We start from the raw sequence: 72,089 nt of genomic DNA on the forward strand, positions 1-72,089 counted from the left end.
GTTACAGAATATAGGAATATTATAATTTTGATAAAACCTCTTTTGATTGTGTTGTATTTATGATGTATTATATTGTTTCTTCTGTAATTACTTTTAGATGAATTAAACGTTTCTTTGGAACAAATGCTTCTAACCTCCGACTAAACGGTAAACTCCAACTCCAGTTGGGCATGGTTGTTTGGTTGGAGTATAGGTCTGTGAGCAATATTCCTTCTTTTTTAACATCATTCCAAATTATAATTTCTTAATTCGGACAGCCTTTTTCATGTAACATGATATTTATTTAACTGTTTAATTTCAAACGTTTTCTCTCTACACATTTTAATATGAAATCAAAAGTATGAATTTGTTTATTTAAAGATGTTTCAGAAAACATATACTCTTTTCGTCGGTATCATATGTGAAGTTTATTTCACTTTCCCATTTCCACTGTGTATCGCACAAAAACTTTATAATGCTTTGCTTTGTGACTTTATCTTTCCTAACTTCAATGATCTTCCAAGTAACTTGTAAACGCATTAACTAAAGTTGATCTTTGTTTGAAAAAAAAATTAACATTGATGCCTTAATAACTAAATTGATATACGATCTAACTTGAGAACGGATTCGTTCACCCATAAATATTTTACATTAGTTTTTTTAACATTCTTCAGTACTGATCTAAAACACTGAAATATCTTTAGACAGACCATACAAAACAAGAAAAAAGTTAACGATCAGATGCAGAAAATAAATTAAAAAGCAAATTAAGCATAGAAACAAACAGGTAAAAACATGCAGATTTCAACAGCCACCTTGGACTATCTCTACGCCGTCAATTGCTATGTCACCGTAGGAACCACTTCCACGAGTTGCTTCAAATGTAATCTAACAAAAAGAATTATTGAAGAAAATTTATTTACCAAAAATCACATTTTGAAATATTTAAATCATGTTTTAATCGCACTAAGATTTAAGGAATACTCTAAGTTTGTTATGATTATAGGTGTTTGCAATCAGTAAATATTTGATGATGTATTGGATGAACTAACAATTATTTTATTTTATTTTATTTTATTTTATTTTATTTTTTATTTATTTATTTATTTATTTTTTGTTTTGTTTTACTGAAATACAAACATGTGTTATGCTCTAAAACTGAAGTAAAAGATGTATTTTTTAAAGTATGGATCCAACGTCGAAAAACATATCTTGAATGTTTAATATTTTACTTATTATATATATTGTGTTTTGAAAGAGTAGTCAAAGAAACCAAGATTCAATCAAATGAATGTAATTCAGGGACAAATATCAGACATGGAAAATAGACAAACACAACAAAGAACATAAGTAAGTAAATTAATACATACAACTCGGACTCCACTAAAAAATGGGCGCATGAACCAGGTGCACCGGTAGGGTAAGCGTCCTCTGCTTTTCTAGAAACACCCGCCGAGTTGCTCATAAAAAGTCAAGTTCGGGGTAGATGAAAGAGGAAAAGAAAACTATAATACGCTGAACAAATCAGTTTTCATTGTGCAGATGAATACACCGTAACGATCCATGAGTTCATGATGATGACCATAAAACTTGTGCAGTAGCAAAAGAACATTGCTCAAGAAGTCTAGAGCGATACAAAAAGTCATGACTTATTCTATCAATCCTCCTTATTGCCTTGGTCATTGTGAGTTTAATTAACTCTAAATAAAATTGACACCCTTTCTTCTCTTGTTACATTTCTATGTACGCAATATACAGTGTGTAACAAAGCAAAAGTGTGCATAAATAACTCGGATGTGTGATTATTATTGCTCGGATTACATGTTACTTATCATTCGTCTTTAGATTACTTAGTAGTTGAAAATATCAAAGAATATTACTACCTGTACTGGACTTTCCGATCTTGTAAGCACAATTTGAGCTTGACGCCACTGATCACCTTGGGCCCCAGACTTAAACCAAACGGACACATTATTTTGATAAATAGTTAACATTCCTGTATCTGAACCATACATATGGTACCAGAACTGTAAACAGGTCACATTGTCTAGGAAATAAGTAAAACCACATCAATATATTTATTATTAATATCAACGATGTATTTAGTCATTTGGTATGTTTTAGTTATTGAATATAAGGCAAGTTTTAAGGTTCAGCTAAAGTCAAAATCTAGGAGAGTAATTGTCAAGATAATTTAAGTCAAGTTATTAAGAATACAATTATTATGTTTCTGAAAACTTTGCTTACAACTTCTTTATACAGTATTCTACGTATATCCATGTTTCTTTACTTCACAAAACATGTTACTGCAGCCATATTTTGCTTACAACAGAAGTGTAAACATCAATTTTCAAAAATTAATGCACAGGTTTACAAGAACAGATTTCTCAAAATTATGTAGATTTTGCAAATGTGTTGTAGCCTAAATATCTAGTGCAGCGCAAGCTAGTAAGCTAGTAATAATTTGTGATAAATTGTAAGATTTAATTGTAAATTTTGATATTTTTATGTTTATTGGTGCTTGTATTAGCTAGATCATGGCATAAAACATTTAAAAGTTTTAAAAAGGGTCTTTTTTTTTAAGAAAATTATTGATAGCTTGCACTGCATATTTTTATTTATGAATGGGACTATATGAATTTCAGATTTAAAATCTTGTTTCTGACAGCTGTAAATTTATCATAAAATATGTTGTTTACACTTTTGATGTAAAAGTTATATAGAAGTTTAAAATCTTTTTTTTTATAAGTTTGACCTGTGATTATGTCTAAAATACATATAAAATTGTATTTAGCAATGTTACAGCACTAAATTTAATGTATTATTAAAACTATGAATGAAAACATTTCATTAAGGAATGTCCTAGATATTGACTTCAGCTGAAACTTAATTTAAAGAGTTCGTACCAAATGCACTGGATGACACTCCCATATTTTTTTTTGGAAGTTCATATTAATAGCGCTATAGGTTTTTGTGAGAGGTATAATTTCCGTTATCTAATGTGTTGATGTGTAATCTTTTTTTAATTTTTTTACATTGTGTATGTAGATCGTCTCTGTTTCATGTGTTAATGCCATGTTTCTTTTTTTATTTTGGCATAGTTGAATCGTCACACTGCTGACGCTTCGGTATTTTCTGCCGATTAAATAGATTATAGAATTTGCTGTAGCTTGAATGAAGTTTACATTATATTGCATCACATCTTAAAGCTTTGAACTTAAGTACTAACATCAACTAAACTAAAATGTTGCATTTAAAAGACAGTACAGTGGTGCCATACAAAGTTTGATTTACTGGTTCGTTCACTACAAGTTACAACAAACATGATATTTTAACCATAGCTGTTAAGCACATACAATTTTAATTTGAAGTTTATGTCCACAATTATCAGATTGTTGGTGCAAAAAACTTCAAAATCTGATCTTTGAAGTACTGTATACAACGCACAGACAGACGAACATGAGAATCTTATGAAGGGCAACATTCGATTGCCGTATGAATCGGTACATGATTGTTTAGCTTTAAACATGATTATCGCGTGATTATCATATCTTGATATTTTATTTTGTGTGATCAATCAAATATTGTCATATTAGAGTCATATGATATTCATTAAACAGTACATACACATACGGTTATAATGTTTGACACTTTAAGCGGTGTATATCTAATAAAATAAAGGTAAGACTAATAACATGCTTGTCCACGGTAAAGTATCACTCTTATTCTAGTATACTTGTAATACCTTTTTTGATTTCCTCTGATATCAAACGGACTTTTTCAAAACGTGTCATGCCACTTGCTTCAAGATAATGATAGAAATTCCCAACCTTTGCAGATGGTGGGCCTGTTCGCGAAGAAGGGGTAGATCCCTAAAACAAATATACAAATATTTTGTATCCCTATTCCTTATTTATTTATTGTCTTTTTCTTAGACAACATGTATCACATACTATATTTTAATAAAGATAAATGGTTCACGTTGTCTGACATGAAAAAGTTTAATTCTCACGAAAGTTTAAATTATCTTTTCGATGCATTAATACAGTATTCTAAGCATAATAAATGAAGCACATTGAAATTTCATGAAATTCATCATTAGTGTTTGACACGTGTTGCTGAGCTATCTTATTGTTGCTCGATTATTACCGGATGATACTCACTTACTTTACGGCGGGTGTCCCTGATTGCACAGGACATGCTTGCCCTTCCAGAGCGCCTGACGTAAATAGTTTTTATGTATGATTTATTCCAATCGGTTCGTTACATTATGTATGTAGATCGTCTATGTTTAATGTGTTTACATTCAGGCAATGTTTTTTATTATTATTATTTTGACATGTCTGAACCATCCAACTGCTGAAGCTTTGGTATTTTTTGCCGATAATCTAACTTATATTACATGGAGGGAATCATGCAATATAGAAATAACTAGATATTCAAAGTAATGCATAAAAGAATAAAAGACATTTACGACCCTGAGAGTTCAAAACAGAGATAATTCTGAAACCTAAAGTTAAGATTTCAAGTTTTCTTACGCGCTCGAGGCTCTGTCGAAACAATGAATCTTATCCAGAGTTGCCTGAAATCATTAAGTCTTGCACACTTGCGGAGTATTTATTCGTTTTCTCACTAATATATTTATTTTGTGATTAGTGCGGCAATTCAGAACACCCTTCTTGCTGAAATTCATTTGCACTTACAAGACGCCATAAAATAGGTCATTATGACGACGCGCGTTTTATCTCACCCGTGAGTGAGATAAGAATTTTTCCTGAATTGGCCTTTTGCGAACTGAGACGACACGTGAAAGACTCGTCTTAGAAATGAACCGTCGTAAAAGTGGCTGCGTCATTTACATAATTCAAAACACAGGCAAATGAGAATTGACGTCACTATTAACTATGATTCCAGGAATAGGGGCGCTTTCTAGAAGAAGCGACCTCAATAAAATAGACATGTACCTATATTCGTTGCAGCTTAATATCGGGTTATCTTTCACTCGTTTGAGAGAAATTGGTCTTTTCACTCGTGCCGCAACGCTTAATTCCTAAGAAAGTCTAGAATTTCTAAAACATGTGTAAGGTAATCCGATTTTTGATCTTAATTAAATTCACTTGATTTAATTAAGGATATCATTTCCTTTCTGAACATCTGCCAACAGTTTTTAAGAAGGGTAATTCCCTTGGATTCTGATAACGCAAGGCATCATGTTTATTTGTTTCAGTTTGTAGCTTATTATTGTTGCTGCAGGCGCAACATTTCAGATCGTCTACGTCTAATGGATTTCTTTATAATATTTCCAACGAAATCATGTTCGTCTTGTTTATTTAGTATTTACTGAGCGTTGTATCGGCCTAATAAATGGAGACGGAAATCATAAATAACGTTTTTCAGTTCCAAACAAAAAATGATTAAACCAGTGAACCAATTATATAAAATAGAATAATATACTTACTGAATGTTTTATCCACTCATAATCATCAGTTTCGTCTTGATACAAACAGATAGAATCAGTTGATATTGCTAAATCGCATCCGTCTGAAATTTTAAAACTACATATTACTTAATCTAATAAAGCAAAACAATACTTTAATATCTTATCCCCTCTGTCTCTCTCTGTCTCTCTCTCTCTCTCTCTTTGTGTGTGTGTGTGTGTGTGTGTTAAAATTTGTGTTTTTCTAAATGTACTTATTTCTGTTTAAATAAATAGCGATTAGTGAATTTACTTTGCATACGCACTCTATTGCGTAAACCTAAAAATGAAAATCAGCAACTTTTCGCTATTTTCCTTTCAGCTTATACGTGGCTTTTTGTTGCCATTTTAATGACATTTAACATGTTGAAGGCTTGGCTTTGTAAGGTGATTTTGTTATCAGCGTGATTATGAGACATATAATTCAAACTAACCACTGCTGCAATGACTGTCATACAATCTACAATCACAACTTGTTCTTGAGCTGTTTGAATCAGTTGTAGAGTTGTTCAATTCTGTTCTTATATTCTGTTCTTTGAAAGACAGTTATAGAAAAAATAGAAAATATACTTCTTTAAGAAATAGGTTGTATAAAAAACACTTTATTAAACAACTTTATTCTGTCGAATACTAATTTGTTTCAATTTGTTTTATTCTATTTCAAAGAACATTAAAAAAACTATTTTGAGAACATACAATGAGTGGATAAGTATTGACACACCTAAATCATGGGGAAAATGTCAATAAATTATCACAAAATAGTTTAATTTTGGGGCATTTGATTAAGAATAATATATAAATCACCGTGTCTAACCCGTAACACAGGTTTTATAGTTTATTCATTTACGGTCATTTCTTGACAAAAAAAACAACTTTGGTAGCGTAAGTAAATTGCTCTGATATAAATGACAGTTTAGTTAATCTATGAAGCAACATGTACATTAAGTGCTAAATTGATCAGTCTGAAAGTTGTTGCTTGTCTTAAGAGGTGAAAATGTACCGTAATTCCAATCATTCGTGAGATATACTTTATAATTATATAAGGCAATCGTAAATATATGGGTATGTAATTTATTCCTACAAAGAATGTCAATATACGCTTTCATTATTTTTAGCACTGTTAAGAGATCGTATAAAGATCAGCTTTGATAGAGAAAATTGAATTCATATATTATCCGTCAGAGTGTAATGTGAATTTTCTTCACGTTCTTTTTAATTTCTGTTTTTATAGTAATGGTAATGACAAATACATTTACATATATACCACGTGACTTTTAAAAGAGAGAGACCCGTTATAATTAAGCTTATATGGCTTTATTGGTTACCCCAGGCAACCAAAGTACTTTTGAAGAGATACTTAAGAATCTATACATGTATATATATTTTTATATATTATAATGTGCATTGCATATAGACAGTTCATACTGCTGAAATAAAATTGAATTGTACTAAGAAATGAATCACGGAAATTCCATTCTATCATTATTTTACCACGGGTTTGCCATTGCTTTACTCCGAGCGATAGCAAGGTGTTAAATAACGACATAAATGGCCAGCCAATGTTAAAGCAATGATAAAATGGAGTTTCCGTGATTTATTTCTATTCTAACAGGTTTAGTTTTATTCATATAGACGCAGCCTATGAGTTTCACAAAATGTTGGTCATATTTCTATCACATTTTTACCATGGCTGTGGTCTAAAAGGTTTTGAAGCACGTCATATTAGAATTAAAAATCCTAATATATATACATATGACTTGCTAAAAATGGCATATAGAAAAATACAGAATATACGTTTTCTTCATTGTTTTAAAATTCCACTCATTATTGAGGTATACATTATAGTTTCATACATTATAGTTTTTTTTCTTAAAGTGAAACGCAAAAATATGTATTTTGCAAAGCTACAATTGTCGGTCCCTTACTGAACTTAGCACAGGGTCTGATTTCAATTACAACCACAATAAGGCCGTGGGCTTGAATGTCAATTAATGTCTTTAGTTTTGGAACAGTATTATATCAATTACAGAAAGCATATCAAAGGATGTAAAACGTCAAACCAGGCGTTAAATTAAAATTCTATGTAATTTATCAAATACGAGAGCGTTCATATGGGAAATTTGAGAGATCCGCAGACTAAACAATGACTAAAGAATTGCCCAATATAATTTTGAGGTTCGTGACAGACCGTAATGGGGGAGGTGGGAGTGGGGGTGAGACACCATTCACCTTATTTACATTTGCCTTCCCCGAATGACTGAGACAACGATACAATTTTACCTATGTACTACAAGCATCTACAAAATGGTTGATCATTTTTAGCACCACGAATGTACATACACGTAATGTTTTATAGATTAACTAAAATATCATTCATATCAGAAGAATTTCTTTACGCTACCCGCTGTTTTTCTGGGCGTCGTCCTTTTGCGCCAATTGGATATAAAATCGTAGTTAAATTGCACCCAAAAATGCTTTTCCGTGTATTCCTTTTCCGCCAGAAAAAGACCACCTTATGCGCCAAACACAAATTAAATATTAAAGAAGTAAAAATCTAAAGTAAAACGATCATAAAATAAAGAAAATGAATTAGAAATGAATTAAAGAAAAGGAGCATTAAAAGTACATGTATTTTTTAAAAATGAATTCAAAATAAAAACCAAATATAAATAATTTATTATAATTCTTTATTTTTTTTTTATTTTCATTTTAATTTGATTGTAATCATCTGTTTTTTAAATTTCAACTTTGAAATTCAAAATTAACAAATAATAAAGGAGAAATAACTGGATAACTTATATGCAAATGATTTAATAGTTCTTCTATTTTATAATGGATAAAGTATTGCTCGTCCGTCCGTCTATCGCTAAAATGTCCCATAGCTGATTAAAAAAGAATGCCATATTCACTGGTTTACGAAAATAAACTGGCCCAAAAGGAGTACTGGCGCAAAAGGCCGTAAATCAACAAATACTAGAGTTAGAAAAACCTGGAGTTGAAACCGTTAAATCTGCGTTAGGTGTTGGTGTAAATAAGTAAAATGGTTGTTAATAGTTTTCGTGTGCCCTAACGCAGATTGTTATAAGAATCAGTTACAATATAACCCTAAAGAAACGATGTATAAACGAATCAACAATAAAATATGTAACTTACTTGTTGAATATAGGCATAATACAATTACAGTTCCTATAACTGATCCTATATAAAACACGATAAAAGCAAGAGTGAAACTTTTCCAGATGTTAAAACGGTGTGCCGACATGATGTTTAATTTTGACTGCATTTTTTATTAGTGATAACAGATTTATCTAACTAATCATTCTTTATTATTGGGCGATTTGATTGGACAATTTTTTTTTGAATTTTTATCAATTTACCTGTATATCTTCACCTGTCCAATGAAAATGCATCACATATTTGTAAACCATTTTTTTCCTCAAATTCTTGAACAGATACAGTTTGAAGAGAATAACATACACATAATCAATGAATTATCGCACGGATTATGAATAGGTACAGGTCTCGAAAAGTTTAAGAAGGCTGTCCATGTAAAACTAATGCAGTTCCCATGATATGGATGGCAATGGGTAAATTTTATCCCACTAATTTTATATTCCAATGTAATATATGTACATATCATTTGTGTGTCAAAATATCAAATTTGTTTTAAATTGACAATGGCTGGCTCAGAAAATGGTTTTGAAGTTCCCTAAAAAGGCAACCAAATTTTGCTCAAATTAGAGAGCTATCTCCCTTTTTCAATAAATTTCAATGCAATTTATGGCTCTTTAACCGTTGCATTTAATTAAAAACTAACATTCGACTTTGAGAAAGGATTCATTTGTGATATGAAATGGGTGACAAATTTTAGAAAACTAAATTTGTTATGTGCGTATGGAGTGTTCATATCACAACTCATACGTTATGCCAGAGCTTGCCGAGACCGAAGACTGTTTGTATCGCGCTAGAATTCTAACAAATAGACTTCTGGAAAAGGGTTATTTTGCTACAAGAATGAAGTCATCACTACAAAGTTTTATGGTCGTCATCATGAACTCGTGGATCGTTACGGTGTATCCATCTGCGCCATGAAAACTGATTTGTTCAACGTGTCATAGTTTTCCTTTCCTCTTTCGTCTACCCCAAACTTGACCTTTATGAGCAACTCGGTGGGTGTTTCTAGAATAGCAGAGGATGCTTACCCTACCAGTGGACCTGGTAAATGCTCCTAGTTTTTAGTGGAGTCCGAGTTGCTCATTTGCTTTTGTTACTTTGTATGTATGGATTTAGTTACTTTATGTTCTTTGTTGTGTATGTCTTTCTTCCATGTCTGGTCTTTATCCCTGGATTACATTCTTTTGATTACCGCTATAACCTTGGTTCCCTTGATTACTCTTTACCAACGACTGCCTCAAACCGACATTGCTTTACCGTGTATATCTTATCAAAATTATATCAATAAAATGTTCAACAAATATAGTTTTGTTTTTGTTTTGTTTTTGTTTGTTTTTGGTTTATTATTATTATTATTATTATTTGTTTTTGGGGTTTTTTTTATTTACACCACACACCATCCTAAACCTTTCATTGTTTAATTTCTCATGTAACAAATTCCACATACCATCTATCCATTCCTCCCAGAATCATATATGCTTTCAAACTAAAGTCCGTAAAACTGTTTGTACTTTTGCTAATCACACTTATGCAGTTATATATGTTTTAATAGAATAGTTCTTTCATGATATATATCTCTGTACCAAATTTTGACATGTATAAAAAAAATAAAAACATTAATTATTAAGAGATGGTTGACATGTGTGTACTTGTATGTTTCGGAATAAAACTCATTAAAACAGGCTGATGGCTTGGTATTATATCATATAAGACAGCACTACTTTACACGTAATTCTTCTAAGGCTGAAAACAAACGATCTTCAAAGTTCAATGATACACAGGTATGAAGGACTTTTATAACACTGATTTTCTAATGTTTTCATAAAAATTATATAACAGAAGTTTATGATAACTTCTTTTCTTGAATGGCTAAAAGTCTTTCAGTAAAGAAGAAATTAACATTGTGTTTGGATATTTGAATGCTATGTGTACAATATCCGAAACAGAGGATGGTAGCTCTTTCGTCCCTGGACCTTTGTTTCAGAGATTGATACTTGTATACATTGCATATAAGGCAATGGAATAACAAGTCACAAAAATTATACATCAATTTCATATCTGTATTTGCCTAAATCAAATCAATTGAATGGTAAAGAACATTAGATTACATTTTGATAAACTTTTGTATAAAATAACATCATAAAATAAATTTATTTAAAAATGCAAGTATATAAGACCAAGGATGTCAAAACCCTGATTGTATGAACACACCATTCAAGCTTGATACAGATTTGAATTTTAGTTGCAAAATCTTTAAGAGACAGTAAGAGTTGATCAGAGTCAAAGTGTTTGGTGTACCTTATTCATCAGTTGTTCTAGTCCCAGACCCCAAAATCAATCCTAGCATTCATTTTCAGATATGGCACCTTGTGGTACAATTCAAAGAGGTCCATTTATTCTTAGTCAAGTTTTTGTCCAGAATATCAATAAAATGTTTGTTTCTGGTATCTTGTCTTTCATGATTTAAGTGTCTCACTCCCTAAAATCAAACCCAGTCTTCCCTTTTATGATATGACATCATGTAGTACAAAATTTCAAAGATACTGTGAAAGTACTTTTATTCATGGGTATCAATTTTCCTGGTTTAGGGAAAAAATATCAGTTCGTAGATTCTTGAAATTCATGAATTTGAAACTTAATCACACAAACAAATGTGGAATTACCTCTTCGTTGGGATCCAAATTTCGAGGTTTACCAGACCCACAAAAAATCACGAAAATTGGTTCCACACGAACAATAATATATTCACAGTATCCATTCACTCATAGTCATGTTATAGTCCAGACATAATGGTAATACTTCTTAATGCTTGTTTTCCAGACCCTTATTTCTAATTGATCCAATTTATAACCCCAAAATCAATCTCAGCCTTCCCTTTCATGTTATGGTAATGAAAATTCTTATTTATAACTGTTTCCGGGCACTTATTTTTTATAACCCCCCAAAATCAAACTCATCCTTCTGTTTAAGATAAGACATTTTTTTGATCATTTACTTTAAGTTACAGACTATACATTGTAGGTACTCCCTAAGCATGATGAACAGAGACAGATGAAGTCAAGTGGCTACCAGACCATTTTAACCTGAGTGGCACAGTTAATTAGGAGTTACTTATATTACCTAAAGTCAAAGGTTAAATATAATTCCAGCCAGTCAGATTTGAGAAAAATAAATTGTATGACAAAAGCATTTATTCACTTAAATGGAGATACCAGTGTAATGATGACTACAACTGTGAATAATAAATTTATTTTCAATATTGATACAACAATGTAATGATTATATTTAATACATGGGTAGGACAATGGAATAACAATGTATATTAGTCCAACATTAATTCTTCAAAATTGACTCAATTATCACCTTGGATAAAAAGAACATAATCTTATAATTTGTCCATAGATCATTTTATAACATTAACTCTAAATTCAACAGCATTATCAAGAAAAGAAAAAAATAAAGAATTTAAGCCAAGGTTCCAGTGGAAATCATAAGAATATACGAGTAACCCAGGGACAATGACCAAACATGGAAATCTGACACACACAATAAAGAATATTGAAGAACAAATGTAAGACTTACTTAACAAATGTAAAATCCAACTCTAATTTAAAAACAACCAATTTGTGGGTCAATGTCCACTAAGGATACCACTACATCATAACTTTAAGAGTATGGTCAAAATATAAACAGTCAGCAAACAAGAATTAGTCAAAAATCAAATCCTAAGATATGGAAGATATATGATGCTTGTGTCTAAATATCAAAAGATTGTCACAAGTAGTTGCAGATACATAAATTTTATACTAAAAAAATTAGGTCAAACTTTAAACCAAGTCATCAAGAAATAAGAAATTGTTACTACATGTGTAAGGTATTTACTACATGTGTGTAGTATTTTCTACATGTGTAAGGTATTTACTACATGTGTAAGGTATTTTATACATGTGTAAGGTATTTACTACATGAGTAAGGTATTTACTACATGTGTATGGTACCCTACATGAAGTTTGTGTTAAAATATCAAGTGATTGTGAATAGAAGTTTCAAAGAAAACTGTTATATAAAAGTTGTGTTGAACAGACAGATGGACAGACATGGGTAAAATGATAAACCCTCTCCTGCAAAGTAGGAGTCTAAAAATAAAATAATAAACAAATAACACTGAATAACAACTTATGTCAATATATCTGTTCATCCCTTTATTCCAGGCTTGAGGGTAGAAAACAGTTTTACTCCTCTCAGATTAGAACTAACTTCTACCATGGAGTTATTTACATAGGAGTCTTTCTCAGATTTCTTTGTTTCAAATATAACAACAAGTGTCACTCTTTCATCAACTTGTGAAAGAAAGTAAGTGCTGTTGGCTTTCTGAAAGAGGAAAAAAAACATTCTAAACTAGAATTACTGTGAGCAAGTTCACATTATAACAAGCTCCATGCAGTCATTCGTTTTCTCTCAAACAGCTACATACATACTTCCATGCTTTTTGAAATTTTTGGACAAAATACAAATCTATTGTCGTTTTACCATCTGATAACATAAAAAAACTCACTTTTTTCATGTTTGTAAGATTCTCACATTTTTTGAGAAGGCTGTCTGCAGCGTCTAGAGTGACATCAAAATGTCATATGCTGTTAAGAGCCTGACATTATAGAGGAGGAAGTCCTCATAATGGTATTTAAAGCAAAATAAAGTCATTAAGCTTGCAATCACTGAGAGACTGATTTCAGTTTTTAGTGGAGTCCGAGTTGCTCATTTGCTTTTGTTACTTTGTATGTATGATTTTGGTTACTTTCTGTTGTTTGTTGTGTATGTCTGTTTTCCATGTCTGGTCTTTGTCCCTGGATTACATTTTTTTGATTACCGCTACAATCTTGGTTCCCTTGTTACTCTTTCAGTCTGACAGGAAGTGTCATCTTTCAGAGCTTCCCATATAAAGTTCCATATTTTTGTAACTTCTTAATTAAAAGGCCTTTATTACATTGTGTTCAATAATTACTGAATTTCAGATAATATTTTTTTTTGTTTCCAACATGCTATGAGAGTAGGCCTTTCTGGCTTTAGCCTGAATATCCAAAGTATGAACACTTAGTAATACCGATCTCACTAATTACCCATCAAAAAGTGACAAACATTGTCAAAGGGAAAATAGCTACAAGACGATTTTCAATTATATCAACATAGTCCTCTTATAGGTTACACCTGTTTCACATTAGAAAATATGCCTCACTCCTGCTTCAAATGAAGTTGAATATTAAATGTGAAATCCAACATTTTCCAACATACATACAGTATCTACATATGATACCCAACCTTCCTTTGAAATTTCATCAAAATCTCCTCGGGTGTTTCAGAGGAGTTGTGCTTACAAGAAATGTGAACAGACAAACAGAAAGACCAACAGACAGACAGACAGACAAGGTAATTCCTATATACACAAAAACTTAATTACAGTAGCAGGGGGTATAAATATTACACACTGTACAATCTACCTAACTGAAGCTGCATACCAAAGGAGTATGGTAAAAGAATATCAAAATTACCCCCATAACATGAAGTGTTCAAATATATTTGAAAGTTGAATTTTTTAAGTAGCACACCAGGTAAGAATCATACAAAATAAGATTCATGGTTGAAAAGCCTACATATTTTTTATTCTTGATATTTTAAATGTTATAGTTATCATGTGACTTTCTATATAACCCGTGCTCTTAGGAGATAAAAATTATATATAATGTACTGTACAATTCAAAATTAAGGGAGATAACTTACAATTCAAAATTAAGGGAGATAACTCTGTAAATGTTACTAAATTACAATAAAAACTGCTGGATTTTCAATGTGAATTATCTTCTATGAGCAGACTGATTGGAATGAATGATAATACATTTCATCATATAGACCCACAAAACAACTTATTCACAAAAATAAAAACATGTAGGCTTTTATTTTAGGTGTATCACATATTACAGAATTTGCATGATTCTTACAAATACTGCTACTTAAAAAGAACTTGTTAGTTCTGCATGTTATGATTCTGTTATCATTTAACTACCTTAGAACATGCAAATAGGAAATTTCAAATCGTAACTAAATTTCCATAAAAATTATAGGCATTAAATTAGTGTTAGTGAATCTGCATCTTTCAAATCTTCTCAAGCAAGGTTGCTGAAAGTATGAAGATTTCCTTATCGATTGAAGACCAATAGGTGGCCTGATGTTTTCATTCAGGTGTCTCTTTGACATAAACACCATACCTGTTCTCATTATATTACTAACAAATAGGGCATAATGGAACATTAAATCTGGAAACCGCTGACAGACAGACAGACAGGCACCATTTTGGAGGTTATTATTCCTCACCACTTCCTGTGACATTGTATAAAAGCAACAAAACATTTCCAAAAAATATGAAGTTGATGTTGACCAAATTGAAAAGATTGCTGGAAATTTTGCAAAGAAAATGCATGGAACATACACACATACTGGTATACACATACATACTTACATACACACATACATACATACATACTTATTTACATACATGCAATACACACACACACACATACACATACATACATACTGACAGCAGTAAAACTTAATAACCCCATGCCTACTGCAAGAGGTGTAAAAAGTATTCCTTGTTAAAAAAGAAAAAAAAAACATTCTGTATATATTAAAAGTATTCTAGTTTTCAATGGCAATATCCTTGTTCAGATTATACTTATGCAACTTTTAAGTATTGTACATGTTGTCATGTTCATATCATCACATCGTATGTGCAAGTGATTTTTTTTTTGCTCTTTTTTATCAAGTTAATGTGCGTGAACTATGGTTCACCTTTTCAGTTCAAACTTAATAAACGTCTAGTTACAAATGGTACCTTATCTTGTACACAGACAACTTTATTTTCATGTGATCTGTTGGTGATTAGTGAAACCACACTAGGCCAGTGGTTAGCAGGTCTCTCCTGAAATAAATGATATAAAATTCAAACGTACATGTATTCACTTTTCATTTGTTCATTGCATGATCCTTAAAACTGACACAGACAAATGTTGTAAAATCTTTAAAACTGCAGTTCAAAAACACACATTGGCTGCATACATTTACACTGTGTGGTTTCTTGTTCTATATATAAACTCTGCAGAAATTGGGGCAATTTTCAGTATATTTTAGTTAATAGAGAATTTCAACAGCCACCCATCACAGAATTGTAAATCAGTCACCCATCACAGAATTGTAATCTAGCAAAGAATTTCTGGGACAGCTTTTGATAAAATAAAAGGGAGTTGCTCATTTATGACCTATTCTTGAACAAAGTAACAAAATTTTCCAACAAAAGGGTGGGTTTTGAGCCCATGAACCCCAACTCCCCTACTGACCCCAACTACATAAAATTCAAAATATCACTCATATCTGGCTTTATCAGCAGAAAGTCCATTTTTTCGTGTTTCAAATTTTAAAATTACACTTTCAAATAGGAGAGTCTCTTACAATCCTTTTAACATTAAATATTTATGATGAATTTATTTTTTATTAAACAAAATTAACTAGAAGTAAGTATACAATAAAACCTGAAAAAAAATAAGAATTTCATGTCTGAAGTCTTTAAACATTACTTACAGTATGTGGATATGAGAAAATGGTGGGAAAACTGTCCAATCCCTGAGGTTGCTGTGGTGTTTTATTTGGTAGGGAGTACCCTGGACCTTTGTAAGTGTCTCCTAAACCATGAACATCTAGCACCAAGGCAACATAAAATGCATCACTCTTACGATGGAAGTTTGTCAACCTAAGATGATGGGAACAAAATATCTGTGATCTTATGTTTATTGAGCATATGATACCTAACTCTTTCCAAATATACATTAAGTTGTTGAACGGGAAACTTAACTGATGATGTTTTTTTTTTTTACTTTCTGAGAAAAATGTCAATAAATACATTTGCATTTGTTTTTATTTCAAGATAACCAATAAACCATCCTATTTAAAATATGGACATTAAAAAAAAATCTTTTGTACTTTTAAATAAACATTTAATCTGTGTAATCAACAGATTGATCTAAAGCATCAGTGATGTCAAATAAAGTTGACATCACAAGAGAAAGTTGTTACTTACTTAGCAACGAAATCTTCAGGGGCCTTAGCAACCAAACTTTTCATTTCACCCTGTGTAGTTTGTTTCTGGAGAACATCATAGAAATACACACTGAACTGTAAATAAAAACAAATCATTTAAACAATAAAGATTATATATTATATTGTACAATTTGACATACATGTATTACTGTAGATCATATTCGGGTACATATACACAACTACGGTAGAAAAATACAGCCTGTTTGTGTAAAAGGTTTAAGGACAGGGCAAAATGTTAGACAGTGTATACCCTTATACTGTTTTTACCATGCAAAGAAATAATATGATTTTATGTACCAGTCTATGTAAAATCAGGCAGTGGATCAAACATGGTAGGAAAAAACCAACCATTTTGAACGTTTGACTATTTGTACCATAACAATTAAGGAAAAAAGACAAGACTATCACTGTAAGGATTTATATATTACAAGGATTGGAATCTTGCACAATTTAAATAGTACGATAATATATATGTTGCGTGGGGCAATAAACAGCGAGATTACCCATGATGCGTTTTGTTGATGCTGAGTGTGCTCTGTTAATGGCGGCAATTTCCATCGCTTCAACATTTCATCATGATGAATGTAGGCATTCTGACTCATATGGTTTGAAAAACAAATTAAAATATCCCACCTCAAGTTGCCTCCAGACATTTTCAATGTTTTGTTTTGATCAATACCTCCATATTTGAGACCTTAATCTCTTATAAAATTTTAAACCTGGTCCCACTTTCTAAGGCATACTTCCCTCCTCATTAAAAATTAAAAATCCTTTTTCCAAACCCGATCAATCCTCATCAAATTTGAAAAAAAAATGATCAGAAATAGTATGAGGGTTTATACAAGGAGTTTCATAGTTGTAGCTTTCCCTGCATTTATGATACCAACATTTTTATAAGCCTTTGTTTTGACTCCTGACTGTGTACCCCTGCCTTCGAGGGTGGTAACCCTCCTCATTTAAAATTTAAACACTTTCTTCAAAACCCAATCTATCATCATAAAAATTTATTTCAAATTGATCAGAAATGGTCCGAAGGTGTATGTAAGAAATTTTATAGCTGTTGCCGTCCGTTCTTGCATGATATCAACATTTTTAATTGATCAACTGTTGATATAAACAAATGGCGGCCGGAGTCACGCCCCTTAGAAAAGGCATTCCCTTCTAAATTAAAGTTCTAACTCCTTCTTCAAGACCCAAACAATCATCAGAAAATTTGTTGTAAATTGATAAAAATGTCAGATTGTGTATATAAGGATGTTTATAGCAGTAGCTTCACCTGATTTTTTGATATGTTTTAAATAACCTAATTTTGACTGTATAGGTGGCAAGTAGCTGTGGCTAGTATACTGAAATCTCGCCATGCAAGATATTGGGATAATTTACGAGATGCAAATCCTTCTATATATAACTCTTTGATCACTGTAAGCTAGAAAAATAGTATCTGCAAACTTGATTTTTAAGATTTTGAATTACTCATCATTTTCTAAAACCACAGACATTGAAACACTTGAACATGCTCACTTAACAAAATCTATAAAAATCAATCAGTAACCTCAGCTCAAGTTTCCCGCCCTCTTAACTTGTAAAAACATTAAATGACCTATTTAAACATTTTATTGGTAAAAAAATCACAGAAACCAGACACACAAAATTCATCAACATATCAAAGTACCATTTCTATGCACCTGTCAGTGATTTCTTATGACCCTGACATGTTCATCCACAAAAAGTGGCAATTGGCTTCAACAGCACTAAATATTTTGTCAAAAAGTTTCACCATTTAGCAGATTTTCATGGTTGCAATATTTCAGTTGTTGACATATTTTGTCAATGTTTCCTTTGAATGAATATGATATCAGATATAAAACCATTTTCAAAGACGAACAAAAAGGACATCATGGATCTGTTGTTTATTTCAGACAGTAGGAAACCATAGCATATCCATCATAAACACTGTCATAAGTTAAAAATTTATGCTGGGAATGCAGTGCTCCTTAATTCCTTATAATGAAAAAACTTAATCTTGAAAAGCAACAAATGCATCTGCATATCTAATATTAATTACTTTCAGAGATAGTCAAAATGTCATCCAACTTTAAGTAAGCTATAAAAAAAGGTTAAAAGAACTACATAACATAATTCCCATTAAAATCAGATAATCAAAAGATCCTGATAAAATGCAAAATAGCATATGGTGTTCTTGCTACATACCAAGTTTAATGAAATTCTGTTTGAAAGTTTAAGAGGAATTGCAATGACAAGCTGATACATGATGATTTATGGTAAATTTCTTAGTTCAAAGGGACATTTCACCCATAAAAATTATAGTCAAATTTTCTGATAATATGCACAACTGCATATGGTGTTCTTGCTACAAAGTAAGTTTCATGAAATTCATTTAAGTAGTTTACAAGAAGTGATAATGACCAGCCAATTCTTGATTTTCAGTAAATTTACTAAATTCAAAGGGACATAACTCTCATAAAAATTAAACAATCAAAATTTCCTCTTAATATGCAGACTACATATATTATTCTTGCAAAAAACCACATTTCATGAAATTCAGCCAGAATCTGTGATTTCAAGCTGATGCCTGATGATTTATGTAAATTTTTATGTTCAAAAGGGCAATACTGCCATAAAAATTTCCTAATAATATGCACAACTGCATATGGTGTTCTTGCTACATGCCAAGTTTCAGGAATTTCTGTAGAGCAGTTTTAGAGTTTTAAGTGTTATGGATGGACGGATGGATGAAGGTACCCAACTCCTAGACTTCCTTCCACCTTTTGTGATGCAGGTAAAAAAATATTAGCTATAACTTATCTCATTTATCTTAAAACCTCAGTCTTATTTTCCTGAGCTGCAATTCTTTCTTGTGACAAAAAAATAATACAATTTTGTCATTTTTGAATAAACAACACTACCTTTGATAAGAGGAAGCCTTTATATTTTGTTAACCAGAGATATAATGCTGGCCAGCCTGAATGTTTACTGCTACCTCCAAATGTTGATTTCTTTGTCTACAACACAATACAAAACACCAGTTTAAAGCCCTACTCAGCACTAATAGGAGAAAACTATTAAAATACTGTATTAATAAGATAGACATGACATATCAAGTTTTCCAAGTGTATTAAGTTTTGATAATTCAGAGCTATATAATTCTCATATCCTGATACATTTGCAAATTTTGCATATTGACTTACAGTATCTGAACCGATCCGTGCAACAGAAATTGATATCGGTCATCGATCCGTCAAACTGATCTATCAAACCAGTGATCGCATCACGTGACCACAGAGTGGTCTATATATTTTATGGTTTCCTGTGTTTTCCTGTTATGCAATAAATTTGAACATCAATTTATACTTTTATTTTACATTTGTTTTATTTTTAACAAATCATTTGTCATTTTACCTAACAAAACTGTGATCAAATCAATCACTGGTCATCGATCCGTCAGCGATCAATCAGTCAACAGTCATCTATCTGTAAAACCGTTGTGCGGATTGATTCAGGGACTGTATGTAGTGGAAAAGCTTATTTTCAGGCAAAATTTTCACATTGAAAGTAGAAAATTTCTATGATATAAAGGTAGCCATAATTCTATTCTATAGTCAAAGATCGTACCTCCTTAAGTTGTGCTGTAGCTCCCCACGTTGTTAGTTTAGTATGTGCCTCATACAGCTGTATCAGCGAAGGGAGAAACTTCCAATCAGACATGTATATCTGGGCTTGTAACAGGTGTAGGATAGTGTCACACTCAAACCTGGTGAAGAAATCTAGATATATCAGCGAAGGGAGAAACTTCCAATCAGATATGTATATCTGTAATTAAACAAGTATATCATAGCAGGGAGGGGTATTTGCCAAAAAAAATACCAGTCTCAGGAATCAAGTTTAACTTACCAATCCACTCAGGAATTTTATTTTCCTTGACTAGTATATTAAGCAAATACCCCTCCCATTCATGATATATCTGTTTATATTTTTTTCCTCAAGAAATTAGTGAAATATAAATTGCTCATAAAAGTAAGTTGGTTTACACTAGATGATACTACTATACTCTAAAACAAAGGTCATCAGTTGAGAGTTGACAACTTACCCAAAAGCAGCCTTTAGTGGACTGAGTAATGGATGATGGAAAAATTTACTGCTGTTCTGTACAATATCTGTGATAACATTGACAAGGTCACTATAGGTCATGGCTCTGTTTGTTCCACTAGTGCTCAATTGTACATAACTACTGAATGTCAAGGACTATGATTAACAGATAATATCAATAATGGAAGTAAGTATACATGACTAAAGCAAGCTGAAAAAACTAAAATCATATACACAGTCCTAAATGAGCTTGAAAAGCATAACTTTCATCATAATTGGTATTAAATAATGATGTAGATCTGAACTCTTTTATCTTTTATTAAGCTCATCTAAAACTGCTGTATTAAAAGGTCTATGCACAGGGCCTGATTCAGGCGGGGGCATGGCGGGCGTGCACCCCCCTAAAATTTGCAAAGCATGGATTGTCAGAGGTAGATTTAGGCAGTTTTTGGTTGAAACTTTAATTTCACGCTAATTTTACCACAAAAGATATCTACACTGAACCCACTCTTGAAGAATATTTAAAAATTTTAACCTAAAAAAATGTTAGCCTCGCTCCGCTAAAATCTAAAATCCTGGATCCGCCCCAGAAACAAAGTACATATAAAGACATTTTTTTGGGGCTAATAAACCTAATTCCATTCCACAGCTATTAAATACAGGTTTCCTGATGTAGGATATATAAAATGGGTTGGCTATTAATTATCTAGTTAACAAGTTAATGTCAGGTAAAAACATGAAGTAGCATGCATTGTGCTATGGTTATGATGGTATACCCCCACTCAAATAGGAAGTTAATATTTGACGTCAACCAACATTGCTTACAACATATATTCTTAATCTATATAAAGCCGAACAGCAAATCGGAAATTGTTCCATCCATTGAGAGCAAAGATTATACAGTCATAACTGCAAAAAAAATCACAAGGAAGGACAGACATACAAGGTAAGTCCAATATACCAACCACTTATTTGTTAGAAACAACCTATGGATTAACTGAAACAAGAAGCAAGATCAACTTCGGGATTTCTGATTAGGAAGGCAAAAATCATATCAACAGGTAAGTAAACTTTTTGAGGAGGTATATTTTATGAAAATTCAAAATTTCAAGCAAAACAAGTAAGGCGTAGCCATATGTGACTAACATTCCTACAAAATTTTACAAAATCCGTCCAGCAGTTTCTGAGGAGTTGTGTCCACAAAGCTTTCCTGTAGTGTATCATGTACAAACCCAACAAAATATAACAAACTTTAACAAAATCCCATAACTCCTGTAAAATTTATCAAATGAAAAGGGCTGCACAACATGATCAACTACATATATTGATTCACAAACCTACAAAACTTGAACAAAATCTGTTAAGAGGTTTCCAAGGAATTTGTTCCACAAGTGTGATCTAACTGATGCAGAAATGCACGGACACTGGTATTTCAATGTTTCATATATCTTTTCATAGTTTTTTTTAACCTACACTGGGTCCCCTGACTGAATCTGTGTCCATCATATCCTACATGATCAAACTTAATTTGTCAGCTTTATAAAGGATACAATTCCATTGTTTTGAGTCTAGCCGTGAGATAGTGACAAAGATGGCCAGACAGATGCCCCAGGACTTGGTCTGTGCTGTCTTCCACCTTCTTCAGTTCTGTTATCAAGTTCTGGTACAGTGCTTTTAACTAAAATGAGCATGTATATACATTGTATATCACAGTTAAAATATCAAAGTTAATAAAATAAGATGTCAGAAAACTTGCATTACATTGTGTTTATTAACTGTACTGGGATAGAATGTACTGCACTTACATTGAAGGTAAATGAGCTAAATTTAAAAGAACTTTAGGAATCCATGTTAAACTTCATTTCAATTTTATGTTTTTTTTTCATATTTTACTAAAACATTTTAATTGATATGTACTTAAGGCTATTGCTGCTTCACAATTCTCAACGATTAATTTGATTTTCCTTTCAAATGTTTTTGTGTATCTGAAATTCACTATAGACATGAATATGTAGCAATCATTTTATTACATGTATCTAAGATTCATAATATTTACATCTTTTTGTCTATGAAATAAAATTCCTTTCGGTTCCAGAAAGCCTAGAGACATGTAAGCTTTCTCTGCAGTTACAAACTGAGCCAAACAATATACTAGCAGTCCCCATGTTGAACCAAACAGCCCTGAGGAGGAACCAAAAACACTGGACGAGGAACCAAACACAGCCCCTCCTGATGTCTTCACAGATTCCTTCTCTTTGTCCTAAAAAAAATGTTTGAAAATAAATAGTAATATATTTTTGATAAATTTCTTTCTCTGCTGTGGATTTAGGTAATGATGTGTTTTATCACCTAATATAATGATGTAATAACACATGTACATATAATTAGAGTCAAAGAACAGTCCATCCTGGTGTCTTAAAAGATTTTAACTCATCCCAATAAAATGTCAAAAAGTAAAGGGAACATTCATTGTACCTCAGAAATTTGAAGCACATGGTATTTTAATACAAAAATAGGATAATCATGTGACAACAACTTACTGTAATTCTTAACTAATGATAAATAGTGACAGGATTGCTATCACTAAATCTTAACATTTGAACGTTTATCGATCATACAGCGATGGGTGTTCTTCAAGATCAAAATGACAAGTATCTACACTGTGTAGGAGGAGTGTGTTCTATAAATGTTTGTCATATGTTACATGTAAATCTTTAAAGGCTTTATTTGTTGTATTATGGTAATTTTCACACTTTTCATGGATTCTGTCAACATATTCATTGGTTTTAATTTATCATGGTTTTGAAAACCACAAAAAGTAGTCACAACAAAATATGTTTCTATTACATTTTCAGCAGTATTTGTTATTGAAGGTACATACTATTATATCCTTTGCCTTGTCATAAGCAAACTGACTGATGAGTGGGAAGAATTTTTCTAGAAACTGTTCCTCTCTGTTACCAGAAGGGGATCCAGTAGCCATTTCCTTTTCTATTGTTTGGCTATATCATCCATGCCTGAAATTCACAATAGGTTTAATGACCAGGGCTATAGATTTCCCATTTCCTATTATATTGTTCCCTACAAAATTAAGACTAGCTAAAGACAAACTCAGAGTTTACTTCAATTGCAGGGAAGTGAATTTTTATTCCTATAACTTTGACAGACAAACTACTTCACAGCAGAACTTTCCTTTATGTTTGCAAATAAATTGTACACTCAGAAGACCTTAAAGTACAAAGCATCTCCCTCTTGATCTGTAATACCTTCTCAGTGTCCGTTGTAATGTGCATCATTTTCATCATCATTTACCGATACTTTAATTTTATTAGAAAAATTAAGAGTGAAAGACTTCACTTTGTTTATTGTTTTTTGTTTGTTTTGCTATGGTTGGTTAAATGTTAAACTGCTTATACAATATATGTCTTTGGTAGCATATATCTGCCCTATTGGTCATTTAATTAGCCAAATAAGTCAACTTGTCATTTGAATATGTCTACCTGTCACTTACATGTAGTTAAGTATGTACTTAAAATATGGACTAAAAAGAACAAATTTCGAGAGTTAAGCCATTTATGACAATTTCTGTATTATTTAAACTGTAAGTCAATACATTTTTTCAGCAAGTCATCAGCCTCGACTTGTCATCAACTTCAACTGATTTTAGATTTTTCCAAGAAAAATGTTTATCTGCAGTTTCACTACAATGTTATTAAGCTGCTGGAACCTTTGCATAAAGACAGGAGAAGTTAATTACAGACAATTTTTGAAATGGTAACTCCACTGTGGAGAGTGGAGACACTGTGACTCCACTCAAAATATCTCCACTGTGAAGAGTGGAGAAATTAAAATTTGTGTTGATAGTAGTGTACATCAGGGTCTTTGAAAACCGATGTAGCCTTGGCACTCATTGACCTACTTACTACTTTCATTTGTTTCAAAATTAAAGACCTCACAGCCTTTAACCACTATGACAGAGAATCAATGTCTTCTTGTTCTTGTTTTATGTAAAAAAATGATAAAATTGTCAATATCAGTATTGTGTTGATGGCTTAATACCTTTAAATAACCAAATTTTTGAAAATGAGATATTTTTGCAAATTAAATGAGTGTGAACACTTGAAATATCCTTAATGGTCTTAATTCATTACTAAAATGTTAAAATTGTCAAAATAAGCATCATGTTTGTGGCTTTGACACATTTATTTCAGTCCAATTTCTCAAAAATGACATATTTCTGCAGATTGTAAGGGTGCAAACAATTTTAATTTTAATAATGGTCCAAAATTATTGTTAAAAATATTCAAAATGGCAATATTAGTATCCAGTTGGTGGTAGCAGCACTCATATTTCAGTCAAAAATCTTCAATATAGACATATTTTTGCAAAGTGTATGTGTGCGAACACTTTAAACATACATGTACCTATTTGTCTAAAATTATTGTAAAAAATGTTACAATTGTCTATATCATTATTATGTTGATGGCTGTGATACATATATTTCAGACCAAATTCTTGAAAATGAGATATTTTTTGCAAATTGAATGAGAGCGAACACTTCAAATTGCCTTTATGGTCTTATATTATTGTTTAAAATGTTAAAATTGTCAAAATAAGCACTATAAGTTTGGCTGTGACACATTGATTTCAATTCAATTTCAGGATTATTGTTTAAAATATTAAAAATGGCAATATTATTATCCTTTCTAAAGTTGCGACGAATGACATATTTCTGCCAATTGAAAGGGAAGCAACATTTTAATTTTTTTTAATTTAAAATCATGTGAGTGTCTCTGACAGAAAATTATTTCAGTCCAAAAATTTTCAAAAATAACATATGTTTAGAAATCGTATAGCGAACATTTTCAAACGATAATGACAACAAATTAAATATTATTGTACAAATGTACATGTACTTCCAGTAAATATTTTTAAAAAATGTCAATAAATAGTGCACTATGACACTTGTAATCATTAAAACGTACTCTAAAACAAGCTTTTTCTATGGCATATATAGCCTCGAGCATTCTTGTATAGCATCACACTGGTCAATTTAATCATGTCAGTATCGAGAAAGTTTGTGATTTCATATAAATCCCTAACATCAGTTTCAAAACTAGTTCTGTATCTATTTTCCTCGTAGAACGTTTTGAAATAAAGAAAACAATAACTTACGCATTGACATCTCTAATTATGCCAGGCAAAGTCATATTACTGACAATCTTCCGTTTCGATCTACGTTTTTTGGCGAGGAAGTTTCATACCAGGGAATGTAACAGCTGTGAAAGATAAAAAAAGGTATGTCCAACTAATCACAAACACAGTTCGTTCCAGCATCCAGGGCATTTATCGCAAGCGATGCAAACTTATAAAAAAATATGGTCTGGGCTACCAGCTTGTATTTCCTAATTTTTAACTCCTAAAATGGTAACAACTTTTGTTTGTAATTTAAATTACGAGATTATATACATGTATATTTTATTAATTACCAGTTGTAATTATGACAGATTCTTCAGACTAATTCCACACCTGGCCGCCCTGGGTGCACATGCTTGATATGTTTACAATTTCGTACCCCTGATTAAACGGGGTGTGTGTCTGGCATTCTTTATTAATCACTGTTCGCGAGTCCCTGTGTGCATGACTTTAGAATAACCACATAGCCTTCGGAAAAAGATAGGGCAAAAGTAGGAGTGAAATGACCTTAAAACATAAATTGAAAAGCACGTCAATTCGTACTTTCTGGTTTATTTTGTGGTACATTGATTAACAATGACGGAACGACACATTCACATGCTTATTTGTAGCACAGCACTGTCTCCAGCGTCAAAAAACTTTTAAAAGGACGCTTGAGGCTACAAACACTCTATACAGGAAATTCCTGAAAACTTGAACCTCCTTAAGATATGAGAAAACTCTTTATCATTTGTGACGTTATCAATTTAACGGTTAATTGGTCAATAGTTTTCCTTTACCATAGAATTCTAAGTGTAGGTCATGATCAATATATGAGGCTGACTTCACAGTGTCTGTAGTATCCTTTATCTTAAGTTCTTAGGGGTAGATGCGATGTATCAAATCCGCGAAATCAGGATTGTTTTAAGATAATACGTTATCTATATAGCGGAAACTGAGATTAAAGTATTTAGCCAAACGATAGTCTTTCTTTCGGATCAGATCAGCTATAAAGTCAGCCTCATAAGAGTGAAGGAAAAGGTCAGGAAGTAGAGGAGCACAACTTGTTCCCATTGGAATGTCAACCGTTTGTTGAAAAACGCGTCCACCACACTGGACAAATATGTTGTCGATTAAAAATTCCAGCATTTTGTAAACATCTTCTGTATATTTGGAAGATGATTTGGAATTATTTCTTACAAAGTATGAGGAATCTCTACCAAGAACTATATATTTGTATCTAGGTGTACCATCTTATTTGAAAAAAAACAAAGATGTATAATGTTTTTTTTTTAAGTCGAGATTTTAACTGTGTTTGTGGAATAGAAATATACAGTGTTGAAAAATCATAGGGTTTAATGCTATTATATTCAGATAATAGTCTTGAACTGTTTGTCTCCAAAAGATCTTTTCAGGATCCACATTGAATTAATACCATTACGTGAGTAACAAGTGTTGTGGTAGGACTGTAGACCCTCTTTGACAGTTGTGAGTATAGAAGTTAAAAGTTTTGAAGGAGGTTTGACTGGTACATTTTGAAGATCCAGCTATGTAACGTTGTTTGTATGGATTCTTGTGGAATTTAGGAATCCAGTGCATAGACGGTAAATCACAATCATCGTCCTTGGTAGAGAGACCAAAAGAGGATAGCACAGATTTGTGGTTTTCCAAAATCTCTTCTTTGGAGAGTGTGGTAGCAGTATAGGTCTTATCACTGCTATTATTTTTTTACGTTTACCTCTGATAATAAACATTGGATGTAAAACGTTTTGCAGACAAAAACAATGTTGTTTTGGGCTGTGTCTGCTGGTACGACAACATATTTGTCATGTATAGTAGACAATGTGTTTGCTACATCGGGGTCTTTGAAAACCGATGTAGCCGTGGCACACTTGACCTACTTAAAACTTTCATTCGTTTCAAAATTAAAGACCTTACGACCTTTAACCACTTTGACAGAGAATCAATGTCTTCTTCTTCTCGTTTTATCCATTTTCTTGCATAGTTCTCGACGGCATTAATAAGAACTTATAATAATAAGTTATAATTCCAATTTATGGAGCGTGGTTTACTGTACTTGGGACCTCTAGAAAGGACATTACGCAGAAATTCGTTTTCGATGATGGTTAAATCTCCTGTAACGACGTGACCAGAAGGACAATATTTGAATGGAGAGTTTTTGCAAGAACAGTCAGGTGGTTTAGCCTTAAAGTCCTCAATCTCTAGGTTCTGCAATAGCCTTTTATAATTGAAAATTTTGGATGCAATGGGTGAAGTATAGGAATATGAAATAATTGGTATGGTTTTGTCTTTGAAATATGGGGGAATTTTGTTGGTAACGTTTTTGTGATGGAGGATGTTAGCCAAATTAATTGCATCTATACCTTTGTTGACAAACGGTAGTGGAAGAAATGATCGTTTTTCTTCGTCTTGACTTTTCACACAAACTGGTTTAAAGAGTCTGTGGAAACCAATATCCAAAATGATGGCAACAAGTCTGTATAATGATGAGGTGGGGTCAGAAACAGGAGTGTCAAGACTTGTTTTGTAAAGAAAGTGTAGTAAAGGGAGAGGTATAGAATAAAGTTTGGTTCTAATGTGATGACGTCCAACAGGTTTTTGTATGAAAGGAAGGAGACCATCTATGGAGACATCATGTAACTTAGGTGACGTATAGTGGCGATGGCCATGACATAATATCGATATCGACTTTGAATCGTCCTTATACTCTCTCCAAATTGTCCTAGTTTGAAATTTTCTTTGGGTCGAAGTGTTCGGCATTCGAAACAAATAATGATAAGGACTGACGCAGTCATGTTAGTTAATATTTGGGCGCCATCATACTGTTTTGGCTTAAATACAGACTAGTTTAGAAAGATTGCATTTACTTGTACGGATGCTTCATGTATCTATCTTAGCTTTACAAGCTAATTTTTAAAAAAAAAAATTTTTTTAAATAAGCAAACTAAGATCACGACTGTTCAGAATTTACGGCGTTAATGATTTGCTTTACCATATTTTGATTAATTATGAAAACTAATAAAATGATTGTGTTTATGATTAAGTTTGCTTTAACTTGATTGTGACTGTTGAAATTTTTTTTTACGATTTTACGAACGGAGGATTTACGAGAGTAAATAACAGTTATGCTGTCTTTCGAGTCATAGTGTGGGAATGAAAAAAAAAATGTATCTATCATATAAGTTTCGAAATATTTTTATCTGGGATGATTCGATATATCAAAACGAACTTTATAATGGTTGTGTTTTTGCAAGTTGTTCAAATTACACTCCACTGGCCTTAATGATATCTATTAGATAGAAAAGCGTAGTGCTTAGAAAATGAGAATCTCTTATCTTCTCCTACTACTCTATTAAAATTTCTAAACTTGTTGGAGTGCTTTACTTATGGGTAGCCTTAAAAAGAAACAAACATTACAGAATTTTTAATTTTTGATAATGGCAAAGAATATTTTTAAGATTACTGAATATCGTGAAGTAATCAACTTGTTTATTTTATTTAAAAAAAGATAGACGTAGTAATACCGATGGTGTACACAAGAGGAAAGTCTATAACAACACTATGAGTACCAAATTAACAACACGTTCCACACAAAAGAAATAAAATCTACAAACTGAATAAAACAAAAGGAACAAACCCATTTAACAAAGCCGGTACACTCGCCACCTTAGACATTTTTACATGTTGACTTTTTAACTACTGGCTACATATCCTTGTTAGAATGAAGGTTTTTAGAGATGCGTAGATCATGGGTCAGTTGTCTATACCAATGGCCTTGAATGTGTCAAACCTTTAAAAAATCTCAGTCTCCTTCGTTATTAGCCACATTCTTTTTTTAAGTGACCCTCTAAATAACAAAGGATAAATATGGTCTAGTTTCAGTAATTAAACGTTTGTCATGATTCATGTTTTATTAGTATCTATGTGATAATCCTAACTCTCTTCAATTTTATCCCAGTACAAAGTGTAAATTAAATACATTTCTGACCACATTGCATTCTTCAGACTTAATAAGCACTACTCGACTTGCTGTGGCAAGGTAAATATTACTGTAGAAAGTAAAACTGAATACACCTCTATCTATATTTTAAAGCCCATAACAATGAATGCGTAAGAAGATATTGGAGAACATGCAGAGAAAAGTGTCTATGGTATGAGACTTATGAAATTGGAAATCATGGATGTTGCAAGCCAAAAACCTGTTGCACTAGTGAATTTCTTAAATTTATGTCTTTAAATAGCATTTAGTTTAATAGACACATTTTTTTCCTATGTAAAATGGATGAAAAATTCTCTGGTTATACATTACTTACTCTTTTTCTCAATCTGATTTCCATTTAAATTTGGTTCCCTTGATTACTCATTCAAACTTATGTAAAATCCATGTTGAATCATATATACATATATATTGTAGTTATTCCACCAAGATGTTTGAATTTTTATATCAGGTTTGGGCTAATTTAGTCTACTATTCTAACACTTCATTTTACATATAAACGCTTACTGTCTCTTTTCAAATTCAGATTACCTGTTATTGAGTTTACACACACACACACATATATACCCAAACACACAAATCTAAAAGAGACATCAGACAACAAAACAAAATCAGCACAAAGAACGTACAATCATTCCTCAAAAAAGAAAGAAACGTTCGGATTCCGAACAGATATTTGAATCCAAAAAGTATACATGTATCTATTGATCATTAGTCAATAAGTCAGCAATTTATTTTCCTCGTTTCAATTGAAATCGAGAAAATATGGACGTTCGTCTGTTCCCTAAATACATTTGCATATACATTTGCTCATTTTGTAATTTGAACATGAGAGTAATCTAGTCTATTGAAAGAAGCACTTTACATTTATCAAATTTGCATCAAAGATAGTAAAATTGGTTGCTCATCTTGAACCAGTAAACGGACTTTTTAAAAATTTATTTAAAAAAACACTTACTAACTGGTTATCTGCTTCAAGCTCACTCAATTATATAGTTGACACATTTTTATGAAGGTCGATTCAACTGATAACAGAATTATTGGATGCGACCCAAACAATGTAAGCTTTTCATGCGGATTTTTTCGGATAACATTGGAGTATTGGAAAGAATGTGGAGAAGTCGGCGGTAGTAAGTTTCGTTTGTTATTTGTGATGATGATAATGGCATGTGTTATATTACTTACCTGTTATGTTCATTTTATTTTCCATTTGATATTTTTTTTCCAAATTTACTTTGAAATATAACATGACTTTAAGGGACTACTAAGTTTACAAATGATATACTAATTTTTTTTTATTTCACTTAAAATTAATTTCATCTTAGAGTATCATAAATGACACTGAAAAACAAAATGAAACAAAGCCAAAAAAATCGAACCAAACCAAAGAAACGAATTTCAGGTTAATATATTGCTATATCACATTCTTATAAAATACCTTGTGCAAGTATTATTGTATGTACAGTTAATGTAAATGAGTCATATTGGCATGTTAACAGGTAGACACGCTATTTTTCACCATAGTTTGAGTTAAATATACATAGATTCTAGTTCTCTTCCTATATACATTTTCTATAGTGGACGTTGAATTGTTTTCTATTATCGATTTAACCCAATGCTACCAATAGTTAGCATTTAGATCTGATATTCTAATATTCACTATCAGTTTTATTTTAATCTGTTTATTCAATCATATAAATAGTTTCACAAAATCAAAGTTAAAACTGTTTATCCTTATAGTAAATATATGTTTTGGTTTCAGAAAAAAAAACTTCACACAAGATTTGTTCTAGGCACATTTTAGAATACAGAATATCGAGTATCATGGTTTAAGAAACATTTACTTTTAGAAATATATAATGCGTGAAAGCTGTAACATCAAAATCGTAAGATTTTGGTTTAAAAATAATGCTACATATCTTACTTACTGTCCTGTTTTTGTTTTGTTTTTTTTTTTGTTTGTTTGTTTTGTTTGTTTGTTTGCTGGTTTGTTTTTGTTCTTAGTATATGCTGTATATTGTTTCCGAATATTTGAATCAAATTGTATATCTTCAATGATGACTTGACATATCTTGTACGAAATCACAATAATTTATATAGTTATGTTTAAATTTATTTCAGATTATTTTACATGTATATTAGACTTCAAATGTTCCCTAATATGCATTAAAATCTACTTGAAAATACAAATCAAGAAAACCAATTGTACGTCAAATTGTGAAACTTACTCACGAATACACCATGGCGGACCCGGTGGGTGCATTTATACGAGCACTGATGACTATTGGATGAAAATCATGGATGCGGGTGGCAACAGAGATGACTGATACAATAAATTGTATCATGTTTAAATGAAAGTGTATTCTTTTAAGCATACCGTATGTGTAGAAATGGTTTCTTCCTCCAATGCAACAAAAATATTTCTATAGATAGTAGATATTTTTACAACAATTAACCTAGAATAATATGTAATAATTGAATTTATAGATATACTGTGGCTTATTAACAATATCACTTCTTAATATTTGGTTTAAATATATTAAATGGTGCTTCTGCATGAATCAAATATCAAAATTTACTATTGAATTCAAAAAAGGGGAAAAATAGTTTCCATTTAATGTAAGTCAAAAACAAAGAAAATAATGCCAACAAAGAAACCCAAAACCAAAAACTAATTAAAACTCCTAATGAAATTCAGTATTGAATGACAATTTAGATGTAATTTACCAATACAAATTAACTTATTTTGATTGTTTGTACAACTATTTGCCCTATTCTTCAATAGCCAACAAAATTTTACAGTAAAATTATCTTGGCATTCGAGGAATTAACCCAGTTACCTCTTGAGCTATTCTCATATTGCTTTCCAATTCATTATAACATTATGGTAAAATACAGACATGTGTGGTTGTTCAAATAAACAAGCACTCTAGAATTACGGCGTATCAGACAAATAAATGTCTTAGTAGCATACCAAATATAAGCCAACATTTTGTCTTTAAGAATAAGAAACACATTAACACAACAATGATTATCCTGTTTGACTCTTTATATACAATATATAGTTAAAGATACACATGTTTTTAGCTAATCTAGACAATACATCAAAAAGGTGTGTCGGATCGGTTGCTTTTCTTAGTTCGGAGTGCCTTTTTAAAATGTTTTTTTATGGTAAATTAACTTCTAATTTTACGTATTTCGGCGAAGTAGCACTGAAAGGTTATAGGACATCCACTAGAATTATTTCATAAAATTTATAGATAAAGCTGTGTTCGGTTTAAGCGATGCGTAATTCTAGTGTTCAAACAGTACATATTTTTGCAAAATTATGAAATGGTTTTTAAAATACTAGCTACAACCACCTTGTTTACTGTAATTATTATAGTAGTCATGTGCATCACTGAATGAGTATGCTTAATTGTGAATTAAATGAATTTATTACATATAACTACCTATGGTTAAATTTACAAAAAAAAAATATTTAAATAATTGGTGGGAAAATTTTCTATAGAAAAGAAATTTAGATTCTTTAAATTACAAAAACTATCAGCGACCGCACATTTTCTATTTGAAATATTAAAGAATGCCAAATAAGTGTTCTTTATATACATCTTATAAGATTTTCTGTATAGCAGTTTTTAATAAATTGCTAAAAACATAAAAACGAACAACTCAAAATATTCACAAAACGAAGTTAACTCCGGCAAACTGTTGTACATGAGGACTTTTGGTAATGTAACTAACGTTTCCTATATCAAGTGGTAAACTAAATACCGCGCCCCCTAGTTGAGTACTTCTTACACTCAATTGATAAAACTGAAATCACCAAAAGGAAAGCATTCCTTGTTCGTTCAATATTTGATTAGCCTCATACTACTCAACGTGGTTTTTATTAAGATTATGTTTTGGGAAAGTTTTCTCCTGTGAAAGGTTTCAAAATACAAGTCAAAGGTATGAAATTTATGGGATGGAGTATTTTGGTTATTTTTATTGAAATAAAGGAATTCCTGATTTTCTTTTAGTTTTCTAACGTTCCTTTGCTGTCGAAGATCATACACCGAGAGACTAATATGAATTTAAAAAATGATTATGATGATATGATGATAAATTTAAACAAGTTGTTGATGGAACCAAACATATAAACATTTCAAACCATTTACATTTGAAAACTATTTGGAATAGATTATGGATAGAAGATAGGGATAGGAGCTGGTACTATGACCAGCGACTTGAATCCCTCTACTCTTTTTTCTGAAGTGTACTGCATTGTTAGTTTATTCAATTGGGTAATCGTTTGGGGGAAAGTACGAGTATTTGTAGCCGTTTTTTTATAGAAATTTCCACTAATTCGACGGAATTCGTCGTGAACGAACGTAACCCAAATGAAACTCGCCCTGTCAGAACATTATGAGACAAACCGTGAAGGACGGGAGAAATTATTTATAATTTGTGGAGATGAAAATCGTGGAACCTTACATACATGTATCACATTTCAAATCTCATATTCTGTTTAGTACTTCCGATAAGCATATAAATGCGACAGCAGGAGCGGTTCTAGAAATTAAACAAGTACTTTCTTTAAAAAAAAGATAGCCGACGCAGTATTTTTATTTCTTTTTACTTGTAAGTTTCTACATTTCATTCAAGAAAATAACGCATGACACGCCATTTCAACTTTCATACAGTTTTTTTTTTCGAACACCAATAAGTTATCAGTATTCGGGCTATCCGGAAACAGAATTGCGATCGGGTGACCTGCGTTCCCATAGAAGATCGTCCTTAAGGTCAAAGGGTAAAAAGCGAAACTATACCGACTGCGTCGGAAAAAGCAGAATGTAAGACTATTAATAGCGAGCGCCGCCAAGCGGTGTGAGCTCTACCGTTGCTACGTGTACTTTCTAAATTACCCTTAAGATTCCCCAATATACTAAAGAAAAAAAAGTCATGCCCGGAAGTAACAAAAGGTGACTGTCCTCACGGGAAAAATGCATCATTTACTACAATCAAACAAATATAAAAACACATGTTTCAGTAAAAATAAATTCATCTTTTCTGATAGTTTTCAAGTCTTTCTAATTTGTTTTACTTATTTAAAGAAGTGAATGTTATGTTTATAAAAACTTCGGGAAACTCGATGATGTACATGTACGTACATGTATCTCCGCTGTTCCACTGTTGCTGTTGTCAAGAACCTAACCCACCTCGGAAAAAAATATAACTCCGATTATATTATCAAAATCGAAGCATAACTTTTCTAAGATAGGAAAGGCAATCATTTTCTTGTTTGGAATTTGCAGCTGTCGTCTGAATTTTGTTTATGTCACATGATATGTGTAAAATATTCTCACCATTCGTGGAGAACTGTAATATTTCCGGTATCTGTACAGAATGATCAGACAGGCCAAAATGAAAAGGATGTTGCTAGAGGGATAAAAAATGTAAAGTACTGCGAAATGCTATAAGTTATTGACCATTTTGAGAGCGAGGGGAAAAGGGGTATGCTCATGGGGTTGCTATTTTTGGGAAAAACATTGTTCAAGTTATTCATTTATTGGATAAAAAAATCCACCATTAATTAACAAGACAGATTTTCAAAAGGAAATATATTGATTTTGCTTGCTGCTAAAATATAAATAAAAATTTTGCACTTGCAAAGCAAACATTTTCATCCGGGTCGACCCCCCTCTTTGTCCTTTATTATTTTTACGAGTCTAGCACAGACGGTACATGTATAGTAAAGTTCACGGTGCTCGCTTGTTTAGGCAATGCCTACCCCATATTAGCTTGTTTTTTGTCCTAATTTTGCATAAATTTAGCACATTTTCCAATAAAAAAAGTTTCCAAACCCCGGAAACTCTTCAGGCTCCGCCACTGCGATGGTAAATGTAAAAGGAATGTCTTTAGTCACAGCTATTAAGTTATAGTCAAGAATTATTCGATTTATCAAATCAAATGTCGATCGAATGCATACAGGCTTGAGGGCGTTTTATATACATATAATTTTTTAAACTTGTTTTGGATAAGTGTCATATTTTGAAAGAGTTTGTAATAAATTGGTTCTGTTAAAGTATTGAATAAAACACATTTTATATGAAACACGGGATATTTTGTCCCTTTCAATGTAAACCATGTGCAGAATCTACAATGCCAATTAAAGTCAATTTACTTGTTTTGTCTCTTTTTAAACGTCCATGTGCAATGGCAGGCGATCGCTCCACATCATATCTCGAGAATTGAGATTTTGTATTGAAAATAAATGTGTGTCTAAAGTACGCATTGCAATAATAAGATTGAAATTGAGTTTATTGATATTGTTCCTGCGTGTACAAACGACACACGATTATAATATGAAGTACGACAAAGTAAACGTACAAGTAGCTAGATCTCCCTTAAACCAAGTCAATATTCAATGCTGTTTTCAAAGTTAAAAAAAAATATTTGACGATGCTCTTTGTTACATTATTTTCTCTTCAGAGTTTTGTTACATTAACCGTTACAATTTTCTTATAAATACTACATGTATACAATTGTTAGTCTTAATTCCCAGCTGGCTACACTACATGTTTGTCAGAAAATAATTCTAAATTCTTGTTTATGAGGCTGACTTTATGGCTGATCTGATCCGAAAGAAAGAATATCGTTCAGCTAGATCCTTCAATTTCAGTTTCCGCTACATAGATGACGTTTGTCTTCGAACAATCCTGATTTTGAGGATTTGATGCATCGCATCTACACCAAAGAACTTGACATAAGGGATACTGCAGACACTGTGAAGTCAGCCTCATGTCTTGACCTACACTTAGACATCGATGGTAAAGGAAAACTTTTGACCAAACTTCACGACAAACGTGATGACTTTTCTTTCAGAATTGTCAACTTTCCTTTCATCTGTGGCAACATCCCATCGGCACCTGCGTATGGAGTGTTCATATCACAACTCATACGTTACGTCCGAACTTGCCGAAACTAGAAACTACGCCGACTTTTTGTATCGCGCAAGAATTCAAACAAATATGCTTCGGGTACAGGGTAATGTTGCTACGAGTCATCACTACAGAAGTTTTATGGTCGTCATCATGAACTCGTGAATCGTTATGGTGTATCCATCTGCACCATGAAAACTGATTTATTCAACAGGTCACAGTTTTCCGTAATAATTAAAGGGTCGAATTAGGGGACGTCGTAGCCGACAGCTGCTGCAGTGAACCCCAAACACTGCCAGACTTGATTCATTCGACCTACTTTAGTATGTAACAAGACATAGTTTCACCTCACACTTAAGTGTGAGGAACTGGAGCACATTTCCATCTCTCCTGAGTTACAAGCTTGATGGAATAAGCAGAAGCCCGACATTAAATAACAATTACTTAACCTAATGTACAAAGTTTACCACATTGTGCAGTAAATGCATGATTTTAAGTTTCATCAAGTTATCTGCATGTTGCTCATAATCAGACCAACAATAAATGCAGACCCACATACATGTACATATAAACTATTTTGAGTAAGCACTTAATTGGTACCCATCTTCTTCAAATTAAATTCCTTTCACTGTTGGTGCTTTGCTCTATCAGCACAATATCATTTCATACTTAATGGTTGGATGGAGAATATGACATTATTAAAAGAATTATTAGAATAAACTTCAAAAAAAAGGAATTACTGTTCTGAAATACAAAAGGCACTGCATGATAAAATATACATTTCTATAAAAGAAAATTTTATTTTCAGAAGAGAAAAAAATTAACTATTTTGATGCTATCCAATGTTTTAAAGGGGGACAAGCCAGTGCCATTCTACCTAAGACGACACGACACGCAATCGACTATTACAGTACTGAAGAAAATATTGTCTAAAAGTTCTTTACCGTGTAGCATAAAATTAAACACGAATATGCTAATTAAAACGAAATTGTAAAAAATTGACAAGTTTGAAAACTTCCAAATAATTACGCGGTCAGCATGAAAAACACGATTGATGCTAATGTAGTTTTTGAATAATATCACGATTTTGTAGACAAAAATTATAGTAAAGTAATCTGTTCATGGTAGCTGAACAGTCTGCTGTTCATGGTGGCTGAACAGCCTGCCACATCTCCCAATTCGACCCTATAACTATTAAATTAGTATATAACTACCAATTTAATAATTAAAGGGTCGAATTGGGGGACGTGGCAGCCGATGGCTGCTGCAGTGAACCCCAAACACTGCCAGACTTGACTTCATTCGACCCGTTTTAGTACGTAACAAGATATAGTTTCACCTCACACTTAAGTGTGAGGAACTGCAGCACATCTTCATCTCTCCTCAGTTACAAGCTCGAAGGAATTAGCTGAAGCCTGACTCCTCCCGATATTAAATAACAATTACTTGACCTAATGTACAAAGTTTACCACATTGTACAGTAAATGCATGCTTTCAACAGTTTCATCAAGTTATCTGCATGCTGCTCATAATCAGACCAACAATAAATGCAGACCCACATACATGTACATATAAACTATTTTGAGTAAGCACATAATTGGTACCCATCTTCTTCAAATTGAATTCCTGCACACCTTACTTGAAATCTGTTAGTTGGGTTATCATTCTTTTCAAGAAATAATACTGCTTCAAGTAAATTTACATTCAAAGCTTTATCTATTCCTGTAAAGTTTCAAAAATATTTCATATCTTTATCTACATGTATCCCTGTAAAGTTTCAACAAAATTCAATAGCTTCATCATTTCCTGTAAAGTTTCAACAAAATACCATATAATGGTTTTTGGAGGAGTGCAGGCTGTAAAATGGGAAACATGAAACTTGGATTATCTCCCTTTGCAAGCTTTCAATGATAGATTTCTTGCTTTATGCACATCTACATCTGAAGACATTCAAAACTGTAAAAATCTGAAATTGAAAGCATAATAAATTGGACACAATATTCACGCCATCACTTAATCACCAATCTCGCGTTACATGTAGGTAGATGGAAACTACTTTTCCCTCTTGGTGCTTTGCTCTATCAGCACAATATCATTTCATACTTAATGGTTGGATGGAGAATATGACATTATTAAAAGAATTATTGGAATAAATTTTTAAAAAAGGAATTACTGTTCTGAAATACAAAAGGCACTGCATGATTTTGCAGACCATAAAATATACATTTCTATAAAAGAAAATTTTATTTTCAGAAGAGAAAAAAATTAACTATTCTGATGCTTTCCAATGTTTTAAAGGGGAACAAGCCAGTCCCATTCTACCCAAGACGACACGACACGCAATCAACTATTACAGTATTGAAGAAAATATTGTCTAAAAGTTCTTTTCCGTGTAGCATAAAATTAAACACGAATATGCTAATTAAAAAGAAATTTAAAAAATTGACAAGTTTGAAAACTTCCGAATAATTACGCGGTCAGCATGAAAAACACGATTGATGCTAATGTACTTTTTGAATAATATCACGATTTTGTAGACAAAAATTATAGTAAAGTAATCTGTTCATGGTAGCTGAACAGTCTGCTGTTCATGGTGGCTGAACAGACTGCCACATCTCCCAATTCGACCCTATAACTATTAAATTAGTATACAACAACCAATTTAATAATTAAAGGGTCGAATTGGGGGACGTGTCAGCCGATGGCTGCTGCAGTGAACCCCAAACACTGCCAGACTTGACTTCATTCGACCTGTTTTAGTACGTAACAAGATATAGTTTCACCTCACACTTAAGTGTGAGGAACTGCAGCACATCTTCATCTCTCCTCAGTTACAAGCTTGAAGGAATTAGCTGAAGCCTGACACCTCCATATATTAAATAACAATTACTTGACCTAATGTACAAAGTTTACCACATTGTACAGTAAATGCATGCTTTGAACAGTTTTATCAAGTTACCTGAATGCTGCTCATAATCAGACCAACAATAAATGCAGACCCACATACATGTACATATAAACTATTTTGAGGAAGCACATAATTGGTACCCATCTTCTTCAAATTGAATTCATGCACACCTTACTTGAAATCTGTTAGTTGGGTTATCATCTTTTTCATGAAATAATACTGCTAAAAATATTTCAAATCTTTATCTACATGTATCCCTGTAAAGTTTCAACAAAATTCAATCGATTAATCATTTCCTGTAAAGTTTCAACAAAATTCCATATAGTGGTTTTTGGAGGAGTGCAGGCTGTAAAATGGGAAACATGAAACTTGGATTATCTCCCTTTGCACGCTTTCAATGATAGATTTCTTGCTTTATGCACATCTACATCTTAAGACATTCAAAACTGTAAAAATCTGAAATTGAAAGCATAATAAATTGGACACAATATTCACGCCATCATTTAATCACCGATCTCGCGTTACATGTATGTAGGTAGATGGAAACTACTTTTCCCTCTTGGTGCTTTGCTCTATCAGCACAATATCATTTCATACTTAATGGTTGGATGGAGAATATGACATTATTAAAAGAATTATTAGAATAAACTTCAAAAAAAAAAGAATTACTGTTCTGAGATACAAAAGGCATTGCATGATTTTGCAGACCATAAAATATACATTTCTATAAAAGAAAATGTTATTTTCAGAAGAGAAAAAAATTAACTATTTTGATGCTTTCCAATGTTTTAAAGGGAGACAAGCCAGTCCCATTCTACCTAAGATGACACGGCACGAAATTGACTATTACAGTACTGAAGAAAATATTGTCTAAAAGTTCTTTTCTGTGTAGCATAAAATTAAAAACGAATATGCTAATTAAAAAGAAATTTAAAAAATTGACAAGTTTGAAAACTTCCGAATAATTACGCGGTCAGCATGAAAAACACGATTGATGCTAATGTACTTTTTGAATATTATCACGAAATAAAAAACGAATATGCTAATTAAAAAGAAATTTAAAAAATTGACAAGTTTGAAAACTTCCGAATAATTACGCGGTCTGCATGAAAAATATGATTGATGCTAATGTACTTTTTGAATAATATCACGATTTTGTAGACAAAAATTATAGTAATCTGTTCATGGTAGCTGAACAGTCTGCTGTTCATGGTGGCTGAACAGCCTGCCACATCTCCCAATTCGACCCTATAACTATTAAATTAGTATACAACAACCAATTTAATAATTAAAGGGTCGAATTGGGGGACGTGGCAGCCGATGGCTGCTGCAGTGAACCCCAAACACTGCCAGACTTGACTTCATTCGACCCGTTTTAGTACGTAACAAGATATAGTTTCACCTCATACCAAAGTCTTAGGAACTGGAGCATATCTTCATCTCTCCTGAGTTATAAGCTTGATGGAATTAGCTGAAGCCTGACTCCTCCATATATTAAATAACAATTACTTAACCTAATGTACAAAGTTTACCACATTGTACAGTAAATGCATGCTTTTAACAGTTTCATCAAGTTATTTGCATGCTCCTCAGACCAACAATAAATGCAGACCCAAATACATGTACTTTGAAATCTATAAATTGGTTGGATTATCATCTAATTTCAGAGCCTTTATGGTACTTATAATACTGCTTTATGTAAATTTACATTGAAGCTTTATCTATTCCTGTCAAGTTTCAACAAAATTCCAAGCTTAATCTATCCCTGTATAATTTCATCAAAATTCAGCAGCTTATTCTATCCCTGTAAAGTTTTAATGAAATTCCATATCATGGCTTTTGGAGGAGTGCAGGCAGTAAAATGGGGAACATGAAACTTCGATTATCTCCCATTGCAAGCTTTCCACATTACAACTGTAGATGCATATATCTCGCTTTTTGCACATTTACTTGCAACAGGAATATGTGTAGCACTGATGTATGGCACATATAAAAAACATTTCAAACTGTTAAAACCTGAAATTGAAAGCATAATAAAAAGGACAAAATCTTGTGTATAAATGCTTGCAAAAAGGTTTAGTATAAAAATGGTGTTACTTCATGAACATATGGTTGTGCAGGTTTCATATTTTATGAATATTTCTGTAGATTTCATATCATATAAGTCCTATCCTGAATAGGAACTGTTTGAAAAATGCATTTTTGTACCTGGTACATACCAAAGTTTAAAAAAATTGTAATGCTGTTGAAAGATCAGAACAAAACAGGGCAATGTATGAAGAATTTTAGGTACATCCCAACTTCAAGCAAAACTTGAATAAGTGAAGTCAAGTTGTGTAACGTAACCCATTTGGTTGCCACAGCTTCATACTTTACCCTGTGAGTTTACATCCTGATGATGTATACAGTCACAGGACTCAGTCTTGGCATGCAGCATACACCTTCACACAACAAATAACTTCTGCAATTACACAAGTTCAGCTTAAAATTAGCTATAGCCAAACTTCTCCATACATTATCATTTATTACTAACACAACAAAAGCTTAATCGTTCACCTGGTTGAATTTTTGCATTCCAAGGGCAATAACTCTAACAAGGAGTCGTCTGAGAAACTTTGATCACCACAAACTTTTGTGGGCCTTGTGGTAAGGATCATTTCAGCAACTGAAAGTTTCATTCCATCTATCATAGTTTTTAAGATATCAGCTGAAAACTAAAATAACCTCATTTTTCACCTTTCTAGGCAATAACTCTTACAAGCATTCAGACAAACTTGATCCCTAGAGACTTTTGTGGGCCTTACAATACCCATCATTTCAGCAATTGAAAGAATTTGTCTAAACCTAACAGTTTTAGAGATATATGTGAAAAACTTCTGACTGACCCCTTGGTTCTATTTTAGTAACAGCAGACATGTTCATTTAAGATAAAAAATCCCCACATTAGTTCTATTTTCCAAGTAACATTAAAACAAAAACTGGTTCCAATCAGTCCAGTACATGTAGTGTCACAGGAGAAGATTTTTGGAAGAAATAACATTAAAAATTGTCAAAAAAAAACAAAAACATTGAAATGGGGAAATTATTCCAAAATGGCTTCACAGAGTAAAATTTTGTTCCAAGATAGATCTCATCATGCTAAATACTTTCCCAATTTGTCCAAACTTGGCTAAACATATTGGTTTTGGATATAAATGCAAAAAACAACTGACTTACCCCTCAGTTCCATTTTAGTAATGACTAGGTTAAATCTAACGGCTTTGAAGAAATATGTGAAAAAACTACTGTCTGATCCATATGTTCTATTTTTATAAATGGCTGCCATGTTTTTCGACAAATCATAAAGCCCCATATGAAGGATACTCCTAAGAACATTCATACCAAGTTTGGTACCAATTCGTCAAGTAATGTCAGAGGAGAAGAGTTTTGAAAAATTGTAAACAAAGACAACAGATGCCAAGTGATGGCAATAGCTCACATGGCCTTTGGCCAGGTGAGCTAAAAATGTTTTTTAGTACTTAATAATAAGAATATGACTTATATGACATGAAAATCTCCTAAAACATTTTAAAAAAATATGTCACATGCACACACTTCATATCTTTCAAATATACACTGATGGACAGACAGGCTGGGTGATTCCTATATACTGTATGTGGACAGTTAGACAGACAGAAAATCACCATAAAATATTGGTGTACAAAATAATCATAACACATTATCAAACCGCTCTGTGTAGACAGCTAGAACACTCATAGCTCATTGTAGAATTCAGAGGTTCATCATTGTGTTTGATTGGAGTCTTTAACTGGCCTGTATGGTTATATCATAGGCCTACAAAATAAGATTCAATAAAGTTAAGTTCTCATGGTCCATTTGTGTTAAGTTCAGATACCAATACTTAATATATAAACACTCAGGTGTTTGTAGATATTATTGAATGTTTTTCTTCAAATTAACATTCTAAAAATAAAACAATTACTTTGAATCATTATACACTTCCAAAAGTAATAGGGGTGAGCTGTATTACTTCACTTCATATTTTTAGTTGGTCGTAACAGCTTCTACTATTAATTTTGGTGCCAGCAATTAACAATCTTTTATGAAATGCTTTTTAAAACTTCAAACGTAAAATGGTTCTTCTTAGTACAAATATTAGCACAGCATTGTGATGAACACCTTTAATCAAACACTTTTATGGAAAGGCTGTTTTGTTGACAAAACAAAACTTGAACAAGGACTTTTGATACAAAAATTAATTTTGTAATTAAATGCAATATTTTCATTTGTGCATCAAATCATATTTCATAGAAAAAATGCTTTATTTTCCTTTGCTTGTTTCTAACTTTACTTCAATTTACCTCTTATTGTTTCTTCAATGTATCTTTTAGCTTAACCTTTTCCTATAAAGTTCCAACAAAATTCCATATAATGGTTTTTGGAGGTGTGCAGGTTGCAAAATGGGAAACATGAAACTTGGATTATCTCCCTTTGCAAGCTTCCAATGATAAATTTCTTGCTTAAAGCATATCTGATTGCACCAGCTATATGTGTGGCACCGATATATCGCACATCTTAACCCATTAAAACTAAAAAATCTGAAACCGAAAGCATAATAAATAGGACACAATATTCACGCCATCATTTAGTCACCAATCCCATGTAACATTTAGGTAGATGGAAATTCCAAGCTTAATCTATCCCTGTATACTTTCATCAAAATTCAGTAGCTCATTCTATCCCTGTAAAGTTTTAATGAAATTCCATATCATGGCTTTTGGAGGAGTGCAGGCAGTAAAATGGGGAACATGAAACTTCGATTATCTCCCATTGCAAGCTTTCCACATTACAACTGTAGATGCATATATCTCGCTTTTTGCACATTTACTTGCAACAGGAATATGTGTAGCACTGATGTATGGCACATATAAAAACCATTTCAAACTGTTAAAACCTGAAATTGAAAGCATAATAAAAAGGACAACATCTTGTGTATAAATGCTTGCAAAAAAAGGTTCAGTATAAAAATGGCAGTAATATTTATTGTACTGGCTCACAATTAGTGACTTCATATACATACGGTTGTGCAGGTTTCATATTTTATGAAATATTTCTGTAGATTTCATATCATGCGAGTCCTATCCTGAATAGGAACTGTTTGAATAATGCATTTTTGTACCTGGTACATACCAAAGTTTTAAAAATATTGCAATGCTGTTGAAAGATCAGAACAAAACAGGGCAATGTATGAAGAATTTTAGGTACATCCCAACTTCAAGCAAAACTTGAATAAGTGAAGTCAAGTTGTGTAACGTAACCCATTTGGTTGCCACAGCTTCATACTTTACCCTGTGAGTTACATCCTGATGATGAAGTCACAGAACTCAGTCTTGGCATGCAGCATACACCTTCACACAACAAATAACTTCAGTAATTATACAAGTTCAGCTTAAAATTAGCTATAGCCAAACTTCTCCATACATTATCATTTATTTATTAATAACACAACAAGAGCTTAATCGTTCACCTGGTTGAATTTTTGCATTCCAAGGGCAATTACTCTAACAAAGAGTCGTCTGAGAAACTTTGATCACCACAAACTTTTGTAGGCCTTGTGGTAAGGAACATTTCAGCAACTGAAAGTTTCATTCCATCTATCATAGTTTTTAAGATATCAGCTGAAAACTAAAATAACCTCATTTTTCACTTTCTAGGCAATAACTCTTACAAGCATTCAGACAAACTTGATCCCTAGAGACTTTTGTGGGCCTTACAATACCCATCATTTCAGCAATTGAAAGAATTTGACTAAACCTAACAGTTTTAGAGATATATGTGAAAAACTTCTGACTGACCCCTTGGTTCTATTTTTAGTAACAGCAGACATGTTCATTTAAGATAAAAAATCCCACATTAGTTCTATATTCCAAGTAACATTAAAACAAAAACTGGTTCCAATCGGTCCAGTACATGTAGTGTCACAGGGGAAGATTTTTGGAAGAAATAACATTAAAAATTGTCCAAAAAAAAACAAAAACATTTACATGGAGAAATTATTCCAAAATGGCTTCACAGAGTAAAATTTTGTTCCAAGATAGATCTCATCATGCTAAACACTTTCCCAATTTGTCCAAACTTGGCTAAACATATTGGTTTTGGATATAAATGCAAAAAGCGACTGACTTACCCCTCAGTTCCATTTTAGTAATGACTAGGTTAAACCTAACGGCTTTGAAGAAATATGTGAAAAAACTACTGTCTGACCCATATGTTCTATTTTTAGGAATGGCTGCCATGTTTTTCGACAAATCATAAAGCCCCATATGAAGGATACCCCTAAGAACATTCATACCAAGTTTGGTACCAATTCGTCAAGTAATGTCAGAGGAGAAGAGTTTTGAAAAATTGTAAACAAAGACAACAGATGCCAAGTGATGGCAATAGCTCACATGGCCTTTGGCCAGGTGAGCTAAAAATGTTTTTTAGTACTTACTAATAAGAATATGACTTATATGACATGAAAATCTCCTAAAACATTTAAAAAAAATATGTCACATGCACACACTTCATATCTTTGAAATTTGTGAGCAGCTAGAGGCTTAACAGAATAATACACTGATGGACAGACAGGCTGGGTGATTCCTATATACTGTATGTGGACAGTTAGACAGACAGCAAATCACCATAAAATATTGGTGTACAAAATAATCATAACACATTATCAAACCGCTCTGTGTAGACAGCTAGAACACTCATAGCTCATTGTAGAATTCAGAAGTTCATCATTGCGTTTGATTGGAGTCTTTAACTGGCCTGTATGGTTATATCATAGGCCTACAAAATAAGATTCAATCAAGTTCTCATGGTCCATTTGTGTTTAGTTCAGATACCAATACTTAATATATAAACACTCTGGTGTTTGAAGATGTTATTGTAAGTTTTCTTTCAAATTAACATTCTAAAAATAAAACAATTACTTTGAATCATTATATACATCCAAAGGTAATAGGGGCGAGCCGTATTACTTATATTTTTGGTTCGTCATACATAAAATGTAATAGCTTCTACTATTAATTGTAAATTATTTCACAGAAAAAAATACTTTACTTTCCTTTGCTTGTTTCTAATATTAAATCTCTATTTGTTTTTTTCAATTTACCTCTTATTGTTTCTTTCATGTATCTCTTATTTGTTTCTTTAATACACCAAAAGTTGTCTTTTTCTGAGTTTACCTTAATTTTTTTTAACTTTTTTTTTCAGTTTACCTATTTTTATTTTTTTTCACTTTTTTTCTCAGTTTACCTATTTTTATCTTTTTTCATTTTTTTTCTCAGTTTACCTCTATTTATATTTTTTCATTTTTTTTTTCTTAGTTTACCTCTATTAATTTTTTTTTCAGTTTTTTTCCTCAGTTTACCTATATTTTCATCTTTATATGCAATAAGTGTGTACAGAATGGTAGAAATAGATAAAACAGTACACCCCTCTCTCCTAAAACTCCTTTCTCCCACACAGGTTACACCCCTCTCTCCCACACAGGTGACACCCTCTCACCTACACAGGTTACACCCCTCTCTCCTACACAGGTTACACCCCTCTCTCTCATACACTGGTGACACCCCTCTCTCCTACACAGGTTACACCCCTCTTTCTCCTACACAGGTTACATCCCCCTCTTCTACACAGGTTACACCCCTCTCTCCTACACAGGTTACACCCCTCTCTCCTACACAGGTTAAATCATAAAAATGTCAGACTTGTTTGGGTGGTCGTCCATGTTAAAATTCATGAAGATAACTTTCTTGTTTGCTTGCCTACTGTATGCTAAATCATATAAAGATAACTTACCTGTTTGCTTTCCAATTTAGGTTTAATGTTACCAGTAGTATGCAGTGAACTATTAGTATTGTTGTTATATTTAGAAGTGAGCTTATTCTCTTGTCTGTCTCTCTGTACCCACTTTAACGACACCTCAGCAGCCTTAGATGCATCTTTGCCTTTTGAATGACGGCATCCAGAATTTTCCACCTTCAGCATATTTTGTCGAAATTTGATTTCTAAAAGCTTCATTTCTCTCTCAAGTGTGGGTAGTCTGGCCTAAAACATTTGGTGAGATCATTTGAGTTGTTGCAATCACTTAGGGTCTCTTGCTGTTAACAATTTTCAAAACCCCTCAACTCTGATACTACTGGACCAATAAGAACCAAAGTCTACCTCTAATATATGCTTTAATTCTGAAAAGTGTATATAGAGAAGTTTGGTATAAAGGATCACTGGCAGCATGTCAGTCAAAAGCTTACCAAAGCCTATGTTTCATATTATATACATGTACATGTATACTGTTAAATAAAACTTCATTATTTATTTACTGTGTTTATTATTATTATTAAGGGTTTCCTTACAGAAAAAATTGGTATAAACAATCACTGGCAGTATGTCAGTCAAAAACTCACAAGAGCTAATGTTTTTTATAATACAAATGTACACATATATTGCTAAAGAAAACTTATTCATTACTTATTTACCATGTTAATTATCATTCAGGATTTCCTTAGAGAAAATAAACTGTTGCCACAATGTTGCTTCATACATGTACTTGCAGCGACACTACAGCAAACAAATTTGTCTGCAAGAAATGTTAACCAGAACCTTGCAGATTTTGCAGTTGTGAAAATTGTTGCAGGAAACTAATTAGTGTAAAGCAGAAATATAGTTAGCAAGCTCACGAAGGCAGGTCCGCTTCAAATGGACTAAAGAGTCATTCAACAATAGTTATAGTCCTTCGTGCACATCCAACCTTCTTATAAAATAAGAATTATTTCAGCAGTTTAGGAGGAGTAGTGGTGCTTGAGAGATTTAAACATGAAAAACCTTTAACATGAATCAACTCTCTTTGGAGTTCTCTGACAGCAGTTATATGTTCCTTCAACAGATGACATCCAATATTCCTATAAAATTTCATCAAATTCCATTGAGTGTTGAAGGAGCAGTTGCACTTATAAGATTTTAACATGTAAAATCCTTAATATTGGAGTCCTCCCACCATAAATACATTTTTAATGCACATCTACATGACATCCAAACTTCCTATATAATTTCATCAAAATCCCTTTAGCATTTACACTTACAAAGATTTAACATGTGTAAAACCATAATTTGGAATGACAATTTTATACATGCACATCATGAATAAAAAATTACAAAAACTACTACTTGTACTGCAAACATGTTTAAATTTAAAATTTTGTTACTAACAAAATTCTGAAATTCACATAAATTGATCATCAATCAAGCCGTTAAGAAATGTAGATTTTTTTTAACGCATATATTAAAAATGAGTTTGAGCAAATAAAACATTATGTATTGAAATATCTATATCATTCAGTTAAATTGGTGTAAAATGGAAATAAAAGGAAACAAACCATTTTCTAAAATCATAGACCTATAATTCAATATACATGTACACAAAATATGAACCAATCAGCTGTAGTCAGGTGGTGTAAAATGGAGACGATCACCGGTGTTACAGGTTTGCCAGCAAGATCAAACATTGATCTGTATGCAAACACTGATCCATGATTGATGACAGATTGTCCTGCAAGAAACAAAAAGTGACTATCCTTATGGAGAAAATTTTCTTTCCTTCAATCAAATAAATAAAAAAATATAGGTTAAAATTACGTTTCAGTAAAAATAAATTAATCTTTTCTCATAGTTTTCGAGTCTTTTTCCTTTTTTCCACTTACTTAAAAAAGTGAATTTGATGTTTTTAAAACTTTGGGAAACACCTGGATGTACATATGTGTAGCTCCGCTGTTTCACTGTTGCTATTGTCAAAAACCTAACCCACCATGGCAAAAAATATAACTCTGATTGTATTATTCAAATCGAAGCATAGCTTTTCTAAGATAGGGAAGGCAATCATTTTCTTGTTTGCAGCTGTCAGTTTCGTCTAAATTTTGTTCACATCACATGATATGTAAAATATTCCCACCATCTGTAAAAAGCTGTATAATTTCCGGTATCTGTACAAATTGACCTGACCGGCTAAAACTGAAAAGGATGTTACTAGGAAAAGATGGGTTTTGAATTTTGGAAGAAAAAAAAAATTTTCTTCACAGTCACTCATTCCAAGCAGTTAAAGATAATTAACTCTACATGACTTTGGACTTATGAAAGAACTCTCTAGTGTCACCGGCTTCCCAGCTGCTCCTTGCTCATTCACTTACAAAAAAAAAAATTCCCCTTTATTTAACAAGGCAGATTTTCAAATAAAATTATATTGATTTCACTTGCTGTTGAAATTTAAATAGAAATATTGCACTTGCCAAACAAAAATTGTCATCCGACCTCCGCCCTATTTGTAATGTTTTTATTAATATTATATTGCCTAATCTCGCACAGACAGTACATATGATCAAGTCTTGGTGCTAGCTGATTTAGGCTATGCCTATTCCATATTAGCTTCACGAATGTTTCAGACACCATACTTATGATGTCCTTACTATCTACTAAGTTTCATTAAATTCAGTTGAGGGGTTAGCATTTACAATCTGTTTAAGTAAAAAATCAGAGGTTAATTCTTTAATTTCTGTGTAATGACAGAAACTGTTCTAGCATTATTCATCTTCTAGTTGCTTCTACTTTGTAAGTATGATGTATATGCAGTTGCTCCCACAATAAAATATGCAGCCATATATGCTAGTAGTTGGGCAGCATATTTGATAGTGGGAGCATGCCTATGACCATGTGGTAAATGTTGAATAGTCTTTTAGATACTTTTTGGGGCGGCTATAATCCCTTTTAGGATTCAGTGTCCGGGCCTTATTTTCTGATTTGGCCGCCCACTGAATCATCAACGCCGCAAATTTCATTCTGGAAAATTGAAAAATTTTACCTCACCTCGGAATAGAATGTTTTACATCACATGCTTCATTGGACATACTCAGAAAAGGTAGGGGCTCGATTCTATATACATTTTTCTCTTTGAATCATCTTGGTTTATAATGTTTACTGCCATAAGTCAGCAGATACAGCCAAAAGTTGTAATGATAACGCTTCGTTTCAATCAGGTCTGCCATTTTTGTTTATAGTGAAAGTAGATCACGTGTCTCAGTTCGAATGCGAGATGAGTTAAAGTCGGTTTCTTACTTTCACTTTGACAGTGCCTTACGTGATACCGGTAGCGTCGTTGCTTTTTGATAGCATAAAGGGTTTAACGGAGTAGAATAGAAACAGCCACATTGAACACAAAATTTTACCTAAAGGTCAAAGTTCAAAGTCAATTGTCACAAATCCTGGTATTCAACACATCATCTTAGTTTAAACAATATTTTATTTTCAAAAGTGCACCAATAATACAACGATACAATATTAATACTGGGATTCGGAAACAAGAAGAACTTATGTAAATCCGTCTCCCATTTGAAAAAATGACAAAATTAGGAACATAGTATAAGAAGCTGGTATAATATACCATTAAATGTTTCTTCTGTGGTTTGCCCGATACACATCTTCATCTTGAAAGAATAATCAAAGGAACCAAGGATATAGCGGTAATCAAAAGAATGTAATCCAGAGACAAAGACTAGACATGAAAAACAGACATACACAACAAAGAACATGAAGTAACTAAAATCATACATACAAAGTACCAAAAGTAAATTTATGAGCAACTCGGACTCCACTAAAAAGTGGGAGCGTGGTCTAGGTGCACCGGTAGGGTAAGCGTCCTCCGCTTTTCTAGAAACACCCGCCGAGTTGCTCATAAAAAGTCGTCCGGGGTAGACAAACGAGGAAATGAAAAGAATGACCCGTTGAATAAATCAGTTTTCATGTTGAAGATGGTTACACCATAACGATCCACGAGTTCATGATGACGACCATAAAACTTCTATAGTGATGATTTCAATTTTATAACAACATAACCCTGTTCCAGAAGCCGATCTGTTAGAGTTCTAATGCGATATAAAAAAGTCTGCGTAGTTTCGGAAAGCTCTGGCATAACGTATAAGTTGGTATATGAACACTCCATACGTAGGTGCTGAAGGGATGTTGCCACAGATGAATGAAAAGTCATCACGTTTGTCATAAAGTTTTCCTTTATCATCGATTTCTATAAATGTTGGTCAAGATATGAGGCTGACTTAACAGTGTCTGTAGTATCCTTTATCTCAAGTTCTTTGGGGTAGATGAGATGTATCAAATCCCCGAAATTAGGATTGTTTAAAGATAATACGTCATCTATATAGCGATAACTGAGATTAAAGTTGTATCTACACACATGCCAAATATCAAAAATCTATCTTGAAAGAAAAACAAGTTAAAGAAAAAAAGCGTTGACACGGTTTGAAAGAGGCAGATTGAGGGTTGTGGGACATCCACCATATTTTGATACTACTTAAGATTTTTATAGATTGATATTATCGTCTTTTAGCTCCTCTAATAATTGTCTTTACCCTTAAAGCTAAAAACCCGAAAAAGAAGCTAAATCAAACACGGGAGGTAGAATACTGCCGTTTTCTTATTTTCACGCGCTTCCACCAAATCTTGACTACTTTAAAGTGTCCTTTTATTGTCATATGTGAAATGCCCATCATGAATGGCAATTGTATATCTCAACCAGGACAAGGAACAATTTTTCAAGGCAATTTCCTTAAAATAAAATGGCAGCCATATCTCCGCCATCTTTAATTTTTCGAAAAAAATATTTTGCAATTATTCGTTTCTCACGGGGTCCTACCAGATGCACTAAAGTTAATGTGTAATTGCCAATATCACTTTCGGACGGTTTTGCATGGTTTTCTCATGGACAGCCTCTTAATTCCTCTTCTGCGTCGTGATGTTTATGAGGCTATTCAACATTGAAAAAAAAAAAACGTTAACACCTTCAAACCAGATAAAGAAGGACCCCTATAACGTGCGCATAAGAATTATTATCGATAAAATAAAAATCAAGGTTACTTTCTTGCTGCCCACTGGCCATGGCGTGAAAACTTCGGTGAGTCTGAGGATAACAAGCTAATAGTACAAGGGTTACAGGTAGAGACTGCTAATCTTGAACTAATCGGTCGCTGCATTGATATTGACGCAACATATGCCTGGAGCAGTCAGATTGTTTATTGCAATTGTTTATTGTTTTCCCTAAACGGACCATATCAACTATTAGAGTCTGTCTTTTCTTTGCGTTTGTCGGTGTCGTCCTAAAATACAAACTCCTCCTATATCCCTGAGTCAAATTTAACCTGGAACCAATAAAACAGCTTCTTATTTCCAGATTAAATCGCACGATTTAACCCCGGAAGGGGGGGGGCTGGGGGACTTGGTTTTTATCTTTGGTTGTTAAAAATATTTCGATCCTGACTTCGGAGAAAAGATAATTCGGTAAGGTATAGTTCAAAAATAAGTAATGTGAATATGAAAAGAAATTATTCGCTTACATGCGTTAGAAAAGTACAAATTTTTGCGCGCGCAAAACATTCTGGGTCAAAAGAAAACCAAATCGCCATAAGAGGTTACTGGTCAACTCCTCTTAAACCACTTAAGCAATATTTTAACACAACTGTTTACCATTGATGTATATTAGATGATCGTAGATTCTTTACGAGGACTCATTTTGTTTGGATTTGTCAAATTAGTACTGTGTCACTTTGCCCAATCGACTGCGATTTCGCGGGCATCCTCTAGAATTGATAAAATTAATATTCACAACTGACTGACTCCAATTCAGAATAATGTGGCTGATTGGATGACATAAACGTGCCTTCCAGTGGTTTGTTGATATTAAGTGTCAGTCCGTGTAAGAATAAGGTAGTAGGTGAAACATGGTATCAAAAACGATCATCTTGATCAAGGAAAACAGACAAGATTTTCGGTATCATGCTGGACCATCCAGTTACTACTTCATTTTTGAAATGCACGAAAATGAACATTTCAAGGTTACAGACCACCAATTCAACCAATGAGCATTCGGAACGTACGCAAAAATAGTCCTACGCAGAAATTACCCCTGTTCCTCATAGTGCTGTGAAAAAAGTTCTCATCTTATTTAAAAAATTTAAACAGTTTCTGAAAGGAAAAACATTTCTGTACATTTTATAGGTGCATTTTGCTTCTTGTGATGTGAAGCCTAATCTCCATAATGATTTTTAAATATACCCCTATCTTGTGAAAACACTGGGATTTCCCATGCTATTTATAGACCCTTCACTTCCGGTGACCAGTACTGCACTGCAAGTCTGCTAACCCCACATGCCATTCTGAGGATTGTGAGCTGACATATGTAGAATCATGCTGATATATAGTCATCTGCAGGTTAAAGTTAAGGTAAAGTCCAGAGAAGCCATTGAATATTGTGAAATTAGCATAGAAGCCTATGGGAAGTGGAATTAGTGGTTTTTAGCCTTAAGCTGAAGCCATGGCAAAATGAAAAGTTTCTTGAAATAGCTTTAAACTACTTGAAGATCTTGTTAACTTTGCCATGAGAGGAATACACTACAAAAATCCTTCAAAATATGCATTTTTTTAAGTTATAGGTCCAAATTATGGAAAATTGGTCTTTTTGGCTGATTTTTATGTCCTATCTTGTAAAAAGTGTAGAAAATTTAGTAAAAATATCAAATATTAAACTTTGAGGGCTATATTTACCTAAATATGGTAGTAATAAGCACTTGAAATCAAGTTTTGTGTAGATTTGAGCAAAAATTAGGTTAGAAATGAGGAAAAACTCACTTTCATTACTGCGGTTAAGGCCATATAAGCATTCCCCTATGGCAACATGGAAAATCCATTATTGAGCACTTTTTTTGCTTTAGGTGCCCTTTACTGGTCATGTTTTAATGTGAAAACACTGTATTTACAAATTTAAAGCCAAATATATCACCTTTTGTGAAAATTTAAAGATTTAGGATTTTTGACATGTGATCAAGAAAAAGGGGGAGGCAAGTCAGAAATAAATTTTTAAAAATAGACCAATTTCTCAGAAAATGATTACTTTTAAAACTATTTCTTCATTAATATTGTTAAAAAACAAGTTGTGATTGATATTTTTTATTTGAAAAGTCAGAAAAAGTTCTTTGCAAATATTTAATGCATTTCAGTATGGTAGAATATTTTCACTTTTTTGCTCGCACAACTTGGTTACCCTATATTTAAAAATCAAATATTTAAAAAAGTGCTTGTCACATTTCACTGAAACTTTGCAAATGCATTCAGTATGTGTGTAGGAAGATACCTGTATAGTTATTTATTTTTTCTAAGACAAAAAGTGACTGTTTAGGTTACAGACCACCAATTCAACCAATGAGCATTCGGAACGTACGCAAAAATAGTCCTACGCAGAAATTACCCCTGTTCCTCATAGTGCTGTGAAAAAAGTTCTCATCTTATTTAAAAAATTTAAACAGTTTCTGAAAGGAAAAACATTTCTGTACATTTTATAGGTGCATTTTGCTTCTTGTGATGTGAAGCCTAATCTCCATAATGATTTTTAAATATACCCCTATCTTGTGAAAACACTGGGATTTCCCATGCTATTTATAGACCCTTCACTTCCGGTGACCAGTACTGCACTGCAAGTCTGCTAACCCCACATGCCATTCTGAGGATTGTGAGCTGACATATGTAGAATCATGCTGATATATAGTCATCTGCAGGTTAAAGTTAAGGTAAAGTCCAGAGAAGCCATTGAATATTGTGAAATTAGCATAGAAGCCTATGGGAAGTGGAATTAGTGGTTTTTAGCCTTCAAGGCCAGATAACTGTCAAAAACCTCATTTTTCTCAGATCCTATTGAAAAATTTCCGAGCAAAGCCAGTGGGAGATTAAATAATAGTTTTTTCAAATAGAAAACGTATCTTTGAGTAATATTACATTGTCAGATTGGTGGGTTTTTGACATGCATGATTCTGATTTTTCCCAATTTGCTTGATTCTTACACTTAAAAATCCTGTCTAGTCAAGCACAAAGCAGGATCTGTTCAATTGGTCAATCCTACTTGTACTAAAATGCTTAAAATTCCTGCTTGCAATCAATCCAAGTTAGCTCATGATCACATGATGTCAAATTCAATGTCATATATTTTGACCCCATGAAGTACAGACCCTTAAGTCAAACTATATATATTTTTTGTGGTCACACTAAAACTGTGAAACCCTTGGAATTCCCTCCTTAGGCTATAGGGGGTATAAGACATAAAGGCAACTCTGACTTGGGAAGAGAACAGTTGAATAATGGTTATTTAATCCATAACAGGCTTGTTTCTTTTATGTAGTAGATTTCTTTCATCATAAGATGTTGTCTTCTAACAAATTTGGTACCTAACAGCTGTTGTACACCTGCATTAAAAGGTTGGGCTTTGCCATGATTATCCTTTAGTGTTATCAGATGACCTGTATCTATACTGAGTGACACATGTTGACCAGGTGGTACATATGCACTTAAAGACAGTAATCATACCAATATACAATAGAGAAAGAATCTGTGATTTTTTAATTCATTGGTTAAAAAGAGTGAAAACATACAATTAAATAAATTTTATTGCTAAGACATTACAAAGCATGTAAAATATACAGAATGTAATACAGTAAAATACAATTGTTTATCTACAAATCTAACATACAATTACTATACAATATACAAATACACTACAATAATATATCAGAAAATAGAATAGGTCTACCAGATATATATACACAGATGTGTAAAGTTACAGGCTTATCAAAATATTTTGTGCAGCTATTTCATCATAAAAAAGAACATCAAATTAAATTATATAAATTTTTTTTTCTTGAATCTGACTTAACTCATGAGAATTCATGTGAAAAACAAAACCCTACTAGAAATCTACATGTCATGTCATGAAACTGCTACAATACTCATTTGAATAACTTAACAAATAAATCATGTCTTTTTTTTAAACTAGTTATGCAAACAATTCATACCGATGGGTAAAGGAAAGTATTAAACAATACTTCAAATTTTCCTGCATAAAATGGCAAAGGGGGAGGGGGTAAGTTCAAGCACCCTCCCATCTTAATTTGTTATGCTAGTTTATCAACTACAGGTCAACAGTGCAAATATAAACTGTTTTAACTGCTTTGATTTGAAAAAAAAATAACTAGGTACAATAAAGCTGTTTAGAGAAACAATTTCTAGATTTTTATGGAAGGATAGTTGTTTTAAAGGAACAAAAGACGATATCAAAATGGTTTAATAAACATTATAGGCAAAACGAAGTCACTTTAATGTCTGGCAATAACTCAATGCATGTGAAATCCAAGCAGTATAAAACCATAAGCAATAATTTAACCCTCTGAGTAACAACCAACATTTTTTTCCTAACTTTTTACCATTTACATAATTATTAATGTATTAATACAAATTTTGAGCTGATTTTTTTTATCAAATAGCCTATAACTTTAAGAAGTATACATGTACACTCACAATCCACCAGATGGGTCTTTTTTTCCTATTTTTAGAAAATGTTTCCAGTCCTCAAAAAAGATCAAAGACCCAATTCAAAAATATTCATTTTGTGAAAATGTCAAATTATGTAATCCAGGTAATTAAGCACAATTCAAGGTGTCTCCCTTATCCTCAGTTTATATATAGATCATTTTTGTATCTTGTTTTCATGTGCAGGCATTGTACTTTGATTTGACCTATTTTAAGGATCCAATTGTTGACACTTTGGTATTTTTGCTGATACTTATCAAAAATAGTATATATATATCAGAGCAACTGTGCACTGAAATAAAAAAAATCTATCATTTTTTAACTACATGTATGTCCAATACAATTTTTTTATAGCTACTAATCATTCACAAGTTCAAAGGAAACCATAAAAAAACTAGGCCCTAACAAAGCAACAAGTCTAATTCAATTTGTTTTTATCAAGTCCCCACCAAAAAAAGTTCCTCTATACTAATTTCTGTGGAAATCACTTAATCCAAGATTTTAAAAGCTAAAGAACTGACATAGATGTAAGTGTGAAGGAAAATTATTTAAATTGAAACACTGCCCTACAATATCCAGGTGAGAATCAATCTGTTCAACTATTTCCCATTCCCCCCTCACCCCCCCCCAAAAAAAAAAATATTGGTCCCTAACGTATTTCTGTGAAATTTAAAAAAAAAACAATTGATAAGATAAATCCTATACAAAATATTTTAGCTAATCATTTTATAAGTTTTGAAAGAAAATTGTCAAAAAAACAAGCCATAGCAAAGAAACAAGCCTAAATTTTTAAGTAAATATGTCCACTCCAAAAAAAAAACAAAACAAAAAACAGACCCCCTTAACAATTTCCGTGAAAATAAATCCATAAAAATGTTTAGCTACTGTCACTGGCATAAATGTACAAGGTTTTCATGATACTGCCTTTATGTCTGTATGGAAGATATGGAAGTCAATAATTGCATCGCTGTCAAGAGAACTGAATAAAAATAATGAATTGTGTAAAAAAAAAAAAAAATCATAATCCATTGAAAGTCAAATGATTTTCTGTGTAGATGATTTAAGTCCAACCAAGGCTGTATAATATTTAAATATGTTTGACCTGTACTGTTTTAGAAGACTATCTGTTCCTAAAATTATACCTTTACCAATGACATGTTCAAATTTAAAAATTTTGAATTAGAAAGATCTTATTCCCAACTCCTTCCAAAAAGCAAAGCCAAAAGCAAGATTTGATATGTAGCAGGCCAAGTTTACGAGCTTATTCCATCCACGCCAGGGACTTACAACCTTACGGCTTTTCACAGCGCGCCAGAGGGTTGCATCCTGTTCTACATATCACGTTATGCTGAAATTAAAAATGAAGCCTCTCAATAGAAAAATATGTCATTTAAAAGTATAATAAAAGGATCAAAAGGTAAAAGTGTAAAGACAACAAGTTTAAATTAATCCTTGTTCTAAATTAAAGAAAGAAATTCTAAAAAGTAAGAAAATTAAAGAACTTCTTTTGACAATTAATAAGGGCTTACATCTACTAATGAAAGAAAATGTGTACACACCTCCTCAAAGAGAATGCAGGATTTTAGGATACATAGTGAAAAGGAACAGGTAACATACTGTTTTTGTTGAAAATAAAAAAATCATACTAAAAAAATATTAACCTATATCAATCCCAATATTTCCAATTCATTAATTTTTAATCCAAATGAGGAAGAGGGAAAAATCCCCCATTCATTAAAAGATAGAGATGTTATAAAGGCAACAAAGACAAATCAATTAGTTTAAAAAAGAATCAGTCACCCTTAACAAGCCTTCATCAGCTATTTCAAACCAAGCCCCCCCTTTCCAAACGAATGTCCCCCTTAACAAGCCTTTATCAACTATTTCAAACCAAGACCCCTTCCCAAAGAATCAGTCACCCTGAACAAGCCTTCATCAAATATTTCAAACCAAGACCCCTTCCCAAAGAATCAGTCACCCTGAACAAGCCTTCATCAACTATTTCAAACCAAGATCCCTTCCCAAAGAATCAGTCACCCTGAACAAGCCTTCATCAACTATTTCAAACCAAGACCCCTTCCCAAAGAATCAGTCACCCTGAACAAGCCTTCATCAACTATTTCAAACCAAGCCCCCCCACTTTCCAAAAGAATGTCCCCCTTAATAAGCCTTCATCAACTATTTCAAACCATGTCCCCTCCAGAAGAATCAATCCCCCTTACTAAGCCTTCATTAACTATTTCAAACCAAGTCCCCCTCCAAAGGAATCAGTCACCCTTAACAAGCCTTCATTAACAATTTCAAACCAAGTCCCCCTAAAAAAAAAAGAATGTCCCCCTTAACAAGCCTTTATCAACTATTTCAAACCTAGTCCCCCCTCCCAAAGAATTTCCCCTTAACGAGCCTTTATCAGCTATTTCAAACCTAGTCCCCCTCCCAAAGAATGTCCCCCTTAACAAGCCTTCACCAACTATTTCAAACCTAGTCCCCCTCCCAAAGAATGTCCCCCTTAACAAGCCTTCATCAACAATTTCAAACTAAGTTCCCCTCCAAAAGAATGTCCTCCTTAACAAGCCTTATCAACTATTTCAAACAAAGTCCCGTATAAAAGAATCAATTCACCCTACAAGTCTATTATGACACAATGACAGATGTTGAACCAAAACATACTGGGTATGATAAATAGAGATATTTTCACTAAATTTGAATATTTGCCAAAAAATAATTAAATGCTAACAATGGTGTAATTTAATTACAATGAAATCCAAGTACATGGCCTGAACATGAAAACATGAAACGAAGATGATCTAATACAAAGTGAAGATAACAATGCTCACTTATTAATAACCTCCACTCCTCTCCCTAGAAACTGTAAAAACCCCTAAAAGATGTGAAAAAGGAAGTGAAAAAAGCATTGAGAATAAGGTGAGTAGTAAATTTGAAAAAAGGGGAGATTGGGTTTTTTTGTTGAAATTTTAAGGTACCAAAAGAAGGGGGGCAGGGTCTCCAAAAATTTGATGAATAAAGGCTTTGAATTTTGTTTTCTGATTTTTAAAAGGAGGGGTTTTCAAATTGTTTTTGCAAGTTAAGGATCAAAAAGTAGGGGGAAATTTTATTATATTCTGAAAGGAGGGTTTTGAGGATCTTTTTTCTATCTAAATAGAGGGAAATAAAATGAGAACATAAAAACATTCCTCCCAACCCAACCCATGAAATCAAAGTAAAAGATCAGTTAGACCCACAGAAATAAAAAGCTTATTTATGAACAAACAAGCCAAAAACCCTACTCTGACATTTTTAAAGAACTTTTTACTTTCTTTTTTTTTTTTAAATTCTTTTATTTCTTTTTTTTTTCAAGTTTTTAATTTTAATTTTTTTTTCAGTTTATTATTTTTGTTAGATACAAACAGACTTTATAGCCTTCAATCTTTTTTTTTTTTTGATTCTGAGTTTTTATTTTTTTATTTTTTTTAAAAATTTTTGTTAGATACAAAACTGAAGTTAAAGCCGATTGATTTTTTTTCAAAATTTTTCTAGATAAAAAACATATTTTTTTTTAATTCTTAATTTTTTTTTTTTTTAAATTTTTAACTTTTGTTAGATACAAAACTAATTTCTGTATCTGGTCTAAGATAAATGCAATGAAAAATGGGATGGAAGAACGAGGAAAATAGGGTTTACTAGTTTTGACTGCCACTGGAAAAAAAAGGAGAGGTGTGTAGGATTGGACAATTTAGCCTCCTGTAGCGAAGCCAAGGCTCCTACTCTTGTCGATTACCACAGCAGGGTTCTTTAGCGTGCCAGGAACATGGCATTTTTCCCAACACGGTGCACCACTATGGTTTGCGGTCAGGTTTTCTGTATTATGGCCTGACAACCCCAGCATGTAGCATGCTAGGGGTACCCCATTCCACCACCTGGGGCACACAACCCAGTTGCTCTGTGGGCAGAGCACCCTAGTGCCTGGCCAGGGTTCTGAGCACTATTTAGTCGCCTTTTACGACAAGCTTAGCGCTGCTGCAGGATTATTCTTTTGACACCCGGGCCTGCACAGGTCCAAAAACAAAGAGAGATTTTATGAACAAGGAAAAAGAAGTAGATGGAGGAGGGGATTTGAATTCTAAGGAATCACGATGGGGGGGGTCTTGAAAAGAAGAAAAGAGACATATTAGAGTGCTTTGAATTTCGTTCTCTGATTTTTTAAAGGGAGCTGCTTTAACTTGTTTTTGCAATGAAAAGGTGGAAAGTGGTGGGTGAAATATTATTCAGTTATGGAAGGAGGGTTTTGAGGTTTTTTGCTATCTAAATGGAGGGATATTGAAAAAAAAAGTGGAGAAGATAGAAAATTTTCTTTAAACCCAAACCCATGAAATCACAGTAAATGAACAGTCAGACCCACAGAAATAAAAAGCTTAATTATGAACAAACAAGCCAAAAACCCTACTGTGATATTTTTTAAAAACTTTTTACTTTCTTTTTTTTCTTTTTACTCAATTCTTTTTTTTTTTTCAAATTTTTAATTTTTGTTAAGACTATAGTGACTTTTTAAGGTTTTTTTTTTTTTTTTTTTTTAAATTTTTGTTAGATACAAAACAGACTATATAGCCTTTAATCTTCTTTTTTTTTTTTATTTTGAGTTTTTATTTTATTTTATTTTTTTTTTAATTTTTGTTGGATACAAAACCTGAATTTTAAAGCAGACAATTTTTTTTGTTAGATACAAAACAGACTATACAGCCTTTAATCTGTTTTGTTTTGTTTTTTTTTTTTAGTTTATTATTTTTGTTAGATACAAAACAGACTTTATAGCCTTTTATCTTTTTTCTAGTTTTTTTGATTCTGAGTTTTTATTTTTTTTTTTAATTTTTGTTAGATACAAAACTGAAATTAAAGCCGATGATTTTTTTTTTCAATATTTTCTAGATAGAAAACTTAAAATGTTTTTTATTTTATTATTAATTTTGAATTCTTAATTTATTTTTTTTTAATTTTTAACTTTTGTTAGATACAAAACTAATTTCTTTATCTGGTCTAAGATAAATGCAATATAAAAAGGGATGGAAAAACAAGGAAAATAGGGTTTACTAGTTTTGACTGCCACTGGAAAAGAAAGGAGAGGTGTGTAGGATTGGACAATTTAGCCTCCTGTAGCGAAGCCAAGGCTCCTACTCTTGTCGATTACCACAGCAGGGTTCTTTAGCGTGCCAGGAACGCGGCATTTTTCCCAACACAGTGCGCCACTATGGTTTGTGGTCAGGTTTTCTGTATTATGGCCTGACAACCCCAGCATGTAGCATGCTAGGGGTACCCCATTCCACCACCTGGGGCACACAACCCAGTTGCTCTGTGGGCAGAGCACCCTAGTGCCTGGCCAGGGTTCTGAGCACTATTTAGTCGCCTTTTACGACAAGCTTAGCGCTGCTGCAGGATTATTCTTTTGACACCCGGGCCTGCACGGGTCCAAAAACAAAGAGAGATTTTATGAACAAGGAAAAAGAAGTAGATGGAGGAGGGGATTTTAATTTTAAGAAATCACGATTGGGAGGGGGGGTCTTGAAATGAAAAAAAAAGACATATTAGAGTGCTTTGAATTTTGTTCTCTGATTTTTAAAAGGGGGCTGCTTTAACTTGTTTTTGCAATGAAAAGGTAAAAAGTGGTGGGTGAAATATTATTCAATCATGGAAGGAATTTTGAGGTTTTTTGCTACCTAAATGGAGAGATATTGAAAAAAAAAGTGGAGAAGATAGAAAATTTCCTTTAAACCCAAACCCATGAAATCACAACTTTTTACTTTCTTTTTTTTCTTTTTATTCAATTCTTTTTTCTTTTTTTTTCAAATTTTTAATTTTTGTTAGACTATAGTGACTTTTTAAGAGTTTTTTTTTGTTTTTTGTTTGTTTTTAATTTTTGTTAGATACAAAACAGACTATATAGCCTTTAATCTTCTTTCTTTTTTATTTTGAGTTTTTATTGTTTTTTTTGTTTTTTTTAATTTTTGTTAGATACAAAACCTGAAATTTAAAGCAGACAATTTTTTTTGTTAGATACAAAACAGACTATACAGCCTTTAATCTGTTTTTTTATTTTTTTTATTTTGAGTTTTTATTGTTGTTTTTTTTTTTTTTTAGTTTATTATTTTTGTTAGATACAAAACAGACTTTATAGCCTTTTATCTTTTTTCTTGTTTTTTTGATTCTGAGTTTTTATTTTTATTTTTTTTTTAAATTTTTGTTAGATACAAAACTGAAATTAAAGCCGATGATTTTTTTTCAAAATTTTTCTAGATAGAAAACATAAAATGTTTTTTATTTAATTATTTTTTTTTAATTCTTAATTTTTTTTATATTTTTAAAAAAATTTTAACTTTTGTTAGATACAAAACTAATTTCTGTATCTGGTCTAGATAAATGCAATGAAAAATGGGATGGAAGAACAAGGAAAATAGGGTTTACTAGTTTTGACTGCCACTGGAAAAAAAAGGAGAGGTGTGTAGGATTGGACAATTTAGCCTCCTGTAGCGAAGCCAAGGCTCCTACTCTTGTCGATTACCACAGCAGGGTTCTTTAGCGTGCCAGTAACGCGGCATTTTTCTCAACACAGTGCACCACTATGGTTTGCGGTCAGGTTTTCTGTATTATGGCCTGACAACCCCAGCATGTAGCATGCTAGGGGTACCCCATTCCACCACCTGGGGCACACAACCCAGTTGCTCTGTGGGCAGAGCACCCTAGTGCCTGGCCAGGGTTCTGAGCACTATTTAGTCGCCTTTTACGACAAGCTTAGTGCTGCTGCAGGATTATTCTTTTGACACCCGGGCCTGCACGGGTCCAAAAACAAAGAGAGATTTTATGAACAAGGAAAAAGAAGTAGATGGAGGAGGGGATTTGAATTCTAAGGAATCACGATGGGGGGGGGTCTTTAAAAGAAAAAAAGAGACATATTAGAGTGCTTTGAATTTTGTTCTCTGATTTTTTAAAGGGGCTGCTTTAACTTGTTTTTGCAATGAAAAGGTGAAAAGTGGTGGGTGAAATATTATTCAATTATGGAAGGAGGGTTTTGAGGTTTTTTGCTATCTAAATGGAGGGATATTGAAAAAAAAAGTGGAGAAGATAGAAAATTTTCTTTAAACCCAAACCCATGAAATCACAGTAAATGAACAGTCAGACCCACAGAAATAAAAAGCTTATTTATGAACAAACAAGCCAAAAACCCTACTGTGATATTTATAAAGAACTTTTTACTTTCTTTTTTTTCAACTTTTTAATTTTTGTTAGACTATAGTGACTTTTTAAGGGTTTTTTTTGTTTTTTGTTTTTTTTTTAAATTTTGTTATATACAAAACAGACTATATAGCCTTTAATCTTCTTTTTTTTTTATTTCGAGTTTTTATTTGTTTTTTTTTAATTTTTGTTAGATACAAAACCTGAAATTAAAAGCTGATGATTTCCTTTCCTTTTTTTTTTCATTCTGTTTTGTTAGATACAAAAACAGACTTTAATCTTCTTCTTCTTTTTTTTTTTTTATTTTGAGTTTTTTATTTTTTTATTTTTATTTTTTTATTTTGGGTTTTTATTTTTTTTTTTATATTGAGTTTTTATTTATTTATTTTTTTTATTTTTTATTTTTTTATTTTTGTTAGATACAAAACTGAAATTAAAAGACGATAATTTCATTTCCTTTTTTTTTTTGTTCTGTTTTGTTAGATACAAAAACAGACATTATAGCCTTTAATCTTCTTTTTTTTTACTTTTGAGTTTGTATTTTTTTTTTTAATTTTTGTTTGATACAAAACTGAAATTAAAGCCCATGATCTTTTTTCCAAATTTTTGATAGAAAAAAAATATTAAAACGCTTTTATTTAATTATTTTTCTTTTAATTTTTAATTTTTGTTTGATACAAAACTTATTTCTTTATCTGGTCAAAGATAAATTCAATGACAAATAATTTTTTATCAAAAAAATCAAAAGATATCTTACTAAATTCTGCGGGGAGGGTCTTGATTAGAGAACATTGAAAAATTCCTGCCAAAAATGGATGCCTTAAAATAAGGCTTTGAATCACGTTTTTTGATTTTTTAAAGAGTAGATTTAACTTTTTTCCACTAAAATGATCCAAAATAGAGGGTTGAGCTTTATCAAAGTCAAAAGGAAGGTTTTGACATATGGTGGGATGCTGAAAAAATGAGAACATTTCATGCCAAGAAGGGGGGGAGTGCCCTGAAAACTAAACAAAATGTATAAAGGTGGGGTTTGCATTTTTAAAGGGGGCATGATGTTTTTTTAATTAAAAGATTAAAAAGAATAAAATTAATTAAATTCTGAAAGGCCTCCTTGAAAACAATTTAGGTGATATGCATAAGGCAATATCACAAGGAGATGCTTGCAAATGAAGACAGGATTCTAACAACACTACTCTACTATCCCTTAAGTACCAGATAATCCGAGTGGTAGTAACATAAAGACAACTAAGCCACATCAAACATGCACACTTCCTTCATAGGGGTCACTGAGGTCAACACCACAACAGAGTTACAAAACATTGGCACCTGTGGTTTCTGAGGAGTTGACCTTGGAAAAATGAAAATCAAATGATTAAATAAACAATGGTAGCCAATTCATTTGATCCAATGTACCCAGAAAAGTATCATTTTTTACATAAATATTTCCTGCCTTCTATGATAAAAATCATCTGAGTTGTGTAGTTAAACAAAATGTTAAAAAAAATTACAGACAGTTGAAGCATAATGCATGCAGCCAAAAGCTATTAAAAAGGGTTTAGCTAATAAGTGAAAGAGGAAGAGCTATGAACAAAGTCCAAAGAGAAATGATAAATCAATGTTGATGTAAAAAGTTTGGCCACAATTGACTTTAAGCTAAATTCTTAAATAGTAAAGTAGAACAGTGTTATGGTGTAAATCGGCCACTGGACCCAAACCAGACCTTAAAACTACATTATTATAGTAATCTCAGGGTAAAATATGAGCAGTGGCAGACCAATGGGTTACTTAACACTGCTGACTTCACTGAATTAAAATCAAAAAGCTCAAATTCTTTTGCGGCATAAGCTTAATATCAGTTGTGGTCAAACTCCTACACACATCAATATTTACCTACTACCTTCCATTTTTTAACAAATTTATTCTGACTGTAATATTTTTACATATTGTTTAACTAGGTCAAAAGAAAAAAAGTTTGCTATTTGTAGCCATACATTTATGTTCCCTGCTGCCACAAAAAGAATTTGAAGGACTTTAAAACCCAATATCTATGTAAAATTTGTTTAAACACAATTTCGGGCCAATATGATTAACTACATATGGGGACTCTCAATCCTACAAAATTTGAACAAAATCCATCCAGCAGTTTCTGAGGAGTTATCTCCAAATAGTGTCCATGGTGTAGAATGTAAAAATTCAACAAAGTCCCATAAACTCTGTAAATTTTGTCAATTCAAAATAGGGGGGGCAATAAGATCAATCAATTGCATATGGTGACTAACAATATTACAAAACTTGATCAAAATCTGTGGAGCGGTTTCCTAGGAGTTGCGTCCACAAAGTGTTCCTATAGTGAATTATGTATAATTTCAACAAAATCCCATAAATTCCGTAAATTTTGTCAATTCAAAAAAAGGGGGGCAATAAGATCAATCAATTACATATGGTGACTAACAATCCTACAAAATTTGATCAAAATCTGTGGAGCGGTTTCCTAGGAGTTGCGTCCACAGTGTTCCTATAGTGAATTATGTATAATTTCAACAAAATCCCATAAATTCCGTAAATTTTGCCAATTCAAAATTGGGGGGCAATAAGATCAATCAATTACATATGGTGACTAACAATCCTACAAAATTTGATCAAAATCTGTGAAGCGGTTTCCTAGGAGTTGCGTCCACAAAGTGTTCCTATAGTGAATTATGTATAATTTCCACAAAATCCCATAAATTTCGTTAATTTTGTCAATTCAAAAAAGGGGGGCAATAAGATCGATCAATTACATATGGTGACTAACAATCCTACAAAATTTGATCAAAATCTGTGGAGCGGTTTCCTAGGAGTTGCGTCCACAAAGTGTTCCTATAGTGAATTATGTATAATTTCAACAAAATTCCATAAATTCCGTAAATTTTGTCAATTCAAAATAGGGGGGGCAATAAGATCGATCAATTACATATGGTGACTAACAATCCAACAAAATTCGAACAAAATCTATAGAGTGCTTTCCAAGAGTTCCTAGAGTGAAATATGTGTAATTTCAACCAAGTCCCACTGCTTCAGTAAATTTTGTCAATTCAAAACGGGGGCAATGTGATCAACTACATATGGTGACAACAATCCTTCAAAAATTGAACAAAATCTGTAGAAAGGTTTTTGAGGAGTTTTGTCCACAAGTGTTCCTATAGTGACTAACAATCCCACAAAGTTTGAACAAAAACCATCAAGCATTTTCTCAGGAGAAAAGTCCGCAAGTGTAACTGGACAGACCGACAGACTGACACAGGTATTTTTATGTCCCTTCCATGAAGCAGCAGGGGACAAAAAAAAAAAAGTTCCAACCCAGGGAGGTACTTGAAATTTTTGACCACATGACAACCCCAGCCACTCCCTCCCCTGCCAAAAAAAAATTAAAAAATTGAAGCTTACACTAAAAAAATTCCATGATTTGAAAAGACACCCAAAAAGATACCACACTAAATATATACACCCACAACTTTCAAATTTAAAATACAAGTTATAAAAAACCAAGTCAATTATCCCTAGCTTGAAATATTATTACAGCTTGCAAATCTATCATACCTTAAAAACACCAAAATATGAAGGTACTCTCCAAAAATGCCTTAATTTTTTCCCACCCCTCAAAAAGTAACCATTTCACAACCCTACAAAATACCAAAATCAGTAAGATGTTGCACCCTACATCATGCTAAGAATAGCCCCACTCAACCATTTCAATCAAAGCTGAGAAAACTGTTACAAAAATTTCCAATATGCACATGTAAACACCTGAAAAATTACTAAGTTAATCAGTAATCAGGAAGTAGATGAGGGATGAACCTAAAAAGAGGAGACACACAACAAGTAAATGTGCAGAAGCAATATACCAAATATCTAAGCATTTCCTTTGATAAAAACTGAGAATTCTGTTACAAAAATTTCCATTATGTACCCCGGAAATATTACTCAGTTGCTTGGTAAACAGGAGGTAGATAAGCCAGGAACATGAAAAGGAAGACACAGTAAAGGTCATCATTCAAAAGCAATATACCAAATATCTAAGCATTCCCTCTGATAAAAACTGAGAAATATGTTACAAAAATTTCCACTATGTACCCCTGAAAAATTAGTCAGTTGATTGGTAAACAGGAAGTGGATAAGCAAGGAACTTGAAAAGGGAGACACAGTAAAGGTCATCATGCAAAAGTAATATACCAAATATCTAAGCATTTCCTCCAATAGAAGCTGAGATACATGTTACAATAATTTCCATTAAGTACCACCTGAAAAAGGTAGACAGGAAGTAAATGAGCAAGGAACCTGAAAAAGGGAAGCATGGTACAAGTCATCATGCAAAAGCAATATACTTTATATCTAAGCAATAGAAGCTGAGAAAATGTAACTTAAAGTGTAACAGACAGACGGATGGACAGACAAGGTGATTGAAATATATCCTCCCACATCTCCACTTATGTGGGAGGGATATACAAAATTTTCTCCTAAAACAGTCCTAGCCTATTAAAGCCGAGATTTCTAAGTATCCCCCTGGGGTTTCTCCTAACCCACCGACCCTATTTTTTTTTTACCCCACTCAATTGATTTTTATTATAGTTTTCAGAATAATGTATGCATGAACCTCTATAAATGATACTTTTCTGGTTCCATTTGATCAAACAAATTGATTGAAATTGTTTATCCAATCTTCCAATTTTCATTTTTCCAAGATTACCCTCTAAACCAGAGGTGCCAGTGTTTTGAAACTATATTGAGATGTTAATCTCAGTGCTCCCTACAAAGGATGCATGCACGTATGGTGCGACTCAGTTGCCATTACTACCACTCAGTGATTTCCCAGTACAGTAGGGCTAGCAGATATAGTGTTGCTGAATTCCTGCCTTCTTTGAAAAGCACCTCCTTGTGATCTTGCTCCATGCATGTCTACTCTATAGGCTTATCTAGAAAAATTCAAAATAAGACAATAATTTTTGTTAGATAAAGAATAGTTTTTTTAAGCCTTTTATTTTTTCCTCTTTTCTTTTTTTTTTAACTCTCTCTTTTATTTTTTTTCCTTTTTTTTTTCTTTTTTACATTTTTTTGTTAGATTAAAAATTGCTAATTAAGCTTTTAATTTTTGTTCTTTTTTTATTGTATTGTATTATTATTGTTATTATTATTATTACTATTAAGATTTGTCTTTTAAGCATTATTTTAATATATTTTTTTTATTTTTTAAAACTTTTTTTGATAAATTACTGTCTTTTTAAGTTTTTGAATTTTCTTTGGGCTTTTACGTTTTGTTTTCCTTTTTTCTTTTTATATCCTTTTTATTATTATTATTATTATTGTTTTTTTTTTCATAAAGAATTTTCTTAAAAGCTTTTTATTTCTTTTTCCTTCAAGTTTTTAAATAAATTTTCTCCTTTAAATTTTTTCTCTTTTTTTGTATTTTTTTTTCCCATTTTTAAACTTTTTTATCTATTTTTTTTTATTTATTTTTTTTATTTTTTTATATTTTTGTTAGATAAAATACTATCTTTAAAGCTAAACCTTTTTCTATGCTTTTAAAAAGGTTTTAACTATTGCTTAAGTATATAAAGTGTAATATGGATTCTGAATTTCTGATGCAAAATAACATATACCCAGTACAATGGATTCTTTTTAATGACATAGTCTAACTGTAAGAGAAATTAATGATATTAAGAGTCTTTTGTAGAGAAAAAAAATCACTTCTTATCAGTATCAAATTATAGAGGCTAAATCAAATGTTTAATCATAGTGTCATATCTTAGTTATTGCATGAGTAGAAAAAAATAGAAGAAAAGTACAATCTCCTTATAACTAAGTTTCATACACATATACTTTATCCCAATGAAGTTCCATCAAAATTAAGCTTTTCCCACGAAATAAACATTTATAAGAAGATAATCATCTGATGTTGAGGAGGGGGTAGAGAATATTAATATAAGCATTTTGATATTTTGATCACAGAGGACATCAATTAACGGAGGTTCATTAATATGTTAGTAAACTTAAAAGTTGACCATCGAGTGATTTATACCATGTATAAATTAAAAAAAATTGTGAAGATAATAATTTGGAGTTCATTCAAATTAAATCTGGTAACAGTAATGATAAAAAATTATATCAGAAAGAATGAAAAGTGAAGTGTTGTTATAATTTTAAGCCAAAAACACAAAGCAGAAAGAAAAAAACAAATAAAAAGCAAGCAAAAAGGCAAAAAAAGCTAAACAAAGCAGATAGATCACTTAAACTGTACACTCCCTTACAATAAATCAGCTCAATATCTGTATACACATTTATATAAGTAAACTAAAAAAAATCAATAAAAAAAAAAATCATTTTATAAAATTTATCTTTATCCTACTTATTTTTGTAAATGTATTCATGAAGTACTAAGCCCTTATCCATATATTCATCTAAAAAAGAAGAACCTATCATAAATATATCTGTGACCAAACACCAAGTACTTAAATATTTAGAAAACAACAACTATCTTTAAAAAAAAATAACCTATGCAGTAAAATTTGTTCTTTTTACTTATAATTTTCTACATTTCATTCAGGAAATAAAACATGACTTGCAATTTCAATTCCAGATGCAGTTTATTCGAACGCCACTAAGTTATCAGTATTAAATGGCCAATCAATGGAATTTCAATCAGTTGACTTTGGGCTTACATTAAAACTCTGTTGCAAGAAATGATAAAAAAATTACACAATCTTTGTATACTATAGAGCTGTTGACCTGTAGCCTATAAAATAACACCACAGGAAGCTATTTGGTTGGTTGTGGTGCTAGGTAAATCCCCATACATACAAAAAGTTAATACCGGACTGAATCAAAACTGTTTTCAATGTATTTCCCATCTGTATAAAGCCAGATGACAGATTTGAAATCAATTGATACATGTTTGTAGACTGAGTGGGTGTATAACAGTCATATAACAGTAAGCCATGTAAATGTTTGAAGGACAGACGGACAGACTCATGGACACAGTGCATTTCAAAAAATCTAAATAAGCTGTTATATGATCAAAGTTCCAAGCTCATGTATATATGAAACAGGGAAAGTATAATTACCTTAAATGTTAAGGACTTGAAGCACATTTAAAGAAAATAAAATATCTTATGATCTTTATCTGGGATCATTTAAACTCAAGGTATCATTGCAATTTCAGATATGTTAACTTATTTGTTGTTGGCAGATAAAATATAAAAACAAAACTAATTAAAAAGTCAAGGTACATGTACAACTGTTGAAAACAAAATACACACAGAAACCCTATAAATATTGCAGCTCGGACTTAAAATTACTATTAAGCTATTTTTTAAAAATCTAGTATGAAAATGAAAAGAGACAGGAAATGATTCAAGATAAAGATATAGCCAGCACAATGATACATAATTGATAATGTGTTACTCTCTTGTATTATATAAAGGAAAATGTCAACATAAAAACAGGAAACTAGATCTACAATATAAGAAAAGTTAA

At 32.3% G+C, this 72,089-nt stretch overlaps 2 protein-coding genes across 2 annotated transcripts; both read right to left on the reverse strand.

Moving 5' to 3' along the window:
* Nucleotides 1–594: 594 nt before the first annotated feature.
* On the reverse strand, nucleotides 595–2,018 carry LOC148599033 (MAM and fibronectin type III domain-containing protein 1-like). The gene is made up of 2 exons (XM_088560525.1): nucleotides 1,863–2,018; nucleotides 595–867 (listed from the first exon to the last, which is right to left on the reverse strand). Exons 1-2 carry the CDS (start codon nucleotides 1,992–1,994, stop codon nucleotides 784–786), a joined length of 216 nt encoding a protein of 71 aa, XP_088416651.1. The 5' UTR covers nucleotides 1,995–2,018; the 3' UTR covers nucleotides 595–783.
* A 9,844-nt stretch (nucleotides 2,019–11,862) lies between these two features.
* Nucleotides 11,863–26,158, reverse strand: LOC148599034 (KICSTOR subunit 2-like). Its single transcript, XM_088561210.1, has 11 exons — nucleotides 26,057–26,158; nucleotides 23,763–23,898; nucleotides 22,938–23,141; nucleotides 22,432–22,559; nucleotides 20,883–21,020; nucleotides 20,408–20,546; nucleotides 19,702–19,797; nucleotides 16,755–16,849; nucleotides 16,259–16,427; nucleotides 15,516–15,602; nucleotides 11,863–13,000 (listed from the first exon to the last, which is right to left on the reverse strand). Exons 2-11 carry the CDS (start codon nucleotides 23,862–23,864, stop codon nucleotides 12,824–12,826), a joined length of 1,335 nt encoding a protein of 444 aa, XP_088417336.1. The 5' UTR covers nucleotides 23,865–23,898; nucleotides 26,057–26,158; the 3' UTR covers nucleotides 11,863–12,823.
* Between the last annotated feature and the right edge of the window lie 45,931 nt (nucleotides 26,159–72,089).

Source organism: Perna viridis, chromosome 14 (genome assembly GCF_037379345.1).
Source record: "Perna viridis isolate PV_CMFRI_1.1 ecotype Kerala chromosome 14, ASM3737934v1, whole genome shotgun sequence".
NCBI lineage: Eukaryota > Metazoa > Mollusca > Bivalvia > Mytilida > Mytilidae > Perna > Perna viridis.

Excerpts from the sequence above, each read along its gene's own strand:
- LOC148599033 (XM_088560525.1), bottom strand. The coding sequence starts at position 1,994 with ATGTATGGTTCAGATACAGGAATGTTAACTATTTATCAAAATAATGTG. Across the intron at positions 868-1,862 it reads GATCGGAAAGTCCAGTACAG|ATTACATTTGAAGCAACTCG; the intron begins GTAGTAATATTC and ends TCTTTTTGTTAG.
- LOC148599034 (XM_088561210.1), bottom strand. The coding sequence starts at position 23,864 with ATGGCTACTGGATCCCCTTCTGGTAACAGAGAGGAACAGTTTCTAGAA. Across the intron at positions 22,560-22,937 it reads TATTTCATAGACAAAAAGAT|TTAAAAGCACTGTACCAGAA; the intron begins GTAAATATTATG and ends TGCTCATTTTAG. Across the intron at positions 19,798-20,407 it reads CTACAGCACAACTTAAGGAG|ACAAAGAAATCAACATTTGG; the intron begins GTACGATCTTTG and ends ATTGTGTTGTAG.